Source organism: Eleutherodactylus coqui, chromosome 10, assembly GCF_035609145.1.
Source record: "Eleutherodactylus coqui strain aEleCoq1 chromosome 10, aEleCoq1.hap1, whole genome shotgun sequence".
Classification (NCBI taxonomy): domain Eukaryota; kingdom Metazoa; phylum Chordata; class Amphibia; order Anura; family Eleutherodactylidae; genus Eleutherodactylus; species Eleutherodactylus coqui.
Window position 1 is genome coordinate 103,414,269 of NC_089846.1, and position 67,491 is coordinate 103,481,759.

Here is a 67,491-nt window from a genome sequence, read left to right on the forward strand (position 1 = left end):
GACTGAGCCCTAAGACGTCCTAATTTTATTTCTAAGCATGCAAAAAATAATGCTTTAGATAGAAGAATGACTGCACACAAGAGAGCGACCAAAACACCAAAAATTTCCAGTGATTCCAACACTGTGCAATGTTTTTACTAGACCTATTGAAAACAATGGGCAAGGCATTCCGTGGGTTGCCCAAAGATAGGAACTGCCGCAATTTTTTCCCGTATCGCGATGCAGATACGACATCAGAAACAATTATCACTAAGATGAACTGTCAGGCATCTGTTGCCCAGCAGATTGTCCCATGTAAATGCACCCTTAGATGTCCTAATTTAATTTCTAAACATGCAAAAAATAATGCTTTAGATAGAAGAATGACTGCACACAAGAGAGCGACCAACACACCAGAAATTTCCAGTGATTCCAACCTTTATTGAGAGAGTAACATATTCTGCGTGTGTATATATGTACAGCAGTGAATATCATTGAAAAGCCCCATTATTCCTGTTGTGAGGTTATTGATGTGGTGGAACCAATTCCTTTATTGTATATATTTCCAGGATGTATGTTCTCCAGTCCTCCTGCACTCAGACTCCCTTCCATCTGTTCCCAACTTTATGCTAGTCATACATTTATTCAGTTAGAAGGATGTAGAGGGTCGGATTGCTGAGAGTATGATGGCAGAATCAGTCAATAAAGGCTTTGTTGTCTGTTACCATGGAGACACACCGTTCTGCACTGGAGCTGTTCAAGTTAGACAATAGGAAATTTGTGATACATTTTGCAAAGCTGTTTCATTTTTCATTTTATATATATTGGGGCAATAAAAATAATCTCTTTGTGAAGGTAAACATAGACATCATTCCATTAGCTACATATGACAGAAATGTGTAACATAGGCCATACAGGAACTATGGAGCAGACTTGGCAGCGAAACCCACTCCATACCCAGTTGACACTCACTCTCAACATAAATACAGTGGCTTTGACAACTGTGACATCCATGACATAATCAAGTGAGCTCTCGATTGCCCCATTGTCGTTCCCCTAACAAGCAATGGCAAGGTGCGGATGGGTTACCGTAGCAGTCCAGGGCCTAGTTCAGACAGACATACATGTTTTTCTTGTTTTCTTATGATTGTCATTGCTAACATAATTTCCATAGTCACCTACCTCTGTCAGTCACTACCACCATAGGACATGAGAATTGACCTCCATGTGTCAACTTTATGTTCCAGTACTCTTCCTCCAACCAGCTCAAATATCTGCTATATGTTTAACTACTAGACATTAATTTTGATTTTTAGCTTTCCAAGTTCTCTATTGTAGGACATATACCCCATTCTGGCCAGGTCACTTGCTTTATGGGCCTGATGGCCTGATGACCAGGCAAGAATGTTCCTAGAGATATTAGTGTCTCCGAGCTGTGGGAAGGACTTGGGAGGAGGGGGAAGAGTTCTGGTTCTTAGTAAGTAGACCCAGTTGTGTGTGCAGTTTTATTGGCAATGCTCCATAGGAAAAAAATGAAAATTAACTCCCTTTCAACAGGAAGGAATCTGTCTGGCTGCTGCCATCTCTTTGAAGTATTTTTTTGCCTGTTATTCAATGTCTGACCCTTTGTAGGGGTATTCCCTTCTGGGACTTTCATTGCATATTCTGTGGCTATATGCAAATCTGATAGATGTAGGTCCCAGGTGGTCAGGACTTAGAAGTACAGCCAAGCAGGCTTCACTATGCTGTTTCCTATAGAAGTCAACAGGAGTTATGCAAACTGTGCAATACAGAAAGATCAGCTGTTTCAGTAACTCTGTTTGTACAACTTTGTAGCCATCAGACGTTCATGACATGTCCTGTGAATATGCCATGAAAGTGTTAACAAATAGAGATGAGCGAACGTACTCGTCCGAGCTTGATACTCGTTCGAGTATTAGCGTGTTCGAGATGCTCATTACTCGAGACGAGTACCACGCGATGTTCGAGTTACTTTCACTTTTATCTCTGAGATGTTAGCACGCTTTTCTGGCCAATAGAAAGACAGGGAAGGCATTACAACTTCCCCCTGCGACGTTCAAGCCCTATACCACCCCCCTGCAGTGAGTGGCTGGCGAGATCAGGTGTCACCCGAGTATATAAATCGGCCCCTCCCGCGGCTCGCCACAGATGCATTCTGACATAGTTCAGGGAAAGTGCTGTCTTGCTGGAGTTGCTATAGGGAGAGTGTTAGGAGTTATTTTAAGCTTCAAGAACCCCAACGGTCCTTCTTAGGGCCACATCTAACCGTGTGCAGTAGTGTGGAGGCTGCTTTTTGCAGTGTTGCACTTTTTTTTTTTTTGTATATCAACCGTGCAGAGCATTGCGCCCTGCAGTAATTATACATAGTCCAGGGCCAGTAGTGGTGAGGCAGGGACAGAAGACATATTTATTGAATATAGGCAGTGGGCCTTTCCAAAAACATTTGGGGAAAAAAATCTATTTGGGCTGCCTGTGACCGTCCTCAGTGTACTGGATCTATGCTGGGGGTAGTTGTCCTAATTCATACGCAGTTAGCTGTTACAGCAGGCTTGTGCAAAATTATTTCCTGGCTCTGTGTTGGCTGTTACATCACCGCTGTATTCCAGTCCACAGTGCAACAGTTTGCAGTTATTTTACATACTCCAGGGCCAGTAGTGGTGACGCAGAGAGAGAAGACATATACAGTGTATATAGGCAGTGGGCCTTTCCAAAAACATTTGGGAAAAAAAATCTGTTTGGACTGCCTGTGACTGTCCTCAGTGTTCTGGGTCTGTGCTGGGGGTAGTTGTCCTAATTCATACGCAGCCAGCTAAGTGTTACAGCAGGCTTGCGCAAAATTATTTCCTGGCTCTGCTGTGCGTTCCGTAAGCGAAGTCAGCCTCCAACCACAGGCCAATAAGTGGCACATTTAATTACAGCGTTCTGTTTCTGCACTACTGGTAATACACCATGCTGAGGGGTAGGGGTAGGCCTAGAGGACGTGGACGCGGGCGAGGACGCGGAGGCCCAAGTCAGGGTGTGGGCACAGGCCGAGCCAGTGCGATGGCCAGGGGTAGAGGCAGGGCCAGACCGAATAATCCTCCAACTGTTTCCCAAAGCGCCCCCTCGTGCCATGCCACCCTGCAGAGGTCATGGTGCTCTACGGTGTGGCAGTTTTTCACAGAGACGCCTGACGACCGACGAACAGTGGTGTGCAACCTTTGTCGCGCCAAGATCAGCTGGGGAGCCACCACCACCAGCATGCGCAGGCATATGATGGCCAAGCACCCCACAAGGTGGGACGAAGGCCATTCACCGCCTCCGGTTTGCACCACTGCCTCTCCCCCTGTGCCCCAACCTGCCACTGAGATCCAACCCCCCTCTGAGGACACAGACACTACCGTCTCCTGGCCTGCACCCACACCCTCACCTCCGCTGTCCTCGGCCCCATCCAGCAATGTCTCTCAGCGCAGCGTCCAGACGTCGCTAGCGCCACTGTTTGAGTGCAAGCGCAAGTATGCCGCCACGCACCCGCACGCTCAAGCGTTAAACGTGCACATTGCCAAATTGATCAGTCTGGAGATGCTGCCGTATAGGCTTGTGGAAACGGAGGCTTTCAAAAGCATGATGGCGGCGGCGGCCCCGCGCTACTCGGTTCCCAGTCGCCACTACTTTTCCCGATGTGCCGTCCCAGCCCTGCACGACCACGTCTCCCGCAACATTGTACGCGCCCTCACCAACGCGGTTACTGACAAGGTCCACTTAACAACGGACACGTGGACAAGCACAGGCAAGCAGGGCCACTATATCTCCCTGACGGCACATTGGGTGAATTTAGTGGAGGCTGGGACCGAGTCAGAGCCTGGGACCGCTCACGTCCTACCCACCCCCAGAATTGCGGGCCCCAGCTTGGTGCTGGTATCTGCGGCGGTGTATGCTTCCTCCACTAAACCACCCTCCTCCTCCTCCAACGCAACCTCTGTCTCGCAATCAAGATGTGTCAGCAGCAGCAGCACGTCGCCAGCAGTCGCTGTCGCGCGGCGTGGCAGCACAGCAGTGGGCAAGCGTCAGCAGGCCGTGCTGAAACTACTCAGCTTAGGAGAGAAGAGGCACATGGCCCACGAACTGCTGCAGGGTCTGACAGAGCAGACCGACCGCAGGCTTGCGCCGCTGAGCCTCCAATCGGGCATGGTCGTGTGTGACAACGGCCGTAACCTGGTGGCGGCTCTGCAGCTCGGCAGCCTCACGCACGTGCCATGCCTGGCCCATGTCTTTAATTTGGTGGTTCAGCGCTTTCTGAAAAGCTACCCACACTTGTCAGACCTGCTCGGAAAGGTGCGCCGGGTCAGCGCACATTTCTGCAACTCCAAGACGGACGCTGCCACCCTGCAGACCCTGCAACATCGGTTTAATCTGCCAGTGCACTGACTGCTGTGCGACATGCCCACACGGTGGAACTCTACGCTCCACATGTTGGCCAGACTCTATGAGCAGCGTAGAGCTATAGTGGAATACCAACTCCAACATGGGCGGCGTAGTGGGAGTCAGCCTCCTCAATTCTTTACAGAAGAGTGGGCCTGGTTGGCAGCCATCTGCCAGCTCCTTGGAAACTTTGAGGAGTCTACCCAGATGGTGAGCGGGGATGCTGCAATCATTAGCGTCACCATTCCTCTGCTATGCCTCTTGAGAAGTTCCCTGCAAAGCATAAAGGCAGACGCTTTGCACTGGGAAACTGAGGCGGGGGAAGACAGTATGTCGCTGGATAGTCAGAGCACCCTCATGTCTATATCTCAGCGCGTTGAGGAGGGGGAGGAGCATGAGGAGGAGGGGGAAGAGACAGCTTGGCCACTGCTGAGGGTACCCATGCTGCTTGCCTGTCATCCTTTCAGCGTGTATGGCCGGAGGAGGAGGAGGAGAATCCTGAAAGTGATCTTCCTAGTGAGGACAGCCATGTGTTGCGTACAGGTACCCTGGCACACATGGCTGACTTCATGTTAGGATGCCTTTCTCGTGACCCTCGCCTTACACGCATTCTGGCCACTACAGATTACTGGGTGTACACACTGCTCGACCCACGGTATAAGGAGAACCTTTCCACTCTCATACCTGAAGAGGAAAGGGGTTCGAGAGTGATGCTATACCACAGGACCCTGGCGGACAAACTGATGGTAAAATTCCCATCCGACAGCGCTAGTGGCAGAAGGCGCAGTTCCGAGGGCCAGGTAGCAGGGGAGGCACAGAGATCAGGCAGCATGTACAGCGCAGGCAGGGGAACATTCTCCAAGGCCTTTGCCAGCTTTATGGCTCCCCAGTCAAGACTGTGTCACCGCTCCCCAGTCAAGGCTGAGTTGGCGGGAGCACTGTAAAAGGATGGTGAGGGAGTACGTAGCCGATCGCACGACCGTCCTCGGTGACACCTCTGCCCCCTATAACTACTGGGTGTCGAAGCTGGACACGTGGCCTGAACTCGCGATGTATGCCCTGGAGGTGCTTGCTTGTCCTGCGGCTAGCGTCTTGTCAGAGAGGGTGTTTAGTGCGGCTGGGGGAATCATCACGGATAAGCGTACCCGCCTGTCAACCGACAGTGCCGACAGGCTTACACTCATCAAGATGAACAAAGCCTGGATTTCCCCAGACTTCTCTTCTTCACCAGTGGACAGCAGCGATACCTAAGCAATACGTAGGCTGCACCCGCGGATGGAAGCATCGTTCTCTATCACCATCAAAAACGGGGACATTTTTGCTTTATCAATCTGTGTATAATATTCCTCCTCCTCCTGCTCCTCCTCCTGAAACCTCACGTAATCACGCCGAACGGGCAATTCTTCTTAGGCCCACAAGGCTCAGTCATATAATTTTTCTAAACAATTTTTATACGTTTCAATGCTCATTAAAGCGTTGAAACTTGCACCTGAACCAATTTTTATTTTAACTGGGCTGCCTCCAGGCCTAGTTACCAATTAAGCCACATTAACCAAAGCGATTAATGGGTTTCACCTGCCCTCTTGGTTGGGCATGGGCAATTTTTCTGAGGTACATTAGTACTGTTGGTACACCAATTTTTTTGGGCCCTCGCCTACAGTGTAATCCAATTAATTTTTTGCCCACCTGCATTACAGCTGACGTTTCTTCAGCTGTGCTGGGCACTGCAAAGGGATATATTTATGTACCGCCGGTGGGTTCCAGGGAGCCACCCATGCTGTCGGTCCACACGGAGTTGTAACTACATGTGTCCACTTCTAAAGAACCCCAGTCTGACTGGGGCATGCAGTGTGGGCCGAAGCCCACCTGCATTAAACATCACATTACCTCAGCTGTGATGGGCAATGCAATGGGATATATTTACGTACCGCCGGTGGGTTCCAGGGAGCCACCCATGCTGTCGGTCCACACGGAGTTGTAACTACATGTGTCCACTTCTAAAGAATCCCAGTTTGAATGGGGCATGCAGTGTGGGCCGAAGCCCACCTGCATTAAACATGACATTACCTTAGCTGTGATGGGCAATGCTATAGGATATATTTATGTGCCGCCGGTGGCTTCCTGGCACCCACCCATGCTGTCGGTCCACAGGGACTTCACAATAGGGAGTTGTACCTGCCTGTGTCTATGAATTAAAAAGCCCGGTCAGGTTGGGGCATGCAGTGTGGGCCGAAGCCCACCTGCATTTAATCTGACGTTAGCTCTGCTGTCCAGGGCACTGCAATGGGATACATTTATGTACAGCCGGTGGGTTCCAGGGAGCCACCCATGCTGTGGGTGCACACGGAATTCCCATTGCGGAGTTGTACCTGCCTGTGACTATTTATAAAAAACCGCGGTCTGACTAGGGCATGCAGACACCTTGACAGAATGAATAGTGTGTGGCACATAGCTTCCCCATTGCTATGCCCACGTGTGCAGCTCCTGATGGCGGTGGCACAGGATTATATTTCTCATGGCTTCTGTACAGCATTGTGGGCTATCACCCCGCCCCTTTTAAAGAGGGTCGTTGCCTAGCCGTGCCAACCCTCTGCAGTGTGTGCCTGCAGTTCCTCCTCATGGCAGACGCACTTATAAATAGACATGAGTGTGGCGTGGCATGAGGGCAGCTGAAGGCTGCGCAGGGACAATTTGGTGTGCGCTGTGGACACTGGGTCGTGCGGGGGGGGGGGGGGTTGGGCAGCATGTAACCCAGGAGAAGTGGCAGCGGAGTGTCATGCAGGCAGTGATTGTGCTTTGTTGGAGGTAGTGTGGTGCTTAGCTAAGGTATGCATTGCTAATGAGGGCTTTTCAGAAGTAAAAGTTGTTGGGAGGGGGGGGCACTCTTGCCGCTATTGTGGCTTAATAGTGGGACCTGGGAACTTGAGATGCAGCCCAACATGTAGCCCCTCGCCTGCCCTATCCGTTGCTGTGTCGTTCCCATCACTTTCTTGAATTGCCCAGATTTTCACAAATGGAAACCTTAGCGAGCATCGGCGATATACAAAAATGCTCGGGTCGCCCATTGACTTCAATGGGGTTCATTACTCGAAACGAACCCTCGAGCATCGCGATAATTTCGTCCCGAGTAACGAGCACCCGAGCATTTTGGTGCTCGCTCATCTCTATTAACAAACCTTGCAACATGTCTAGGCTGTCAACGACTCTAAATAATACACTTGTTCATGTTCCCTAGCTAGGAGTCTTGGTGCGCCCCTTTATTTAGGTGGTGATTGCTGACAAGCATTGTAGCTTTGTGTGATCTTATTGTCATCAGTCCACAATAAATGCAGGATTAGATAAGAAGGTAAAGGCAGTATTATAGGATGTGCACAGTAAGTTAGGGATTCTTTGGCTTGTCATCATCATCATCTTCCTCTTACCATGAGCAGTCACTCTAGGTCCACTCAGCTGCTCTTTGTAGTAGGGTTCTCCAACGTTCTCCTAGTAAACAAATCTAAGGAACAAAGCAGACATTTATTAAGTTGATACCAGCTGGTAGGGTGAATGCAGATGGGCGGAATTTTCTCCCATGCACGCTTCCATAGAATTGCATGTGTGCACGCAATCCTATGCAGGCAGCCGCTGTTTGACCGCGTAATAACTCGTACGGTAAACAAATCGCGGAGGCCCCACAGAAATGTCACTGGTGATGCTCCGGCACATAGAAGAGCAGAGACAAGATGCCAGGAGGAGGTGAGCTGCCCGTCAGTGCAGGGGCACAGGGAGAATCTCTCTGCAAGAATTCTCGCAGCGGGATCCAATCCGGCCCTCTGCATTGACCCGTAAGAGGGAAATGGTACAACTACCCCGTTTCCCTGAAAATAAGGCCTGCCCCAAAAAAGAAACCCCTAGCATGATTTTTAAATAGTGTCCAGGTAGCTATACATGTAAAAAAGAAATATTTTGGAGCAAAAATTAATATAAGATCCTGTCTTATTTTGGGGGAAATGGGGTAGTACTACTAGATATATTGACAGACAAAGATGTGAAGTGAGAAGAAACATGACATCTTATGTTAATGATAATCTCTTATTGTATCTCAGACTAGATTTACACCATGTTTGCATCATGCATGCAGACATTCTGGTATAAATATCTAACATACCTAGTAGCTATCCATAGCCAAACACATGTCATAAGAGTGACTTTTAGTGTACATTTGGCTGGTATTCTTCGGTGTCGCTTTCTCTAAACTGTATTTAAAATCTATGCTATGGAGTATAAGAGTATACGAAAAAAAATGTGTTCTATGTTTTTTTCAATGGGAATCAATGGCAAATGTATAGAACTATACAGCCGTAACATTGTATGCCTTAGGCTTCATTCACACAGGTGCGATGATTTTTGGCTGGCTGTGCCACAGAGCGCGGCCGAAAATCACGTGAACGAGAGGTAGCCGTGACCGAGTAATAGGTGCATCTCCCGTTTATGCATCTGTTCAGACGGTGCAGAAGGAGACGGGAAACGTACAGAGGCAGAAATACATGGACATCGGCTACATCTGATTCAGCAGATGATTCAGGTGCCTCATTGGCCTCTGATGTACGTCGTAATAACTCCTCTTTTTTAGGCTTTTGTCCTCCAGTGACAGGGAGGATTGTGTCACTACTAGGGATGAGCGAGCATACTCGGAAAAGCACTAATTGCTCGAGTAATGTGCTTTATCCGAGTATCGCAGTGCTCGTCCCTGAAGATTCGGGTGCCGGCACGGAGTGGGGAGCTGCAGGGGAGAGCGGGGAGGAACGGAGGGGAGATCTTTCTCTCCCTCTCTCCCGCCCGCTCTCCCCTGCTCCCCGCTGCGACTCACCTGTCAGCCGCAGCGGCACCCGAATCTTCAGGGACGAGCACTGCGATACTCGGATAAAGCACATTACTCGAGCGAGTAGTGCTTTTCTGAGTATGCTCACTCATCCCTAGTCACTACCCAAAGATACCAGAGGAGGCGGGGAGGCCTCAGGCATAACCGGAGCAAGAAGAAAGGAAGATCAGTGTCCCGAGGGAGAGGGAGGATGACTTATCAGTAATTAATATCTCCTCCAAGGAGTTATTGACACACGAGATTGAGGTACTGTCTAAGGGACTCTCGTACTGTTTGGTTCCCTCCATGGATTGGTTTCGTGTTGATTTGGACTGTAGAAAAGTATTTCTTTTTTTTTTTTTTTTTTTTAAATCAAATTTTATTTCCATTTTTTAAAGAGTTAACAATACAAACAGCATCAACATATCATATACCAAATATGTACAGGTCTGAATATCAATTGTGTCTAGAAGCGTTCAGCTTAGCTTTGGCCCGGAGGGGAAGGGGGGAAGTGCCCCACCAACTTCAAAAAATACGAAACAGGGTAGATGAATCAGTGCGAGTCCATCCGGGTCCCCACAGGCGAACGATAGGACAGACCGTGTACATATGCAAATATAACCTAAAAGAAGAACGGGTAACGGACAAAATAATAAAGACAATACGAGAAGAAACATGAAAAAGAAAGCAGACTAAGAAGGGAAGAAAGAGGGAAAAGAGGGAAGGGGGGGGGGGTATAGGGAGGAAGGGAAGGAAGGTGGGGCGGAAGTCCCGGCCATCCTCAAATAATGTCTAGCAACAGGGAAACTAATGCCCGTCGTCCGAGTCCATCCCTACCATCTGATTCCACTACGTAGGAGTCTCGCCCAGCTAGTACATCTGAGGCTTTCATGGTTATGATTATGACTATCCAACTGGTAGTTAAGCCTACCAGATAACCGCTCGCCACGGAGCCCACAATTCAACATATTTATCGTGGGTTCCCTTAGACCAAGCAGAGAGCTCCTCAAAGTTTGCTAGAGTATCCACTCTGTCCTTCCACTGGGTGACTGTCGGAGGCTCCTTCTGCTTCCACCTTAGTGGAATGAGGGCTTTTGCTGCATCTATTATTAGGGCAACCAGTTTGTTCCGCAATGGGTGGAATGTCCCGGACGGTTTCCACAGGAGGACCAACTCAGGGGAGAGGATCAATTCTGGGGAGATCTTCCTCAGCACCTCCCCCACTTTTTCCCAGAATATCGCTAGGACCGGACATTCCCACCAGATATGTAAAAAGGAGCCAGTTGCCCCCTCGCATCTCCAACACACACCCTGTTCTATTAATTTGTGGTCAAAAAGCCACTGGGGAGTCCTGTACCACCTTGCTAGAAGCTTGTAATGAGTCTCCTGCGAGGTGACACAAGGGGAGAGTCCGAAGGCGGTTTTCAGGATAAGTTTGGTCTCACTTGGAGACAGAGAGACGCGGAGCTCTCTCTCCCATGAGACCAGGAAGGCAGGGCGCGTATCCGCTGGTGGGGAGATGAAGTGCCGACGAATATAAGACACTTTTCTAGCAAGGGGGTTACCCCCCGATATTGCTGTCTCAAATGGAGTCAGTGGTCTTTCCAGTTTGTAAGTTTTAAGAAAGGTGTTGAGGACTTTAAGCAGATGAGCCGAGATAAGAAAAGTGGAGGTATGATCAGGAAGTAGGTCTTCCAGCGAGGTGAGAGGGTATTTATGTGAGATGTCGAAAACATCTTGCAATTTATTGTTAGCTAATGTCTGCCACACTCTGGCAGTACAAGGATCTAACTTGAGATCCATGAGCTTATGTAATGAGAAGAGGGGGGTTATAGGGGAGGGGTTCGGGGCCAGGGTCGGCCCGATAGCCCTCCAAGTCTCCAAAGCGCCCCTCGTCAGCGGGTTAGAACTCTGTTTCTTGTTATATCTCACCTCTGGGAACCAAAGTTCCTTGATGAGGTGTGGGCCGTGGGCTCCTTTAGCTAGAATCTGTAAAAGCGGGTCCTTAATGGGATGTGTCAGTTCCATCCAGTGATTCAGTTGTGCGGCTCTATAGAATTCTTTGGGGCATGGCAGGTCCACTCCTCCCTCCGAGCGCCTCCTGACTAGTAAACAATGGGCTAATCTCGGCCTCCTTCCCATCCAAAGGTATCTGAGGAAGATTGTGCGTAAACTCTTGAAAAAGTTGAGAGGTATAAAGACTGGGAGGAGCCTGATTTTGTATAATATGATAGGAATGATATAAGATTTTAGCACATTCTTCCTTCCCAACCAGGAAATAAAAGGTAGGTCATAGGATCGTAATAGTTTTTTAACTTTCGCTAGTAGGGGAAGGAAATTAATAGCATATAAATCCTCGACTTTTTTAGTAATTTTGACGCCTAGGAAATCAATAGCCGTGTCCGACCAGGTGAAAGGGGAGCTGTTTTTAATTTTTTGAAATCTGTTGGATGGTATGGAGATATTTAGGGCTATTGATTTAGATAGGTTAGTTTTAAAGTTTGAGAGAGTTCCGAACTCTTCCAACAGGGAGACAAGATGGGGGAGACCTCCCTCCGGATTTGTAATGAGAAATGTTATATCGTCAGCATACGCTGAAATCGAGAGGGTCTCTCTTCCCACCCTGAGGCCCTGTATCAGAGGGTCGAGTCTCACCTTTTGAAGAAATGGCTCCAGGGCGAGGATAAAAAGGGAGGGGGAGAGGGGGCAGCCCTGTCTAGTACCGTTGTTTATATTAAACGGTGGGGAGAGGGAGTTATTAATTTTCAGTCTCGCATGGGGCGTTGCGTATAAGGAGAAGATCGCCTTGACGAATTTGTTTGGGATATTGAAGTGCAGAAGAACCTGTTCCATATAGACCCAGTTGATGCGGTCAAACGCTTTTTCCGCGTCAGTGCTCACAAGAGCAAGTGGGATATTATGCGTCTGAACGTATCTTGTTGCGTGTAGCAACCTAAGACAACCGTCTCTACCTTCTCTCCCCCTGACAAACCCCGATTGTTCGAAGTTGATCAGTTTTGTTATATGGATTTCTAAACGTTTCGTGAGAATTTTAGCCCAGAGCTTCATGTCGAAGCTTATCAAGGAGATTGGGCGGTAGCTACCGCAAGATTCAGGGTCTTTATTCTCCTTTCGGACCAGAGTGATGTGCGCCTCTTGTGCCTGCCTTGGGAGGGGAACTCCCTGCAGCAAAGCGTTAAAGAGTTCTGTTAATTGAGGGATTAGGGTATCTTTGAAAGTTTTATAATAAATCAGGGGGAGACCATCTGGGCCGGGACTCTTCCCGGGAGGGGAAGAGTCTATGAGTTCTTCTATTTCCTGATCAGTAATAGTTTCTAGAAAATTATCAGTGTCTTCCCGGCTGAGTTTTGGCAAGTTTAAGTCGTTAAGAAAGTGATTTATCTGTTCTTTCATATTAGTAGAGGCTTCTGGAGTTAGGGGGTCCCTAAGATTGTAGAGAGAGGAGTAAAAGCTTAGGAATTCGGTGGTAATCTCCTGTGTGGTAGAGACTTTTTGACCTTTCAGGGTTTTAATCGACTGTATATGATTTCTAGTCCTGGCTTTCTTTATAAGGGCGGACATGTATTTGCTCCCTCTATTTCCTTGGGCGTAGGTGATGTGTTTTAAGTACAGGTGTTTTTTGTTATATTTATTCTCAAGTAGGAGTTTGAGTTCCCTCCTGAGAGAGGCTAATTCCTCTAGCGAGGCCTCGCACATCGACTGCTTCGATGCCCGCTCTAGCTTAGCAATTTGGCGGAGTTTGTTGTCTATTTCTTTTTGTTGTTTTTTTTTGGCTCTGGAGCCTGCTGCAATCAGGAGGCCTCTGACGAAGGCCTTATGGGCCTCCCAGGTTGTAGGGATCGAGACCTCTTCGGATTTGTTTAACTGGAAATATTCCTCTATCGCCTTCTTCAGTTTTAGTTTCTCCTCCTCAGGGTCCAACAAAGAGGGATTGAGTCTCCAACGCCATTCCCTAGGGGACGGGCTAGGAAGACGGAGATCTAAGTGGACTGGGGCGTGATCAGTGATTGCAATAGGGTCAATAGACGCTTTGGACACGTACTGCAACAGGGAGGGGGATACGAAGATATAATCAAGGCGCTGGAAAGAGGAGTGGACCCGCGAAAAAAATGTATAATCTCTGGAGTTTGTATTTAAACATCTCCAGCTGTCTACAACATTGGTTTCTGATAGTACCCGTATAAGATTTTTAAGTTTTCTTTGGGATATTTGAGATTTTCCTACAGAGGAGTCTAGGAGTGGGCAGATAGTGAGGTTCAAATCGCCCCCTAATATTATCTGGCCAGTGGCAAAATGTTTTAATTAGAGATGAGCGAACACCAAAATGTTCGGGTGTTCGTTATTCGGAACGAACTTCCCGTGATGCTCGAGGGTTCGTTTCGAACAACGAACCCCATTGAAGTCAATGGGCGACCAGAACATTTTTGTATTTCGCCGATGCTCGCTAAGGTTTTCATGTGTGAAAATCTGGGCAATTCAGGAAAGTGATGGAGCGCCGCAGATCATCTAAAAACGTAAGTAATGCTTTTTATTCTTTGCTCCACTGTATTACCGGCGTATAAGGTGACAGTTGGGGGGTCGTCTTATACGCCCCGTCGCCTTATACGCCGGTATATATTTTTAGTGTAACACATTTCTGGATGAATTGCAGGAAAGGGGTTATATATTTAACCCCTTTCCGACCATTCATCCTGCGATCGCCGGCAGCCCATTGCATTCAGTGGAACATGCTGTATTGCCGCTCCATTGAATTCAATGGGCAAACATCGTTCTTCTCTGCTACAGCTATTACAGCTGTGCCAGAGAAGAAGGATTTGTCTTCTATATGTTCTCAATGGGGTCAGCGCTGCTGCCGCTGGCCCCATTGAGCGCATATAGAATGCATCCATAGCGAACCGCGGGAGGGGCCGACTTTTATATCAGGCGGACACCTTATCTCCCCAGCCACTCACAGCAGGGGGGTGGTATAGGGCTTAAACGTTGCAGGGGGAAGTTGTAATGCCTTCCCTGTCTTTATATTGGCCAAAAAAAAGCGCTAACGTCTCAGGGAAGAAAGTTAAATTAACCAGAACACCGCATGGTGTTCGTTACGAATAACGAACATCCCGAACACCCTAATATTCGCACGAATATCAAGCTCGGACGAACGCGTTCGCTCATCTCTAGTTTTAATGCTTCTATCTGTTTGACCAGCCAGGGTATTTGGTTGGTATTAGGAGCATACAAGTTTGCCAGAGTAATTTTGTTATCGTTAAGAACCCCCTTAACAAATAGGGCCCTGCCCTCCTCGTCTGAGTACTGTCCCTCACAGGAAAAGGTAAGGGATTTATGTAAAAAGACAGAAACTCCCTTTGCGGCCGACGAGGGGTGTGTGTTATGAAATGCGAGAGGGAACTGCTTTCCCGGTAGGGACAGACACCGATCTCCCCTGTAGTGGGTCTCCTGTAGAAAAACAATTTTTGAGCCATACCTTTTAAGCAGTAATGCGATATGATGCCTCTTGACTGGGGAGTTCAGACCGTTTACATTCAGCGTAGTGACTCGAATCTGCTCATCCATGTTGTCGCAGAGGTAATTTTATACTGGTCTCTCTCTCTATACAATAGCGGGCGAATAGAATGGAAGAGAAAATCGTTAGTCACACGTGATAAACTTTGCTCCGCTGCTCAAGGACACAAGGGTCAGCCGGGACTAAGAGGGCCCCAAGGGGAGGGGGAGGCGGGGTAGAGGGGTTAAGGATAAAGTGGTAGGGTAAGAATAAGAAGGGTAAGCAAAAAGATGAACAATAAACTGCACGTATGAGTGCAAGACAGACAGTTAAGACAAAGAACACACTATAGATGTGTTGCGAATACAACCTTCGTGCCCCCGAGGCCGGCACACTCCAAGGAGCCCGCCGGGCCCAGGACAAGAAGGGGGGGGGGGGCGAGTTGTCTACTCCTCCAGTTGTGAGGGGCAGACAACAGGATTCAGCCTGCTCATCCAGGCGCCCCCGGGTCACTGAAACAGATATGAATGCATACAAATTACATCGACCACAGCCTATGAAAAGATAGGGTTTTAACAGATATTCTATATAGCACGAGGATTACTTCACATAGACAAATTAAAACCACCCCAGAGATCATATCGCCATCCCGAATATCTCCACGTCCACGACTGTAGGAGGCAGTAGGGATCTCAATAAAAAGCAAAAAGTTCAAAAAAGGTAAAGAATGAACATTTGACAGTATAGGAAAAAGATAACCTTAAGAAATGTCCTTCCGAACTTCGGCGAAGGGCTCCCTGGAGACTCGCCGGCAGGCAAAATATGAACCACAAACAACGTCCGGAGGGCCCGTCAAGTGTCCAAGTTGTCCACTAGCTCTCTTGCTTTTTTCTTTTTGGGTTTTGGGGATTTGGGGTTGCTGGCTAGTTGCCACGGCTCGGGTGGTGTTAGCTTGGGGAGTTTAGGAAACTCCGGAAATGGCATCCAACAGGGCAGTTCAATGGGATCCATCCCCAGGTGTTCCCAGCAGGCGTGAAGATCTGCTGGAGAGCGGACAATCATCCTTCGGCTCTTGTAGGATATGCTGATTCCGAAGGGGAATAGCCAGGTGTAGCGAATTTCCCTTTCTCTAAGCGCCTCCAGCAGAGGGCGAAGTAAACGACGCTTCGCCAGGGTAGCAGGGGAAAGGTCCTGAAAGATCTGGATCAGAGCATCCTCATATTTAATTTCTTTGCGGGGTCTTGCTGTTTTTAGGATGATAGCAGTGTCCTGAAAGGATAACAGCCTACAGATAATGTCCCGAGGGGGTTCAGCAGGTCCAGGAGGGGGTCTAAGAGCTCTATGGATACGCTCTATGACTATCGAGGAAGCCCTCTCTGCACCCACCAGCTGCTGAAAAATCTCCATGGTTACCTTATGGAGGGACTCCGCTGCCCAGGATTCTGGAATACCTTTAAGCCTTAAGTTATTCCTCCTGCTGCGGTTTTCAAGATCCTCTTGAAGAATAAGGGCTCGGTTAAGATTTTCGTGCTGGTCCTTTAAAATTTTTTCAATTGCTATGGCATGAGAGGAAACAGCGGCTGAGGTAGCCTCCAGGTCCTCAACCCTGCGCCCCAGCTGTTTAATGTCCTCCTTTATCTCAGTAAGATTGGCGATGATGGGGGACAGTGCATTACTTATAAGTTCTCTCATAAATCCTCTAGAGACTCCTCCAGAGTCCTCCTCGTCTGAAGAGGACTCTCCCTCCCCAGCTTTACTGTGTAAAGCGCCGGCCTCGTGCGCCGGCGCCATTTTGGAAGGGGGGTGCGGGGAGCGGGAGCTGCGCTCCTTTAGGTAGCGCTGCATACCCGCTTGACTTTTAGCCGGTTTGGGAGTGCAGGGGAGTTCTCCAACCTTTTCCCTTGAAGCTTTCTTCATTTTGAAGGCTGCGGTCAGCGTAGCGGGACCTCCGTGGGCGCCGTTCAGAGGGAGCTCCGGGCTTAAGCGGCCATCTTGTTCCGCGGCAGGCTCCGCCCCTGTAGAAAAGTATTTCGCAATGTTCGTCTTAAGGCCTATTTTTCTGATAGTTCCCCCACAGGTGGTCAGGTTGCGCAGTCCAAGCCCCGTGAGGGTTTTACCTCGAGGGGAGTTGGACTGCGCAACAAGAGCACGTTTGTCCCTCCAGTGGTTGATCACTCGATTGATGTTTTTGAAAACATGATATGACAAGATATTGAGAGGCTAAGAAATTCTGAGAGATACAGAGTTCAGAGATACAATCTGAGTAAACAGGAGCGTAAGACATTGAAGTTGCTCAGTACCGACACCTCTATAACTGTAAGACCGGCGGATAAAGGGGGAGCGGTGGTTGTGCAGGATACGATCAAATATGTGGCTGAGCTGGAGAGACAGCTCTCGGATTCAGATACATATGAGTTACTTCCACGGGATCCAACAGATACGTATCGTAGGGATCTGTTGCTCCTCCTTGATGATGCTCAACTGAATGATACCATTGATAAGGGACGGTATGATTTTTTGTCGATTAGGTTTACAATCACTCCGGTCCTTTATTCTCTTCCTAAGGTCCATAAGAGCTTGGTCGATCCTCCTGGACGACCAATAGTTTCGGGAAGGGGGTCACTATTTAGTAACCCCTCACGTTTCTTGGATGTTGTCCTTAGGGATTTTGTGGTTAATTCGAGATCTTATTTAAGAGACACCTCTGATTTTCTGATGAAGATTAAGAAGTTGAAGGTGGCCCCATCCTCCATTCTTGGGTCCTTCAACGTGGTGTCTCTTTACACAAACATTGAGCAACAACTTGGTTTAGAGGCGGTCATGAAGAAGCTATTGAGCTCTGATATGCCCACTGATTGTATTAACTTCATTATAACGCTGTTGGATGATGTTTTATCAAAAAACTATTTCATCTTTGATAACAAATATTATCGTCAAAAGAGGGGTACCGCCATGGGGTCCCATGTGGCCCCCACATATGCGAACTTGTATATGGCGGATGTGGAAAAGTCGTCTATTTATACCTCCCCGGCCTGGACCTTTGTCTAGGTCTGGTGGAGGTATATAGACGACATTTTCTTTATTTGGACGGGCACAGAGCGTGAGCTAAAAACCTTTCAGGTTGAGTTGAATGGTATTCACCCATTGTTGAAATTTACCCTTACGTCCTCTATTCACCAACTTCAATTTTTGGATGTGCTAGTTCTAAAACAAGGGGAGGAACTCTGCACTGATCTTTTTATCAAGTCTACGGATCGCAATACGTTGTAACGATTTGACAGTTTTCATCCCTCAGGAATGCTCAGATCACTCCCCTGGAGTCAAGTCCTGAGGATTCGTCGTATTGTGGATGACAGGTACCTGGATGAGCGTTTAACACAAATGTGTTGTAAGTTTAGAGCTAGAGGCTATCCAGAGGATCTGGTCACAGATTTGAGTGTCAAAGCAAAACAGAAAGATCGTGCCTCTCTGTTCGAGAGGAGTACCAATACTGATCAAGCATGTAGGCTCCCATTTGTGAGTACGTATTATCCTGCCAGCGGTAAAATTGCACATATTGTTCGGAAGCACTGGCCACTACTGAAATGTTGTCACCCTGGAGTAGCAGAATTTGATTCCCCCCCCCCCCCCTTATGGCCTATAGAAGGGGTTTGAATTTTAGAGATAAATTGGTTCATTCGAATATTAACTCCTCCGGTAAGGCCAAGATAGAGGGTAAGGCTGGTAATTTCCCGTGCCTCTCATGTGCAAGCTGCAACAACCTGCAGAAGGGCTCCTTTTTTGCACATCCATATACAGGTAAACATTATTACATCAGACATCACTATACCTGTCTTTTATCATTTGTCGTGTATCTAATTACGTTCCCCTGTGGGTATTTATATGTTGGTGAGACCATTAATTCGTTAAGGATAGAATCAGCAAACACAAGAGCACGATTAGAACACGCAAATTGGATGCTCCTGTAGCTAAACACTTCTGCGACACTAACCATTCAATCAGTCAGTTGAGATATCGCATCATCGACCATTTACCACGAAACAACAGGGGTGGCGATAGAGAGGAACGACTTAGATGGCTGGAGTTGAGGTGGATTTTCGAGTTAAATACGCTTTAACCCAATGGCCTCAATATAGAGTATAATGCGCTGCCTTTTGTATAATTGGTTTTCTGTGGGTAGTACATACAGTTTATTGTTGCTTTTCCCATTTCCTTGTCATGATTTATGTCTTGTTATATATGTTTTTACATTGATTGTGTTTTTGTTTCTTTCCATGTGTCGTTTGGAGGTACACTTAGCCATGGTCCGGAGACTATTCGTTTTTTTGCGTTTTTTGCATGTTTTTTTTTTAATGTGTTTACATTTATTTTTGGTTTAAAGGGGTTGTCCCGCGCCGAAACGGGTTTTTTTTTTTTTTTAATGTCTTGTTATATATGTTTTTACATTGATTGTGTTTTTGTTTCTTTCCATGTGTCGTTTGGAGGTACACTTAGCCATGGTCCGGAGACTATTCGTTTTTTTGCGTTTTTTGCATGTTTTTTTTTTAATGTGTTTACATTTATTTTTGGTTTAAAGGGGTTGTCCCGCGCCGAAACGGGTTTTTTTTTTTTTTTTTAAACCCCCCCCCCCCCCCCCCCCGTTCGGCGCGAGACAACCCCGATGCAGGGGTTAAAAAAACAAACCGCTCAGCGCTTACCTGAATCCCGGCGGTCCGGCGTCTTCATACTTACCTGCTGAAGATGGCCGCCGGGGTCTGCTTCCTCCGTGGACCGCAGCTCTTCTGTGCGGTCCATTGCCGATTCCAGCCTCCTGATTGGCTGGAATCGGCACGTGACGGGGCGGAGCTACACGGAGCCGGCATTCTGCACGAGCGGCTCCATTGACTACAGCAGAAGACCCGGACTGCGCAAGCGCGGCTAATTTGGCCATCGGAGGGCGAAAATTAGTCGGCTCCATGGGAACGAGGACGCTAGCAACGGAGCAGGTAAGTAAAAAAACTTTTTATAACTTCTGTATGGCTCATAATTAATGCACAATGTACATTACAAAGTGCATTAATATGGCCATACAGAAGTGTATAGACCCACTTGCTGCCGCGGGACAACCCCTTTAAATAAAGTTTATTTGATTTGGTATATTTGATTATTGTTTTCTTTGGGGGTGTTCTCCTTTATTATGTTTCGGGTGGGACTGGTGATGCAATCCGGTTAATAATGGTTTTATCAGGCACTATCTCCACCATGGATTATGGACAAACTTTATTATGCTGTGTTGCCCATTCATTGTGGGACAAATACACACAGCAATGTGGGTCTGGATATATGCACAGCAATGCTTTCTGTGCGGTTTCACTATAATAAGGTATGCCCATATCTCATCATAGTATTATATGCAGCCCGTTCTGGTTGCTAGGTAGCGCTAGACGCTGAGGGCGGAATCTGGACGCGCTATATGACTGGGTTACACGTCTTTGGCACGCATGATGATGCCGGACGCACACCCATGACGCGCAAGATGACGCCGATCCGTGCCTCTCTCTGATTGGCCACGAGATAGCTGCGCATGCGCAGTACAGCTTGGAGATGGTTTGCCCACAGTTACTGTGTTGGCATTTTGCTTTGTGGACATGCGCGGTATATCGGGTAGGACGCTGATGTTACAGGCGGGAAGCATGGCTGAAGGTACCTCCGGATAGACACAGGTGAGTGCTGTTGTTTTTAATTTTTTAGTATATATATATGTATGTTCAGCTCCTGGTGTAATAGCTTGACATACTGACCTTGGCCGAAACGTCGCTGTTAAAAGATGCCAGTTTTTTATTTAATAAAAGTGGGGAGGTTATTTTAACCCAACTTTCTCGTGCTTTGTGGATGAAGGATCCCATTTACTTGCTGCCTCTCCCTGTGGATGACTTTGCCTTGGATAAGTGGATCCCTGGTGTCCGGGTCCGGATTGGGGCTTGCAAGGCGAGTACTCATATAGAAGTGCACTATCAATTGCGTGGTGATGCTGTGATTTGTGTGTTATATCACACGGCACAGGGGTGACGTGTATACGCTGCACCCGGAATTCTGTCGGGCAGAGGGAGAGAGTTTAGCTCTGCTAAACTCCCTCCCTTTCTACGCCCCTTACTCACTCCTAGCAATGGTGGGGGTGGGACTGGGCGGGAGATGCCCCATCTCTGCCCCTTGCCACCTGCCAGCAATGGGAGGGGGCAGGGTACTACTCACCTGCCCCGTCCCACCCCTCCCTTTGCCCACAGCTGGCAAGGGGCAAAGAGGAGGAGGGAGTTTAACAGAGCCACTGCTAAACTCCCTCTCACCTCCCTTTTTCCAGGCAGCTCCCATAGGCTCCCACAGGAGTCTATTGGACCGGTGTATTCCCGCCAGGAAAGATAGGTCCAGAACTATGCGCTATGTTGGCTGTTTTTATGCACCAGCAAAATGGCAATCTGAACTGAGGCAATGGAAGCCAATGCCTCAGATGGGTGACATATATCAGCCAGGCTGTGAAAACAGGGCCAATATATGCCTGTGTGAATTTAGCCTTACTGTTATTAAATGTGCAGGGTTCATTAGTGAATATATCAAAGCATACACTATACAACTGTATCAAAAGACACCAAAGATGTGCCATAAACGTCGGATAGGTGGGATTTCCACTTATGGGACCCTCACCTACTGGGAGTACAGAGACCCCTGACACCTGTTCTGCGGGGTCAGAGAGCCTCCATATTCAGGCAGGGATAGAACTGGAGAGGACTGCCTAATCCTGAAGATACGGCATAAATGTATTTAGTGGTAAAACCCCCTTGATCCAGAGGTAACTGAGAGAACCTCTAGGAATATCCAGTAACTAACCATGCCTAAAATAAAAGCTTCACATTAATAACTACCGCAGGAAATAGGCCATAATATCGTGCCAGTTTCTCTGGGCTATACGGCATATTGTGGTACTCTAAGTATTCCATCAGCTGATCAGGGATTTCTAGCTTTTTCATTTTGCCTGATAGGTGAGAGTCACACTTTTATGACCTTCACCTCATGAGAGTACAGAGCCCCCTGAAACCCGTTCTGCGGGGTCAGACAGCCTCCATATTCAGACAGAGATAAAACTGGAGAGGGCTGCCTAATCCTGAACATACGGCATAAATGTATTTGCTGGTAAAACCCCCTCGATCCAGAGGTAACTGAGAGAACCTCTAGGAATATCCAGTGACTAAATTGCCTACAATTAATGCTTTACCTTGGTATCTATACAAGGTAGATCATAATATCTTGGCAGCTTCTTTATGTCATCAAACTCATTGTGGTACTGTAAGTATTCCATCAGCTCATTAGGGATTTCTAGCTGATGGATGAGACGAAGCTTCCCCACTTGTTTCAGCCGCCTTCTTATAGCAATACGACACTGAGACTTCAGGGATCTCGGATGAGCTGTACAGAAGATAAGACCAGAGTACAGGATGAGAATGTAGTCTGACACTACGGTACAGTACAGCGATCTATACAGGAAGAAAGTATATTAGAACTAGTCCAAAGAAGGAAAAATGTGCTCAAAGTAAGTTAATTACAGCAGGGGCGTAAGCTAAAGACTCTGGGGCCCTGGTGCAAGAGCTCAGCTCACCAGCCAACTTCCCCCACCCCCCTCTGCCTTACACACACACCTGTACCCCTACTTGTACCCAGATCTAAATTGCGATGCATGCAGCTGCAAAACAAATTTACCTACATGATCTAGCCCCTTGGCATTGGCTTTCCAAACACGACGCATTTCCTGGACTACTTGAAAATCAGTTTGCAGTCCCTTAGACTGCATTCATAATTTTTGTTGCATTTTCAAATCACAGTTAAAAAACACATCCAAAAACTGCATATCGGATTCAAAAACCACATGTGCCTTTAATACACTGCATACACTATTAGAAACTGCATGTGGATTTAAACAACACATTCGACTTTTTAAAACTGCATGCAGGTTTCTGATGCATTTTTGAATTGTGTGTAAAGTATTCAGTCATATACAGTAAATAACCAGCTTATACCATCATGCTCCATATCACTATATACAGGACTAGCTGATATATCCGGCTTTGCCCCAATTAATTTGATACAGGTGTTTACGTGTTGTGCACATGGAAAATTTTATGAAGTAAAGGTTACCTTAGAAGAACAGAGGAATAAAGTATGTATACACAGAAAGGGAGCATTAGATTCTTCTCAGTCTGCATGTACTGATGTCCCTCTGCAGAATATGCCAGTCCCCCCCCCCCCCAGTGTCCACTATTATGACCTAAAGAAGGCCCGCGCCAAATTTCACGCTTGTACGACACTGCAAAGTTAAATCATACAGGGGTGCACTTACTTTTGCATTTAGCATTGAATAATCGAGTTGTGACCCCTTTACTTTATCTATTTAGGACCTTACTTTTCCTATTTAGGACCTAAAGAATGCTTGTGCCAAATTTCATACTTGTACAACACCGGGAAGTTACATTACATGGGAGTGCACTCTCTTTTGCAATTAGCATTGAATTTTCAAGCTGTGACCCCTTTACTTTTCCAATTTAGGACCTGAAGAATGCTCGTGCCAAATTTCATGTTTGTATGGCATAGAGAAGTTAGAGACTTAGATTAGGTACATTACACAGGGGTGCCAATACATTTGCACTTAGCACTGAATAATTGAGTTGTGCCTCTTTAACTTTACCTATTTAGGATGTAAAGAATGCTTGTGCTAATTTCAAGCTTATACAACACCGGGAAGTTACATTACATAGGAGTGCCAATACTTTTGCACTTAGCATTAAATGATCAAGTTGTGACCCCTTTACTTTTCCTATTTAGGACATAAAGAATGTTCGTGCCAAAGTTCATGCTTGTACGACATGAGAAGTTAGAGAATTAACCCCTTCACGACCAATGATGTACTGGTACGTCATGGTGTGTCGGGGTATGTATGAAGAGAGGCTGCGTAGCAACCTCTCTTCATTCAGTGCGGGCGTCAGCTGTTTATAACAGCTGACACCTGCGGGCAATAGCCGCGAGCGGCCGATTGCGGCTATTAACCATTGAAATGCCGCTGTCAATTGACAGCAGCATTTAAATCCTGCACAGCCCCCCCCTCCCCGCGGTGAGATCAGGGAAGCCGTGCAGGTGTCGTGGCAGCCGGGGGCCTAATGTAAGGCCCCAGGGCTGCCTTAACAGACTGCCTATCAAGCCATCCCCGTATAGGGGTGCCAATACTTTTGCAAGTAGCATTGCATTTTCGAGATGTGACCTGTTTACTTTTCCTATCTAAGACCTAAAGAATGCTTGTGCCAAATTTCATGTCTGTAGGACACCAGGAAGTTAGAGAATTAGATTGGGTACATTACATAGGGGTGCAAATAGTTTTGCACTTAGCATCGAATAATATAGTTGTGAGCCATTTACTTTTCCTATTTACGAGCCAAAGAATGCTCCTTTCAAATTTTATGTTTGTACGACATTGGGAAGTTAGATAATTAGTGCTAAGTCAGTCTATCAGTCAGTCAGAGAGGGCTTTCACCTTTATTTCTAAAGATGTATAACTTATACCAGCTGCACATGTATAGTTATATACAGAAGATGCCCAGGTTGTAAATAGATGTGAACTCTCTCCCCATGACAAAATTCTTACCCATTTGTGTTATTTAGTCTTCTTGTGGATTAAAAATAACCAAAGCAGTTGTCAGGGCAAGAACTCCAGACCCCACACAGAAGAGCAATTTGGGCAGCTCTCCATAGTATATTAAAGAATGCCCCGGCATTATCTATTACCTGAAGCTTATAGAATCATATTTGACTGCAGTCACTGAACTCATTGTGCATTTATCAACCTGGTAGATTGCTGTTAGCTATATAGTGCCATTAAGGGACCAAGTGTGCCTGTCTTCTCAATGAAGAGAGAGGAATAAGCAGTCAGACAACTCTGGCAACGGTCTATCTCAGATTTCACATACAATATCCTCTATTGAGAAGAAACAGATGCCATTACCCTTTTCTCTGTCCAGAAGTCTTGTGCCATCATTATCAACTTCGAGAAGGGCTTTCTGTATATTAGGTAAATACATATTAGCACCAAACTGGATGAGAAGTTCCACAAATGGGGCTTCATAGTTCTTTTCAAGACATATCCCTAGTACTGATGTATCATCTGGAGTACCGGCTACTAAATCATAGTGGAAACACTTATAATCAGGGTCAGCCCCATAAAGAAGTAACATTCTAAAGAATTCAAAATCTCCATGGTTTGCTGCAATGTACAAGGGTTTAGATGATTTCAGACCGTCATAAGAATCTGCGTTTGCTCCATACTGCAACAGCAGCTGGAGGAGTCTGGCATTCCCTCGATCATAAATTATGTCTATCACACGGTACCTATCAAGCAAAATCCTTGGGTTGGCTCCAGCTTTTAACAATTCTTCAATACATCCAATATATTTGTTATCCATAGCAACTTTAAGACAACGCCTTAGCACGTTCCCACTGGTTTTCCGGATAAGTTTCTTGGCTTCATTCTTGGACAGTAACGCACTTAGTTCTTCTACCCTATAAGCCCGTATAGCTGTGCAGGCTTTACGATGCAGCGTTAACTCCTTTATAGGGCTAAGAAAGCCTGCCATGATGACACTTTGTATCGAGGCAGAATGTCTGTGACCGTATATGTACAATACAAAGTAATGGGTTACATATCTCTGCGCTCCTCAGATGAAAGCAAAGTCTCCTTCATTTCAGAGTCTGAACAGGTTAATAAAGTCTCTTCCCAGCAATCCGCCGAGTCATTTCCCGAAGGTTGATCCTGCGCCGACTGATTCTTCATGCTGAAGGGACCTTGGATGACATCACAGCCACGTGATAGACAGGAGGCAATGGGTTGGGCAGAAGCAGAGTGCAGTTGTAGAAGCAGCTGCTGTTTATGTAGATGACGCTTGTTTGTAATGAAATTCATAAAATATCTGGAATATTTCTTTTTGGTCTTGGTAGGTCAGACGTGCTAAGGAGGTAAAGTCATGTGAAGGGAACTGCAGCCATCCTACATCTCATTCAATATAACACTTCATTGTTATCTTACAAGGTCATATTATATTTATCACATACATCAGTTCTGCTAATTTCATACACCATTATTAGAGATGAGCGAGCACCAAAATGCTCGAGTGCTCGTTACTCGAGTCGAACTTTTCACGATGCTCGAGGGTTCGTTTCGAGTAACGAACCCCATTGAAGTCAATGGCGACCCGAGCATTTTTGTATATCGCCGATGCTCGCTAAGGTTTTCATTTGTGAAAATCTGGGAAATTCAAGAAAGTGATGGGAACGACACAGAAACGGATAGGGCAGGCGAGGGGCTACATGTTGGGCTGCATCTCAAGTTCCCAGGTCCCACTAGTAAGCCACAACAGCGGCAAGAGTGCCCCGCCCCCCAACAATTTTTACTTCTGAAAAACCCTCATTAGCAAGGCATACCTTAGCTAAGCACCACACTACCTCCAACAAAGCACAATCACTGCCTGCATGACACTCCGCTGCCACTTCTCCTGGGTTACATGCTGCCCAACACCCCCCCGCGCGCACGTACGACCCAGTGTCCACGTGTCCACAGCGCACACCAAAGTGTCCCTGCGCAGCCTTCAGCTGCCCTCATGCCACACGCTGGCCTCATAGCCACACCACCCTCATGTCTATTTGTAAGTGCGTCTGCCATGAGGAGGAACAGGAGGCGCACACTGCAGAGGGTGGGCAGAGCCAGGCAGTGACCCTCTTTAAAAGGGGTGGGGCGATAGCCCACAATGCTGTACAGAAGCAATGAGAAATCCAATCCTGTGCCACCTCCATCAGGAGCTGCACACGTGGGCATAGCAATGGAGAACCCATATGCCACACACTATTCATTCTGTCAAGGTGTCTGCATGCCCCAGTCAGACCGGGGTTTTTTATAAATAGTCACAGGCAGGTACAACTCCGCAATGGCAATTCCGTGTGCACCCACAGCATGGGTGGCTCCCTGGAACCCACCGGCTGTACATAAATGTATCCCATTGCAGTGCCCTGGACAGCAGAGCTAACGTCAGATGAAATGCAGGTGGGCTTCGGCCCACACTGCATGCCCCAGTCAGACTGGGGTTTTTTATAAGTAGACACAGGCAGGTACAACTCCCTATTGTGAAGTCCGTATGGACCAACAGCATGGGTGGCTACCTGGAACCCACCGGCGGTACATAAACAAATCCCATTGCAGTGCCCAGCACAGCTGAGGTAATGTCAGGTTTAATGCAGGTGGGCTTCGGCCCACACTGCATGCCCCAGTCAGACTGGGGTTCCTTATAAGTAGACACATGCAGTTACAACTTCGTGTGGACCGACAGCATGGGTGGGTCCCAGGAAGCCACCGGCGGTACATAAATATATCCCATTGCAGTGCCCTGGACAGCAAAGCTAACGTCAGATTAAATGCAGGTGGGCTTCGGCCCACACTGCATGCCCCAACCTGACTGGGGTTTTTAATTCATAGACACAGGCAGATACAAATCCCCAATATGAAGTCCCTGTGGACCCACAGCATGGGTGGCTCCCTGGAACCCACTGACGGTACATAAATAAATCCTATTGCAGTGCCCAGCACAGCTGAGGTAACGTCAGGTTTAATACAGGTGGGCTTCGGCCCACACTGCATGCCCCAGTCAGACTGGGGTTCTTTATAAGTAGACACATGCAGTTACAACTCCGTGTGGACCGAAAGCATAGGTGGGTCCCAGGAAGCCACAGGCGGTACATAAATATATCCTATTGCATTGCCCAGCACAGCTCAGGTAACGTCCAATTAAATGCAGGTGGTCTTCGGCCCACACTGCATGCCCCAGTCTGACCAGTGTTTTTAATACATAGACACTGGCAGGTACAAATCCCTAATGTGAAGTCCCTGTGGACCCACAGCATGGGTGGCTCCCTGGAACCCATCGGCGGTACATAAATGTATCCCATTGCAGTGCCCTGCTCAGCAGAGCTAACGTCACATACAATACAGGTGTGCTTCGGCCCACAGTGCATGCCCCAGTCAGAGTGGTAATATGTACGTTAACAGTAACCGCGTTGGTGGGAATGTGGTGGTGACTGCGGACCTAGTAGCGCGGTTTTATTTAGTTGGTTTTCCGAATGTGGCCAGGATTAAGTGGGCCGTGGCAGTGGGATGGTGGGGGGGGCTCTCTTGTTGTGTCGGTAAAGGTGAAATTCTTGGACTGCGACCAGACGGACCAATGCAAAGGTATTTGCCAAGAATGTTTTCATTGTTGGAGGAGGAGGGGGATGTTTTTGAGGCACTACGTGTCCGTGGTTATATGCACCTTAACAGTAACCGCGTTGGTGGTAAATGGCCTCGCCACCATCATGTCTTTAGGAAGCCTCCGTTTCCACACCCCAGTGACATAGCATTAGCAGCGGTATAGGCAGAGCCCAGAATTAGTAACATTTCAGCGGTAGCATTAGGGACAGGCCCCAGTAACATATCACTAGCAGCAGTATAGGGGGAGCACAGTCTTAGTTCTATTTCAGTAATAGTAGCACTGAAGACAGGCCCAGTAACAATTCCGAAGCAGCAGTATAGGGGGAGCACAGTATTAGTTCCATTTCAGTAGTAGTAGCAGTCAAGACAGGCCCCAGTAACAATTCCGAAGCAGCAGTATAGGGGGAGCACAGTATTAGTTCCATTTCAGTAGTAGTAGCAGTCAAGACAGGCCACAGTAACATTCCCGTTGCAGCAGTTTAGGGAGATAACAGTCTCTTTCACATTTCAGTAGTTGCAGTATAGACAAGGCCCCAGTTACATTTATGTAGCAAAAGTGTAGGCCAACCCCACACACCTTGCTGTAGCATGAGTGCAGGCGAAGCCCATAAAAATTACTAGGATTACACTGTAGGCGAGGGCCCAAAAAAATTGGTGTACCAACAGTACTAATGTACCTCAGAAAAATTGCCCATGCCCAACCAAGAGGGCAGGTGAAACCCATTAATCGCTTTGGTTAATGTGGCTTAATTTGTAACTAGGCCTGGAGGCAGCCCAGTTAAAATAAAAATTGGTTCAGGTGCAAGTTTCAACGCTTTAATGAGAATTGAAACGTATAAACATTGTTTACAAAAGTAATATGACTGAGCCTTGTGGGCCTAAGAAAAATTGCCCGTTCGGCGTGATTACGTGAGGTTTCAGGAGGAGGAGCAGGAGGAGGAGGATGAATATAATATACAGATTGATGAAGCTAAAAGGTCCCCGTTTTTGATGGTGATCGAGAACGATGCTTCCATCTGCGGGTGCAGCCTACATATTGCTTAGGTACCGCTGCTGTCCGCTGGTGGAGAAGAGAAGTCTGGGGAAATCCAGGCTTTGTTCATCTTTGAGTGTAAGACTGTCGGCACTGTCAGTTGACAGGCGGGTACGCTTATCCGTGATGATTCCCCCAGCCGCACTAAACACCCTCTCTGACAAGACGCTAGCCGCAGGACAAGCAAGCACCTCCAGGGCATACAGCGCGAGTTCAGGCCACGTGTCCAGCTTCGACACCCAGTAGTTGTAGGGAGCAGAGGCGTCAAGGAGGATGGTCGTGCGATCGGCTACATATTCCCTCACCATCCTTTTACAGTGCTCCCGCCGACTCAGCCTTGACTGGGGAGCGGTGACACAGTCTTGCTGGGGAGCCATAAAGCTGGCAAAGGCCTTGGAGAGTGTTCCCCTGCCTGTGCTGTACATGCTGCCTGATCTCTGTGCCTCCCCTGCTACCTGGCCCTCGGAACTGCGCCTTCTGCCACTAGCGCTGTCGGATGGGAATTTTACCATCAGTTTGTCCGCCAGGGTCCTGTGGTATAGCATCACTCTCGAACCCCTTTCCTCTTCGGGTATGAGAGTGGAAAGGTTCTCCTTATACCGTGGGTCGAGCAGTGTGTACACCCAGTAATCCGTAGTGGCCAGAATGCGTGTAACGCGAGGGTCACGAGAAAGGCATCCTAACATGAAGTCAGCCATGTGTGCCAGGGTACCTGTACGCAACACATGGCTGTCCTCACTAGGAAGATCACTTTCAGGATCCTCCTCCTCCAGGCAAGCAGCATGGGTACCCTCAGCAGTGGGCCAAGCTGTCTCTTCCCCCTCCTCCTCATGCTCCTCCCCCTCCTCCTTCTCCTCTTCAACGCGCTGAGATATAGACATGAGGGTGCTCTGACTATCCAGTGACATACTGTCTTCCCCCGCCTCCGTTTCCGAGCGCAAAGCGTCTGCCTTTATGCTTTGCAGGGAACTTCTCAAGAGGCATAGCAGAGGAATGGTGACGCTAATGATTGCAGCATCCCCGCTCACCATCTGGGTAGACTCCTCAAAGTTTCCAAGGACCTGGCAGATATCTGCCAACCAGGCCCACTCTTCTGTAAAGAATTGAGGAGGCTGACTCCCACTACACCGCCCATGTTGGAGTTGGTATTCCACTATAGCTCTACGCTGCTCATAGAGCCTGGCCAACATGTGGAGCATAGAGTTCCACCGTGTGGGCACGTCGCACAGCAGTCGGTGCACTGGCAGATTAAACCGATATTGCAGGGTCCGCAGGGTGGCAGCGTCCGTGTTGGACTTGCGGAAATGTGCGCTGAGCCGGCGCACCTTTCCGAGCAGGTCTGACAAGCGTGGGTAGCTTTTCAGAAACCGCTGAACCACCAAATTAAAGACGTGGGCCAGGCATGGCACGTGCGTGAGGCTGCCGAGCTGCAGAGCCGCCACCAGGTTACGGCCGTTGTCACACACGACCATGCCCGGTTGGAGGCTAAGCGGCGAAAGCCAGCGGTCGGTCTGCTCTGTCAGACCCTGCAGCAGTTTGTGGGCCGTGTGCCTCTTCTCACCTAAGCTGAGTAGTTTCAGCACGGCCTGCTGACGCTTGCCCACCGCTGTGCTGCCACGCCGCGCGACACCGACTGCTGGCGACGTGCTGCTGCTGACACATCTTGATTGCGAGACAGAGGTTGCGTAGGAGGAGGGTGGTTTAGTGGAGGAAGCATACACCTCCGCAGATACCAGCACTGAGCTGGGGCCCGCAATTCTGGGGGTGGAAGGACGTGAGCGGTCCCAGGCTCTGACTCGGTCCCAGCCTCCACTAAATTCACCCAATGTGCTGTCAGGGAGATATAGTGGCCCTGCCCGCCTGTGCTTGTCCACGTGTCCGTGGTTAAGTGGACCTTGGCAGTAACCACGTTGGTGAGGGCGCATACAATGTTGCGGGAGACGTGGTCGTGCAGGGCCGGGACATCGGGAAAAGTAGTGGCGACTGGAAACCGAGTAGCGCGGGGCCGCTGCCGCCATCATGTTTTTTAAAGCCTCCGTTTCCACAAGCCTATACGGCAGCATCTCCAGGCTGATCAATTTGGCTATGTGCATGTTTAACGCCTGAGCGTGCGGGTGCATGGCGGCGTACTTGCACTTGCGCTCAAACAGTTGCACTAGCGACGGTTGGACGCTGCGCTGAGAGACATTGCTGGATGGGGCCAAGGACAGCGGAGGTGAGGGTGTGGGTGCAGGCCGGGAGACGGTAGTGCCTGTGTCCTGAGAGGGGGGTTGAATCTCAGTGGCAGGTTGGGGCACAGGGGGAGAGGCAGTGGTGCAAACCGGAGGCGGTGAACGGCCTTCGTCCCACCTTGTGGGGTGCTTGGCCATCATATGTCTGCGCATGCTGGTGGTGGTGAGGCTGGTGGTGGTGGCTCCACAAACCCTGCACACCACAGTTTGTCGGTCGTCTGCACTCTCAGTGAAAAACTGCCACACCTTTGAGCACCTCGGCCTCTGCAGGGTGGCATGGCGCGAGGGGGTGCTTCGGGAAACAGTTGGTGGATTATTCCGTCTGGCCCTGCCTCTACCCCTGGCCACCGCACTGCCTCTTCCAACCTGCCCTGCTGCTGCACTTGCCTCCCCCTCTGAAGACTTGTCCTCAGTAGGCTTAGCAAACCAGGTGGGGTCAGTCACCTCATCATCCAGCTGCTCTTCCTCCGAATCCTCTGTGCGCTCCTCCCTCGGACTTACTGCCCTTACTACTACCTCACATCGTCATCCTCACCCACTGAAAGCTCTTGAGACAGTTGCCGGAAGTCCCCAGCCTCATCCCCCGGACCCCAGGAACTTTCCAAAGGTTGGGCATCGGTCACGACAAACTCCTCCGGTCGGAGAGGAACCATTGCTGCCCATTCTGGGCAGGGGCCCGAGAACAGTTCCTGGGAGTCTACCTGCTCCTCAGAATGTGTCATTGTAATGGAGTGAGGAGGCTGGGAGGAAGGAGGAGCAGCAGCCAGAGGATTCAGAGTTGCAGCAGTGGACGGCGTAGAACTCTGGGTGGTCGATAGATTGCTGGATGCACTTTCTGCCATCCACGACAGGACCTGCTCACACTACTCATTTTCTAATAAAGGTCTACCGCGTGGACCCATTAATTGTGAGATGAATCTGGGGACCCCAGAAACTTGCCTCTCTCCTAATCCCGCAGCAGTCGACTGCGATACACCTGGACCAGGAGCTCGGCCTGTGCCCACACCCTGACTTGGGCCTCCGCGTCCTCGGCCGCGTCCACATCCTCTAGGCCTACCCCTACCCCTCAGCATGGTGTATTACGAGTAGAGCAGAAACAGAACGCTGTAATTAAATGTGCCGCTTATTGGCCTGTGGTTGGAGGCTGACTTCGCTTACGGAACGCACAGAAGAGCCAGGAAACAATTATGCACAAGCCTGTAGTGTGACGTAGGTGCGTATGACTCAGCTACTGGAATTCACAGCGCAGAAGCAGTCAAGTGGCCAAAGGCCAGTGGTACGCCTTAAGTATTTTGCTTCTATCTTTTTAAATGGTGAGCTGAAACACCAGACAGACCCTGTATGCAGCGTATATTATGTATACTGTTTCCCTCTGGCGGTATGATGGCAGTGATGTAACGGGCACAGCAGAGCCAGGAAACAATTATGCGCAAGCCTGTAGTGAGACGTAGGTGCGTATGACTCAGCTACTGGAATTCACAGCGCAGAAGCAGTCAAGTGGCCAAAGGCCAGTGGTAGGGCTTAAAGGGGTGGTCTCGCGAAACCAAGTGGGGTTATACACTTCCGTATGGCCATATTAATGCACTTTGTAATGTACATTGTGCATTAAATATGAGCCATACAGAAGTTATTCCACTTACCTGCTCCGTTGCTAGCGTCCTCGTCTCCATGGTTCCGTCTAAATTCGCTGGCAGCTTGCTTTTTTAGACGCGCTTGCGCAGTCCGGTCTTCTCCATTCAGCACGAGCCGCTTCAGTGTGCTCCCCGCTACAGCTCTTCTGCGCATGCGCAGACGAGCTGTCACTGCTCGGGAGCGCGCTGGAGCGGCCATTCTGCTACCTTCCTCTGTTAGAGGAAGGTGCAGAAACTGGAGCTGCCCAGCGGAGAAGCCCAGCCCAGCCCAGCAGCCCCGAGAAGCCTCCCAGGTAAGTGATTTGTCGGGGGGGGGGGGCTGCCGCTGCGCCGGGCTGCGCCGGGGGGGCTGTCGCTGCGCCGGGGGGGGCTGCCGCTGCGCCGGGCTGCGCCGGGGGGGCTGTCGCTGCGCCGGGGGGGGCTGCCGCTGTGATGGGGGAACTAGCGCTAGGCCGGGGGGGCTGTCGCTGCGATGGGGGGGCTGTCGCTAGGCCGGGGGGGACTGCCGCTGCGATGGGGGGGCTGTCGCTAGGCCGGGGGGGGCTGCCGCTAGGCCGGGGGAACTAGCGCTGGGCTCCGGAACCTAGCGCTGGGCTCCGGGGCCTTCACCTGGGCTGAGGGTCTAGCGCTGGGGAGCCGGGGGCTAGCGCCGGTTACCTGCTGCCTGGTGGTGGGCGTCTGGTCGGCGGCTGCGGGGCGTCTGGTCGGCGGCTGCGATGCGTCCGGTTGCCATGGAGACACAGCTGGCGGCGTCTCGGGAGCGCGCACGTCGGGCTGCAGCGAGCGACGGGGAAAGAGCCGGCGGCCATCTTGAGGAAACTTTTATAAGTTGCTGAAACGCTGGAACGGTAAGTACGAACCAGCTAGAAATGTCATTTACAGGGGTAATTAGTAATGTATGTTTAATGGGGGGGACTGGGCAAAAAAAAAATTTAACTGCTTCCTCGAGACATCTCCTTTAAGTATTTTGCTTCTATTTTTTTAAATGGTGAGCTGAAACACCAGACAGACCCTGTATGCAGCGTATATTATGTATACTGTTTCCCTCTGGCGGTATGACGATGTAACGGGCACAGCAGAGCCAGGAAACAATTATGCGCAAGCCTGCTGTAGCGCTTAGCTGGGTATTAATTATGACTACTACCCCCAGCAGACACGCAGTACACTGAAGACGGTCACAGGCAGCCCAAATATAGTATTTTTGCCCATTTTTTTTAAAAAGCCCACTGCCTATATAGACAGTATATCTCTTTCACCTTTCCCACTGTCCCTGCCTCAACAGTACTGCCCCTATACTCTGTAAAATGACTGCAGACTGAGGACGCAATGCTCCGCACGCCCAATATACAAAAAAAAAAAATTGTGCAACACTGCTAAAAGCAGCCTCAACAGTACTGCACACGGTCAGATGTGGCCCTAAGAAGGACCGTTGGGGTTCTTGAAGACTGAAATAACACCTAGCACTCTCCCTATAGCAACTCCAGCAAGACAGCACTTTCCCTGATCTCTGTTAGCATGCATCTGTGGCGAGCCGCGGGCTGGGCAAATTTTAATACTCGGGTGTCACCTGATCTCCCCAGCCACTCACTGCAGGGGGGAGGTATAGGGCTGGAATGTCACAGGAGGAAGTTGTAATGCCTTCCCTGTCTTTCTACTGGCCAGAAAAGCGCGCACATTTCTCAGGGAAGAAAATGAAAGTAACTCGAACATCGCGTGGTGCTCGCTTCGAGTAACGAGCATCTCGAACACCCTAATACTCGAACGAGCATCAAGCTCGGACGAGTACGCTCGCTCATCTCTAACCATTATTAACTGATCTGTGATAAAAATAAAATGTCAGTCTAACAATTCCCACACTTTAACCCCTTACGCACCACACAGATTTAGATAATCTCTTTTCATATGCCCTACTGGGGGTTTCAGATTTGGGTGTCTCTTTTTTTTTTACTGGATGACCTAGCCCCTATCATAGCAGAAGGAGACCACTTCCAGTACACGTTCCTTACTTCAGTAATAGTAGCTGTCCCACGACACTAAGAGAGACACAGAAAGCATTTTTTTTTTACTTCTCACAAGCTTCTTCTGAACTTTGCAATCGGGTTTTACTGTCTATCTCTTACAGGGGCCATAGCAAAAAAATTGAAATTCATGTTCTGGGGTTCCCTAGGACCCGCGTGCAATACCATTGTGTAGGCATCCATGCCTTCTTGGTCAAGTACGTTCTTGTTATTTCAGTATAGGACAGCAGTATTGTGCTGGATCCACACCCTGTATAGCCGCATAGCTTTTAATGGGGCTGAATGCTGCCCATGGAAGCACACAGACAGCCCACAGCCCAAAAATATGGTCATGTCCAACTAGCCTAAGGCTAATTTCACCTGGGCAGACATGATATTGAGCCGTAAAACTCAGCGCAATATCGCACTCGGAAACATGCGGTGTCCCTGTAGATGTGAGGCATTTGTGTGTCAAGTAGCAATCTTTATTATTTTCAATGGGAAACCTTGCATCACGTTCCATTCGGGTGCACCTCGCACACCATGCAATGTTTTTACTAGACCCATTGAAAACAATGGGCAAGGCATTCTGTGGGAATGCCCAAAGATAGGACATGCCGTGATTTTTTTCCAGTATCGCGATCAGGAACAGAGATGAGCGAGCACACTCATCCGAGCTTGATACTCGTTCCAGTATTAGGGTACTCAAGATGCTCGTTACTCGAGTCGAACACCATGCGGTACTCGAGTCAATTGCATTTCCTTTCCCGCATGTTTAGCACCCTTTTCTAGCCAATAGACATGCAGGGAAGGCATTACCACTTGCTGCTGGGACGTGCCAGCCCTATCCCACCCCCCTGCAGTGAGTGGCTGGCGAGATCAAGTGACCTCCGAGTATTTAAACTGGCCCCTCCCGTGGCTCGCCTCAGACACATGCTGGCAGAGGTTAGGGCTAGTGCTGCTGCTGATATAGGGACAGTGTTAGAGTAGAATCCTGTCGTCAAGAACCCCAACGGTCCTTCTTAGGGCTACTCCTCATAGTGTGCATTACTGTTGTGGCTGGCTGGGAGCACTAGTGCGCCAATTTTGTTTTTTAAGCATCTAGGGCTGTGCAGGCTATTTCAGCTATACTGTTCTGTGTGTGCAGTGCATAAGGCAGAGTGTAGGGACACAGCTACTTATATAGGGAAAGTTTTACAGTCCTCCAGATCCTCTGTACAAGAACCCCAACGGTCCTTCTTAGGGCTACTTCTCACCGTGTGCATTAGAGTTGTGGCTGGCTGGGAGCAGTAGTGCATCAATTTTTGTATTACGCATCTAGGCCTGTTCCCAGCCTTTCAGTAATAGCGTTCTCAGCCTGCAGTGCCGTACAACCAGCTCTCACCGTGAAACTGCTCTCTAACATCTCCTAGCCTACTGCAAACTACTTAAGTTATACCGTTCTGTGTCTGCGGTGCATAACGCAGAGTTTAGGGATGCAGCCACTTCTATAGGAAAAGTTATACAGTCCTGATCCTCCGTGCAAGAACCCCAACGCTCCTTCTTAGGGCTACATCTGACTGCGTGCTTTAGAGTTGTGGCTGGCTTGGAGCAGTAGTGCACCAACTTTTGTATTACGCATCTAGGCCTGTTCCCCGCATTTCCGTAATAGTGTTCTCAGCCTGCAGTGCCATACAACCAGCTCTCAACCGTGAAACTGCACTTTAACATTTCCTAGCCTACTGCAAACTATTTCAGTTATACAGAGGTCTCACTGCACTGCTAAACAGTACTGTAATATTTCCTGGGCCACTGCAAAGTATTTCAGCTCTGTCGCTGTGCAGAGCATTTCCCAATACCCTTTCCATGGTGGGTTTGAGATAGCCGCAGTTACCAGCAGTATCCACTGGCTTTAGAGTCTTCTCCCACTCCATACAGCCTTTCTTATCTACAAGTCTCTGCGAGCTGTAAATTACCCCTAGGTATTAGTGCAAAACAGCGGGTTACTTTTTTCCAATTCACAGCATTGAGCCTCCACTATCTACAAGTCTCTGTGTGCGGTGAATTAAGCCACAGTTGTCAGTGCTGTACAGTGGGGTAATTTATTTGGGCCCTGCTCTATTCGTAATCCGCCATGATGAGGAGTAGGGGTAGGGGTCGAGGACGCGGACGTCCAAGTGAAGGTGTGGGCACAGGCCGAGTTTCTGGGCATGGTGAATGACAGCCGACTGCTGCGGGATTAGAAGAGAGACAAGTTTCTGGGCTCCCCAGCTTCATATCCCAATTTACGGGTCCGCGTGGTAGATCTTTATTACAAACAGAGCACTGTGAGCAGGTCCTGTCGTGGATGGCAAAAACACGTCCAGCAATGTATCGACCACCCAGTCTTCTGTGCAGTCCACTACTCCTGACCTAGGGACTGCAACTCTTAATCCTCTGGCTGCTGCTCCTCCTTCCTCCCAGCCTCCTCACTCCATGAAAATGACATATTCTGAGCAGGCAGACTCCCAGGAACTGTTCTTGGGTCCCTGCCATGAGTGGAAAAAACTGGTTCCTCTCTCACCTGAGGAGTTTGTCGTGACCGATGCCCAACCTTTGGAAAGTTCCCAGAGTCCGGGTGATGAGGCTGGGGACTTCCGGCAACTGTCTGAAGAGCTTTTTGTGGGTGTGGATGATGATGAGACACAGTTATCTGTCAGTGAGGTAGTAGTAAGGGCAGTAAGTCTGAGGGAGGAGCACACAGAGGATTTGGAGGAAGAGCAGCTGGATGATGAGGTGGCTGACCCCACCTGGTTTGCTAAGCCAACTGAGGACAGGGCTTCAGAGGGGGAGGCAAGTGCAGCAGCAGGACAGGTTGGAAGAGGCAGTGGAGTAGCCAGGGGTAAAGACAGGGCCAGAGTGAAGAATCCCCCAACTGTTTCCCAAAGCACCCCCTCGTGGCAAGCCTCCATGCAGAGGGCTAGGTGTTCAAAAATGTGGATGCTTTTTAGTGAGAGTGCGGACGACCGACGAACAGTGGTGTGCAACGTGTGTCACATCAAGATCAGCTGGAAAGCCACCACTACCAGCCTCACCAACACCAGCATGCGCAGGCATATGATGGCCAAGCACCCCACAAGGTGGGACGAAGGCCATTCACCGCCTCTATGTCACACCACTGCCTCTTCCCCTGTGCCCCAACCTGCCACACAGATCCAATCCCCCTCCCAGGATACAGGCACGAGCGCCTCCCGGCCTGCACCCACACCCTCACCTCCACCGTCCTCCACTCCATCCAGCAATGTCTCTCAGCGCAGCATTCAGCTGTCGCTAACACAAGCGTTGGAGCGAAAGCGCAAATACGCCGTCACCCATCCGCATACACAAGCTTTAAACGTGCACATTGCCTAATTAATTGCCTGTAGATGCTGCCGTACAGACTTGTGAAAACGGAGGCTTTCAAAAACATGATGGCGATGGTCCTGCGCTACTCAGTCCCCAGTCACCACTATTTTTCTCAGTGTGCCATCCCAGCACGTCTCCCCCAAAATAAATCGTGCCCTCGCCAACGTGGTTACTGGGAAGGTGCACTTAACCACGGACAGGTGGAGTAGTACTGGCGGGCAGGGCCACTATATCACCCTGACAGCACATTGGGTGAACATGGTGGAGGCTGGGACCGAGTCAGAGCCTGGGACCGCTCACGTCCTACGCACACCCAGAATACCGGGTCCTACCTCGGTGCTGGTATATGCAGCGTTTTATGCCACCTCCTCCAAACCCTCCCCCTCCTCTGCCAGCTCTACCTCTCAATTAAGAAGTGTGAGCACGTCGCCAGCAGTCGGTAGCGTGCGGCGCGGCAGCACAGCGGTGGGCAAGCGTCAGCAAGCCATGCTGAAACTAATCAGGTTAGGTGAAAAGAGGCACACAGCCCCGGAGCTGCTGCAGGGTCTGACAGAGCAGACCGACCCCTGGCTTTCGCCGCTAAGCCTCCAACCGGGCATGGTTGTGTCTGACAACAGTCGTAACCTGGTTGCGGCTCTGCAGCGCGGCAGCCTCATACACGTGCCATGCCTGGCCCACATCTTCAATCTGGTGGTTCAGCGGTTTCTGAAAAACTACCCCCACTTGTCTGACCTGCTCGGCAAGGTGCGCCGCATCTGCGCACATTTCCGCAAGTCCACCACGGACGCTGCCACTCTGAGAACCCTGCAACATCTGTTTCAGCTGCCAGAGCACCGACTGCTGTGCGACGTGCCCACACGCTGGAATTCTACGCTGCACATATTGGCCAGGCTGTACATGCAGCATACAGCAATAGTGGAATACCAGCTGCAACATGGGCGGTGGAGTGGTAGTCAGCCTCCGCCATTCTTTACTGAGGAGTGGGCATGGATGGCAGATATCTGCCAGGTCTTCGGAAACTTTGCGGAGTCTACCCAGATGGTGAGCGGCGATGCGGCAGTCATTAGCGTTACCATCCCGCTGCTTTGCCTGTTGAGAAGTTCGCTGCTAAGCATAAAGGCCGACGTTTTGCGGTTGGAACAGGAGACGGGGGATGACAGTAAGTCGCTTGAGGAGAAGGACGGGGAAGGGACAGCTGGTCACACTGCAGAGGGTACCCATGCTGCTTGCCTCTTATCTGTTCAGCGTGTATGGGCTGAAGAGGAGGAGGATGATCCTGAAAGTCATCCTCCTAGTGAGAGGACAGCGATGTGTTGCGTACTGGGACCCTGGCACACATGTCTGACTTCATGTTAGGCTGCCTTTCCTGTGACCCTCACGTTAGACGCATTCTGGCCAACACGGATTACTGGGTGTACACACTGCTCGACCCACGGTAAAAGGAGAACCTTTCCACTCTCATTCCCGAAGAGGAAAGGGGTACGAGAGTGATGCAATACCACAGGGCCCTCTTGGAAAAAATGATGCTAAAGATCCCATCTGACAGCGCTAGTGGCAGGAGACGCAGTTCAGAGGGCCATGTAGCAGGGAAGGAGCGGAGATCAGGCAGCATGTCCAGTGCAGGCAGGGGAACACTCTCCAAGGCCTTTACCAGCTTTATGGCTCCCCAGCAAGACTGCGTCACCACTCCCCAGTCAAGGCTGAGTCGGAGGGAGCACTGTAAAAAGATGGTGAGGGAGTACGTAGCCGATCATACCGCTTTCCTCTGTGATGCCTCTGCTCCATACAACTATTGGGTGTCAAAGCTGGACACATGGCTCGAACTTGCGCTGTACGCCCTGGAGGTACTGGCCTGCCCTGCCACTAGCGTCTTGTCAGAGAGGGTGTTTAGTGCAGCTGGGGGAATCATCACGGATAAGCGTACCCGCCTGTCAACTGCCAGTGCCGACACTCATAAAGATGAATAAAGGCTGGATTTCCCCAGACGTCTCTTCTCCACCGGCGGAAAGAAGCGGAACCTAATGATTCTTTTCGCTGCAACAGGAGAAAAATGCATCCTCTATCACCACAAAAAAGGGGGAATTAGCTTTGTCAATCACTCTCGGATATTATTACTCCTCCTCCTCCTAAAACAGCATGTCAGCAGGCTGAACTGCCAATTTTTCTGCGGCCCAAAACGCTCTGTTTAAAAGTGTTTTACAATTTTTCAAAGTTTCAAAACTATTGATACTTTAAAAGAAACCAATTTGTTTCACAGGGCTGCCTCGAGGCTCTGTTACAAATTAAACAACAGCGAGCTGTATCTTTAAAAAATGTTTATGGGTTTCACCTGCCCTCGCAGTTGAGCAATTTTTCAGGGCTGCACTTGTACTCTTGGAACACCAATTTTTCTGGCCCTCGCCTATACTGTTATCTAACTAATTTTTCCGGCCTTTGCCTACACTCTTGGTAACCAAATTTTTTCTGGTGTTCGCCTATATCAGTGGTGGCGAACCTATAGCACGCGTGCCAGAGGAGGCACGCAACGCACTCCCTGCTGCCACGCGTCACCATCGGCTGCTCACCACATTAGTGAATGCCTGCAGGGGCCGCGGCTCCCCTGCGGACATTCACTCAGCACTGCTATCTTTGCTGATCCCGGCACACACTGTGAGTCAGTGTGGAGCCAGGATCCTCTCCCCCCCCATCCCCTGACCTCTCCTACTTGGTTCCGCAAGAGCAGGGGGAGGAGACATCCAACAGCACACTGCCGTCAGTGTGCACCTGGGATCAGACAGGAGGGAAACGGCGCTCCCACGAGGAGGAGGGATAAGTATGTGAGGCTAGGGACAGGCATTATGACTGCTGGGAGAATCGCTGGGGTGAAGGGGAGGTATTATGACTGCTGGGAGAACCACTGGGGGGAAAGGGAGGCATTATGACTGCTGGGAGAATCGCTGGGGGGAGGGGAGGCATTATGGCTGCTGGGAGAATTGCTGGGGGGGAGGCATTATGAGTGCTGGGAGAATCACTGGGGGGGAGGGGAGGCATTATGACTGCTAGGAGAATCGCTGGGGGGGGAGCCCAGGCATTATGACTGCTGGGAGAATCACTGGGGGGGAGGGGAGGCATTATGACTGCTGGGAGAAATGCTGTGGGATGTCACTATTATCGCTGGGGGGGGGGTGCGCTATTACCGCTAGGGTATGTTTACATTTGGTGGCAATGGGCAGGGCTGTTTGAAAATAGACAGCGTGCAGATTTTGACTGCTTTTTGGATGCAGAAATGCTTCAGAATTTGCGACAGAAATTTCCACTGAGAACATTCTGCAGTATTTCGGTATCCAAAAAGCAGTCAAAATCTGCACGTTGTCTATTTTGAAACAGCCCTGTCCTTTTTAGAATGACGGGGTTAAAATCATACGTCATTATAAGCCCCGCCCCCTGACGTGTTGGCACTTTGCAATAAATAAGTGGGTTTTGGGTTGCAGTTTGCGCACTCGGGCTCTAAAAGGTTCACCATCACTGGCCTAAACTCTTGGTACACCAATGTATCAGGGGTTCGCATATACTCTTCTTAAAGAAATGTTACAGGGGTCTGCCTATACTTTTGCTACAGAAATGTTACTGGGGTCCGCCTATACTCTTGCTACAGAAATGTTACAGGGGTCTACCTATATCTTTGCTACAAAAATGTTACTGGGGTCTGCCTATACTTTTGCTACAGAAATGTTACTGGGGTCTCCCTATACTTTTGCTACAGAAATGTTACAGGGGTCTCCCTATACTTTTACTACAGAAATGTTACTGGGGTTCGCTTATACTCTTGCTACAGAAATGTTTCTGGGGTCCGCCTATACAGTTTCTACTGAATGGTTTGAGGGGTTCGTCTATACTTTTGCTACAGAAATGTTACAGGGGTCTGCCTATACTTTTGCTACACAAATGTTACTGGGGTCTGCCTATACTTTTGCTACACAAGTGTTACTGGGGTCCGCCTATACTCTTGCTACAGAAATGTGACAGGGGTCTGCCTATACCTGGTTTGAGGGGTTCGCCTATACTTTTTCTAAGGAAATGTTACAGGGGTTCATCTATACTCTTGCTATAGAAATGTTACTGGGGTCCGCCTATACTCTTGCTACAGAAATGTTACAGGGGTCTGGCTATACTTTTGCTACAGAAATGTTACTGGGGTCCACCTATACTTATGCTACAGAAATGTTACTGGGGTCTCCCTATACACTTGCTAAAGAAATGTTACTGAGGTCCGCCTATACTCTTGCTACGGAAATGTTACAGGGGGTGCACAATGGGTGCACAAAGACTTCCCATTGCAGTGTTTTACCTGTCTGGCACAAATACACTGACTGACTAGGGTAGAAATGTGGGCCGAGGTCCTTGGTGGGGTGAAACTCTGCCATGTTTGGGTACTCTGATTTCTTCATGTGTAATACCATCTTTGTGCACCCACAGCATAGGCGAGCCCAAGGAACTCAAAGACTTCCCATTGCGGTGTTTAGGTATCTGACACCTATGCAGAATGAATTGTGTGGGCACACATGGATTTCCCATTGCTGTGTAACTCGCGGCACCTTGGGTCACACAAAGTGAAGGCTGGGACCAAGCCTGACCCTGGTCCCGCTCACGTGCTTCCCACACAGTGTATTGCTGCATCGTGGAGATGTGTAGAAGTGCTGGCACCTGAGTCCCCTTTATGCCCACGTTTGCGGCTGCTGACAATTTGGTGACGGAGGTGGCACAGGATTGGAATGATGATCGTACATCAATTTATCATCAATTCTCAACGGCATTGTGTGCTATCGTCCACACTTTCAAGGAGGATCGCTGCCTGGCCCTGCCAGCCCTCTGCAGTGTGTGCCTCCGGTTCCTCCTCATCTGGTACGTGCTTATAAATAGACATGAGGGTGGTGTGGCTATGAAGCGAGCATGTGGCATGGGGGCAACTGAACGATGAACAGGGAAACTTTTGTGTGCACTGTGGACGCAGGGTCATGCAGGGGGGGTTGGACTGCAATGCCAGCATGTAACCCAGGAGAAGAGGCAGCGGTGTCACCCGCAGGCAGTGATTGTCCTTGGTTACAGGTAGTGTGGTGCTTGCCTAAGATGTGCAAGCGCGTGTGCCTTGCTAATGAGGGTTTGTCCCAAGTAAATTTTTAGGGGGGTGACCACCAGACTCTTGCCCCCATTTTGGCTTAATAGTGGGACCTAGGAGCCTCAGATGCAGCCATGCATGCCGCCCCTGCCCTTCCCTATCCTTTTCTGTGGTGTTTCCATGACTTTCTGATGTTTTCTGGTGTTTCACAAGTCATGACCTATGCGGAGCATCGGTCCCATACAAAAATGCTCGAGTCCCCCATTGACTTCAAATGGGGTTCGTTACTCGAAACGAGCTCTCTAGCATTACGAAAAGTTCGATTCGAACAACGAGCACCTGAGCATTTTGGTGCTCGCATATCCCTAATCAGGAACAATTATCACTAGATGGACTGTCAGGTATCTGTTGCCCAGCAGATATTCCCATGTAAATGCACCCTTAGGGCGCCCACTCACTGGCGTTTTTTTTTCCCTGCGAAATTCGCAGCATTTTTTTCTCTGCAGGGGTCTATGGGACTTGTAATGTTAAAATCGCGATAGCGCAAAATCGCAATTTACCGCGAAATCGCGATTTTGCGCGATCGCGATTTTAACATTACATGTCCCATAGACCCCTGCAGAGAAAAAAATGCTGCGAATTTCGCAGGGAAAAAAAATCGCCAGTGGGTGGGCGCCCTTAGATGTCCTAATTTAATTTCTAACCATGCAAAAAATAATGCTTTAGGTAGAAGAATGACTGCACACAAGAGAGCGACCAACACACCAGAAATTTCCAGTGATTCCAACCTTTATTGAGAGAGTAACATATTCTGCGTGTGTATATATGTACAGCAGTGAATATCATTGAAAAGCCCCATTATTCCTGTTGTGAGGTTATTGATGTGGTGGAACCAATTCCTTTATTGTATATATTTCCAGGATGCATGTTCTCCAGTCCTCCTGCACTCAGACTCCCTTCCATCTTTTCCCAACTTTATGCTAGTCATACATTTATTCAGTTAGAAGGATGTAGAGGGTCGGATTGCTGAGAGTATGATGGCAGAATCAGTCAATAAAGGCTTTGTTGTCTGTTACCATGGAGACACACCGTTCTGCACTGGAGCTGTACAAGTTAGACAATAGGAAATTTGTGATACTTTTTGCAAAGTTGTTTCATTTTGCATTTTATATATATTGGGGCAATAAAAATAATCTCATTGTGAAGGTGAACATAGACATCATTCCATAAGCTGCATATGACAGAAATGTGTAACATAGGCCATACAGTAAGTATGGAGCAGACTCGACAGCGAAACCCACTCCATACCCAGTTGACACTCACTCTCAGCATAAATACAGTGGCTTTGACAACTGTGACATCCATGACATCATCAAGTGAGCTCTCGATTGCCCCATTGTCGTTCCCCTAACAAGCAATGGCAAGGTGCGGATGGGTTACCGTAGCAGTCCAGGGCCTAGTTCAGACAGACATACATGTTTTTCTTGTTTTCTTATGATTCTCATTGCTAACATAATTTCCATAGTCACCTAGCTCTGTCAGTCACTACCACCATAGGACATGAGAATTGACCTCCATGTGTCAACTTTATGTTCCAGTACTCTTCCTCCAACCAGCTCAAATATCTGCTATATGTTTAACTACTAGACATTAATTTAGATTTTTAGCTTTCCAAGTTCTCTATTGTAGGACATATACCCCATTCTGGCCAGGTCACTTTCTTTATGGACTTTTACACAGCCTGATGACCAGGCAAGAATGTTCCTAGAGATATTAGTGTCTCCGAGCTGTGGGAAGGACTTGGGAGGAGAGGGAACAGTTCTGGTTCTTAGTAAGTAGACCCAGTTGTGTGTGCAGTTTTATTGGCAATGCTCCATAGGAAAAAAATGAAAATTAGCTCCCTTTCAACAGCCATCTCTTGGAAGTATTTTTTTGCCTGTGATTCAATGTCTGACCCTTTGTAGGGGTATTCCCTTCTGGGACTTTCATTGCATATTCTGTGGCTATATGCAAATCTGATAGATGCAGGTCCCAGGTGGTCAGGACTTAGAAGTACAGCCAAGCAGGCTTCACTATGCTGTTTCCTATAGAAGTCAACAGGAGTTATGCAAACTGTGCAATACAGAAAGATCAGCTGTTTCAGTAACTCTGTTTGTGCAACTTTGTAGCCATCAGACTTTCATGGCATGTCCTGTGAATATGCCATGAAAGTGTTAACAAACCTTGCAACATGTCTAGGCTGTCAACGACTCTAAATAATACACTTGTTCATGTTCCCTAGCTAGGAGTCTTGGTGCGCCCCTTTATTTAGGTGGTGATTGCTGACAAGCATTGTAGCTTTGTGTGATCTTATTGTCATCAGTCCACAATAAATGCAGGATTAGATAAGAAGGTAAAGGCAGTATTATAGGATGTGCACAGTAAGTTAGGGATTCTTTGGCTTGTCTTCATCATCATCTTCCTCTTCTGCAGTGGTTACCATGAGCAGTCACTCTGGGTCACAAATATATTTGTTCTTGTTCGTATTTAAAACCGGCTCCAAAGAACCAATTCTGAGGAACAAAGCAGACATTTATTAAGTTGATACCAGCTGGTAGGGTGAATGCAGATGGGCAGAAGTTCCGCGGCGGGATGTGCCGCAGAATTTTCGCCTGTGCACGCTGCCATAGGATTGCATGTGTGCACGCAATCCTATGCAGGCAGCCGCTATTTGACCGCGTAATAACTTATGCGGTAAACAAATCGCGGAGGCCCGCACAGAAATGTCACTGGTGATTCTCCGGCACATAGCAGAGCAGAGACAAGATGCCAGGAGGAGGTGAGCTGCCCGTCAGTGCAGGGGCACAGGGAGCATCTCTCTGCGAGAATCTTGCGGCGGGATCCAACCCGGCCGTCTGCATTGACCCATAGACAAACAGAAAGAAAAACAGGTGGAAATGGTACAACAACCCCGTTTCCCTGAAAATAAGACCTGCCTCGAAAAAAACCCTAGCATGATTTTTAAATAGTGTCCAGGTAGCTATACATGTAAAAAAGAAATATTTTGGAGCAAAAATTAATATAAGATTCTGTCTTATTTTGGGGGAAATGGGGTAGTACTACTAAATATATTGACAGACAAAGATGTGAAGTGAAAAGAAACATGACATCTTATGTTAATGATAATCTCAGACTAGATTCACTCCACGTTTGCATCATGCATGCAGACATTCTGGTATAAATATCTAACATACCTGCAGGCTATCAGTAGCCAAACACATGTCATAAGAGTGACTTTTAGTGTACATTTGGCTGGTATTCTTTGGTGTCGCTTTCTCTAAACTGTATTTAAAATCTTTGCTATGGAGTATAAGAGTATACGGAAAGAAAAGTGTTTTATGTTCTTTCAATGGGAATCAATGGCAAAAGTACAGAACTATACAGCCGTAACATTGTATGCCTTAGGCTTCATTCGCACAGGTGCGATGATTTTTGGCTGGCTGTGCCACAGCCACAGCGCGGCCGAAAATCACGTGAACGAGAGGTAGCCGTGACCGAGTAATAGGTGCATCTCCCGTTTATGCATGTGTTCAGACGGCGCAGGGGTGACATGTATACGCTGCACCCGGAATGCTGTCGGGCAGAGGGAGAGAGTTTAGCTCTGCTAAACTCCCTCCCTTTCTCCGCCCCTTACTCGCTCTTAGCAATGGTGGGGGTGGGACTGGGCGGGAGCTAGTTTTCTAAACTCCTGCCCCATCTCTGCCCCTTGCCACCTGCCAGCAATAGGAGCGGGCAGGGTGCTACTCACCCACCCTGTCCCACCCCTCCCTTTGCCCACAGCTGGCAAGGGGCAAAGAGGAGGAGGGAAGGGGAGGGAGTTTAACAGAGCCACTGCTAAACTCCCTCTCACCTCCCTTTTTCCAGGCAGCTCCCAAAGGAGTCTATTGGACCGGTGTATTCCCGCCGGGAAAGATAGGTCAAGAATAGAGATGAGCGAGCACCAAAATGCTCGGGTGCTCGTTACTCGGGACGAAATTATCGCGATGCTCGAGGGTTTGTTTCGAATAACGAACCCCATTGAAGTCAATGGGCGACCCGAGCATTTTTGTATATCGCCGATGCTCGCTAAGGTTTCCATTTGTGAAAATCTGGGCAATCCAAGAAAGTGATGGAACGACACAGCAACGGATAGGGCAGGCGAGGGGCTACATGTTGGGCTGCATCTCAAGTTCCCAGGTCCCACTATTAAGCCACAGCAGCGGCAAGAGTGGGCCCCCCCTTCTCAACAATTTTTACTTCTGAAAAACCCTCATTAGCAATGCATACCTTAGCTAAGCACCACACTACCTCCAACAAAGCACAATCACTGCCTAAATGACACTCCGCTGCCACTTTTCCTGGGTTACATGCTGCCCAACCCCCCCCCCCTCCCCCCGCACGACCCATGGTCCACAGCACACACCAAAGTGTCCCTGTGCAGCCTTCAGCTGCCCTCATGCCACGCCACACTCATGTCTATTTATAAGTGCGTCTGCCATGAGGAGGAACCGCAGGCACACACTGCAGAGGGTTGGCACGGCTAGGCAGCGACCCTCTTTAAAAGGGGCAGGACGATAGCCCACAATGCTGTACAGAAGCAGTGAGAAATATAATCCTGTGCCACCGCCATCAGGAGCTGCACACGTGGGCATTGCAATGGGGAACCTATGTGCCACACACTATTCATTCTGTCAAGGTGTCTGCATGCCCCAGTCAGACTGCGGTTTTTTATAAAGAGTCACAGGCAGGTACAACTCTGCAATGGGAATTCCGTGTGCACCCACAGCATGGGTGGCTCCCTGGAACCCACCCGCTGTACATAAATGTATCCCATTGCAGTGCCCTGGATAGCAGAGCTAACGTCAGATTAAATGCAGGTGGGCTTCAGCCCACACTGCATGCCCCAGTCAGACTGGGGTTTTTTATAAGTAGACACAGGCAGGTACAACTCCCTATTGTGAAGTCCGTGTGGACGAACAGCATGGGTGGCTCCCAGGAACCCACCGGCGGTACATAAATATATCCCATTGCATTGCCCATTACAGCTGAGGTAATGTGATGTTTAATGCAGGTGGGCTTGGGCCCACACTGCATGCCCCCGTCAGACTGGGGTTCTTTAGAAGTGGACACATGCAGTTACAACTCCGTGTGGTCCGACAGCATGGGTGGGTGCCAGGAAGCCACCGGCGGTACATAAATATATCCCATTGCAGTGCCCAGCACAGCTGATGTAACGTCAGCTTTAATGCAGGTGGGCAAAAAATTTATTGTATTACACTGTAGGCGAGGGCCTCAGAAAAATTGCCCATGCCCAACCAAGAGGGCAGGTGAAACCCATTAATCGCTTTGGTTAATGTGGCTTACTTGGTAACTAGGCCTGGAGGCAGCCCAGTTAAAATAAAAATTGGATCAGGTGCAAGTTTCAACGCTTTAATGAGCATTGAAACGTATAAAAATTGTTTACAAAAATAATATGACTGAGCCTTGTGGGCCTAAGAAAAATTGCCCGTTCGGCGTGATTACGTGAGGTTTCAGGAGGAGGAGGATGAATAGAATACACAGATTGATGAAGCAAAAAGGTCCCCGTTTTTGATGGTGATAGAGAATGATGCTTCCATCCGCGGGTGCAGCCTACGTATTGCTTAGGTATCGCTGCTGTCCGCTGGTGGAGAAGAGAAGTCTGGGGAAATCCAGGCTTTGTTCATCTTGATGAGTGTAAGCCTGTCGGCACTGTCGGTTGACAGGCGAGTACGCTTATCCGTGATGATTCCCCCAGCCGCACTAAACACCCTCTCTGACAAGACGCTAGCCGCAGGACAAGCAAGCACCTCCAGGGCATACAGCGCGAGTTCAGGCCATGTGTCCAGCTTCGACACCCAGTAGTTGTAGGGGGCAGAGGCGTCACCGAGGATGGTCGTGTGATCGGCTACGTACTCCCTCACCATCCTTTTACAATGCTCCCGCCGACTCAGCCTTGACTGGGGAGCGGTGACACAGTCTTGCTGGGGAGCCATAAAGCTGGCAAAGGCCTTGGAGAATGTTCCCCTGCCTGCGCTGTACATGCTGCCTGATCTCCGCGCCTCCCCTGCTACCTGCCCCTCGGAACTGCACCTTCTGCCACTAGCGCTGTCGGATGGGAATGTTACCATCAGTTTGTCCACCAGGGTCCTGTGGTATAGCATCACTCTCAAACCCCTTTCCTCTTCGGGCATGAGAGTGGAAAGGTTCTCCTTATACCGTGGGTCGAGCAGTGTGTACACCCAGTAATCCGTAGTGGTCAGAATGCGTGTAACGCGAGGGTCTCGAGAAAGGCATCCTAACATGAAGTCAGCCATGTGTGCCAGGGTACCTGTACGCAACACATGGCTTTCCTCACTAGGAAGATCACTTTCAGGATCCTCCTCCTCCTCCTCCTCCTCCTCCTCCTCCTCCTCAGGCCATACATGCTGAAAGGATGACAGGCAAGCAGCATGAGTACCCTCAGCAGTGGGCCAAGCTGTCTCCTCCCCCTCCTCCTCATGCTCCTCTCCCTCCTCCTCAACGTGCTGAGATATAGACATGAGGGTGCTCTGTCTATCCAGCGACATACTTTCTTCCCCGACTCTGTTTCCGAACGCAAAGCGTCTGCCTTTATGCTTTGCAGGGAACTTCTCAAGATGCATAGCAGAGGAATGGTGACGCTAATGATTGCAGCATCCCCGCTCACCATCTGGGTAGACTCCTCAAAGTTTCCAAGGACCTGGCAGATGGCTGCCAACCAGGCCCACTCTTCTGTAAAGAATTGAGGAGGCTGACTCCCACTACGCCGCCCATGTTGGAGTTGGTATTCCACTATAGCTCTACGCTGCTCATAGATTCTGGCCAACATGTGGAGTGTAGAGTTCCACCGTGTGGGCACATCATACAGCAGTCGGTGCACTGGCAGATTAAACCGATGTTGCAGGGTCCGCAGGGTGGCAGCGTCCGTATTGGACTTGCGGAAATGTGCGCTGACCCGGCGCACCTTTCCGAGCAGGTATGACAAGTGTGGGTAGCTTTTCAGAAAGCGCTGAACCACCAAATTAAAGACATGGGCCAGGCATGGCACGTGCGTGAGGCTGCCGAGCTGCAGAGCCGCCACCAGGTTACGGCCGTTGTCACACACGACCATGCCCGGTTGGAGGCTCAGCGGCGCAAGCCAGTGGTCGGTCTGCTCTGTCAGACCCTGCAGCAGTCCATGGGCCGTGTGCCTCTTCTCTCCTAAGCTGAGTAGTTTCAGCACGGCCTGCTGACGCTTGCCCACCGCTGTGCTGCCACGCCGCGCGACAGCGACTGCTGACGACGTGCTGCTGCCGACACATCTTGATTGCGAGACAGAGGTTGCGTTGGGGGAGGAGGAGGAGGAGGGTGGTTTAGTGGAGGAAGCATACACCGCCGCAGATACCAGCACCGAGCTGGGGCCCGCAATTCTGGGGGTGGTAGGACGTGAGCGGTCCCAGGCTCTGACTCGGTCCCAGCCTCCACTAAATTCACCCAATGTGCCGTCAGGGAGATATAGTGGCCCTGCCCGCCTGTGCTTGTCCACGTGTCCGTTGTTAAGTGGACCTTGGCAGTAACAGCGTTGGTGAGGGCGCGTACAATGTTGCGGGAGACGTGGTCGTGCAGGGCTGGGACGGCACATAGGGAAAAGTAGTGGCGACTGGGAACCGAGTAGCGCGGGGCCGCCACCGCCATCATGCTTTTGAAAGCCTCCGTTTCCACAAGCCTATACGGCAGCATCTCCAGGCTGATCAATTTGGCTATGTGCACGTTTAACGCTTGAGCGTTGCTGTTAGCTATATAGTGCCATTAAGGGACCAAGTGTGCCTGTCTTCTCAGTGAGGAGAGAGGAATAAGCAGTCAGACAACTCTGGCAACGGTCTATCTCAGATTTTACATACAATATCCTCTATTGAGAAGAAACAGATGTTATTACCCTTTTCTCTATTCAGAAGTCTTGTGGCATCATTATCAACTTCGAGATGGGCTTTCTGTATATGAGGTAAGTAAATATTAGCACCAAACTGGATGAGAAGTTCCACAAATGGGGCTTCATAGTTCCTTTTAAGACACATTCCTAGTACTGATGTACCAACCGAGTAGCGCGGGGCCGCCGCCGCCATCATGCTTTTGAAAGCCTCCGTTTCCACAAGCCTATACGGCAGCATCTCCAGGCTGATCAATTTGGCTATGTGCACGTTTAACGCTTGAGTGTGCGGGTGCGTGGCGGCGTACTTGCGTTTTCGCTCAAACAGTTGCGCTAGCGACGTCTGGACGCTGCGCTGAGAGACATTGCTGGATGGGGCCAAGGACAGCGGAGGTGAGGGTGTGGGTGCAGGCCGGTAGGCACTCGTGCCTGTGTCCTCAGAGGGGTGTTGGATCTCAGTGGCAGGTAGGGGCACAGGGGGAGAGGCAGTGGTGCAAACCGGAGGCGGTGAACGGCCTTTGTCCCACCTTGTGGGGTGCTTGGCCATCATATGCCTGCGCATGCTGGTGGTGGTGGCTCCCCAGCTGATCTTGGCGCGACAAAGGTTGCACACCACTGTTCGTCGGTCGTCAGGCGTCTCTGTGAAAAACTGCCACACCTTAGAGCACCTTGGCCTCTGCAGGGTGGCATGGCGCGAGGGGGCGCTTTGGGAAACAGTTGGTGGATTATTCGGTCTGGCCCTGCCTCTACCCCTGGCCACCGCACTGGCTCTTCCAACCTGCCCTGCTGCTGCACTTGCCTCCCCCTCTGAAGACCTGTCCTCAGTAGGCTTAGCAAACCAGGTGGGGTCAGTCACCTCATCGTCCTGCTGCTCTTTCTCCGAATCCTCTGTGTGCTCCTCCCTCGGACTTACTCCAATTACTACTACCTGAGTGATAGACAACAGTGTCTCATCGTCATCGTCCTCCTCACCCACTGAAAGCTCTTGAGACAGTTGCCGGAAGTCCCCAGCCTCATCTCCCGGACCCCGGGAACTTTTCAAAGGTTGGGCATCGGTCACAACAAACTCCTCCAGTGGGAGAGGAACCATTGCTGCCCATTCTGGGCAGGGGCCCGAGAACAGTTCCTGAGAGTCTGCCTGCTCCTCAGAATGTGTCATTGTAATAGAGTGAGGAGGCTGGGAGGAAGGAGGAGCAGCAGCCAGAGGATTCAGAGTTGCAGCAGTGGACGGCGTAGAACTCTGGGTGGTCGATAGATTGCTGGATGCACTTTCTGCCATCCACGACAGGACCTGCTCACACTGCTCAGTTTCTAATAAAGGTCTACCGCGTGGACCCATTAATTGTGAGATGAATGTGGGGACGCCAGAAACGTGCCTCTCTCCTAATCCCGCAGCAGTCGGCTGCAATACACCTGGATCAGGAGCTCGGCCTGTGCCCACACCCTGACTTGGGCCTCCGCGTCCTCGCCTGCGTCCACGTCCTCTAGGCCTACCCCTACCCCTCAGCATGCTGTATTACCAGTAGTGCAGAAACAGAACGCTGTAATTAAATGTGCCGCTAATTGGCCTGTGGTTGGAGGCTGACTTCGCTTACGGAACGCACAGCAGAGCCAGGAAAGAATTTTGCGCAAGCCTGCTGTAACACTTAGCTGGCTGCGTATGAATTAGGACAACTACACCCAGCAGAAACGCAGTACACTGAGGACGGTCACAGGCAGCCCAAATAGATTTTTTTCCCCAAATTTTTTTGGAAAAGCCAACTGCCTATATAGACTGTATATGTCTTCTGTCCCTGCCTCACCACTACTGGCCCTGGACTATGTAAAATTACTGCAGACTGTTTCACTCTGGACAGGAATACAGCGGTGATGTGACGGGCAACGCAGAGCCAGGAAAGAATTTTGCGCAAGCCTGCTGTAACACTTAGCTGGCTGCGTATGAATTAGGACAACTACCCCCAGCAGAGACGCAGCACACTGAGGACGGTCACAGGCAGCCCAAATAGATTTTTTTCCCCAAATTTTTTTGGAAAAGCCAACTGCCTATATAGACTGTATATGTCTTCTGTCCCTGCCTCACCACTACTGGCCCTGGACTATGTAAAATTACTGCAGACTGTTTCACTCTGGACAGGAATACAGCGGTGATGTGACGGGCAGGACGCAATGCTCTGCACGGCCGATATACAAAAATGCAAAAAGCAGCCTCAACAGTACTGCACACGGTCAGATGTGGCCCTAAGTAGGACCGTTGGGGTTCTTGAAGCCTAAAATAACTCCTAACACTCTCCCTATAGCAGCTCCAGCATCAGCAGCACTTTCCCTGAGCTATGTCTGAATGCATCTGTGGCGAGCCACGGGCGGGGCAGATTTAAATACTCGGGTGACACCTGATCTCGCCAGCCACTCACTGCAGGGCTTGAACGTCGCAGGGGGAAGTTGTAATGCCTTCCCTGTCTTTCTATTGGCCAGAAAAGCGCGCTAACGTCTCAGAGATGAAAGTGAAAGTAACCAGAACATCGCGTGGTACTCGCCTCTAGTAACGAGCATCCCGAACACGCTAATACTCGACCGAGTATCAAGCTCGGACGAGTACGTTCGCTCATCTCTAGTCAAGAACTATGCGCTATGTCGGCTGTTTTTATGCACCAGCAAAATGGCCATCTGAACTGAGGCAATGTAAGCCAATGCCTCAGATGGGTGACATATATCAGCCAGGCTGTGAAAACAGGGCCAATATACGCCTGTGTGAATTTAGCCTTACTGTTATTAAATGTGCAGGGTTCATTAGTGAATATATCAAAGCATACACTATACAACTGTATCAAAAGACACCAAAGATGTGCCATAAATGTCGGATAGGTGGGATTTCCACTTATGGGACCCTCACCTACTGGGAGTACAGAGACCCCTGACACCTGTTCTGCGGGGTCAGAGAGCCTCCATATTCAGGCAGGGATAGAACTGGAGAGGACTGCCTAATCCTGAAGATACGGCATAAATGTATTTGCTGGTAAAACCCCCTCTATCCAGTGGTAACTGAGAGAACCTCTAGGAATATCCAGTGACTAAATTGCCTACAATTAATGCTTTACCTTGGTATCTATACAAGGTAGATCATAATATCTTGGCAGCTTCTTTATGTCATCAAACTCATTGTGGTACTGTAAGTATTCCATCAGCTCATTAGGGATTTCTAGCTGATGGATGAGACGAAGCTTCCCCACTTGTTTTAGCCATCTTCTTATAGCAATACGACACTGAGACTTCAGGGATCTCGGATGAGCTGTACAGAAGATAAGACCAGAGTACAGGATGAGATTGTAGTCTGACACTACTGTACAGTACAGTGATCTATACAGGAAGAAAGTATATTAGAATTAGTCCAAAGAAGGAAAAATGTGCTGAAAGTAAGTTAATTACAGCAGGGGCGTAAGTTAAAGACTCTGGGGCCCTGGTGCAAGAGCTCAGCTCACCACCCAACTTCCCCCACCCCCCTCTGCCTTACACACACACCTGTACCCCTACTTGTACCCAGATCTAAATTGTGATGCATGCAGCTGCAAAACAAATTTACCTACATGATCTAACCCCTTGGCATTGGCTTTCCAAACACGACGCATTTCCTGGACTACTTGAAAATCAGTTTGCAGTCCCTTAGACTGCATTCATAATTTTTGTTGCATTTTCAAATCACAGTTAAAAAACACATCCAAAAACTGCATATCGGATTCAAAAACCACATGTGCCTTTAATACACTGCATACACTATTAGAAACTGCATGTGGATTTAAACAACACATTCGACTTTTTAAAACTGCATGCAGGTTTCTGATGCATTTTTGAATTGTGTGTAAAGTATTCAGTCATATACAGTAAATAACCAGCTTATACCATCATGCTCCATATCACTATATACAGGACTAGCTGATATATCCGGCTTTGCCCCAATTAATTTGATACAGGTGTTTACGTGTTGTGCACATGGAAAATTTTATGAAGTAATGGTTACCTTAGAAGAACAGAGGAATAAAGTATGTATACACAGAAAGGGAGCATTAGATTCTTCTCAGTCTGCATGTACTGATGTCCCTCTGCAGAATATGCCAGTCCCCCCCCCCCCAGTGTCCACTATTATGACCTAAAGAAGGCTCGCGCCAAATTTCACGCTTGTACGACACTGCAAAGTTAAATCATACAGGGGTGCACTTACTTTTGCATTTAGCATTGAATAATCGAGTTGTGACCCCTTTACTTTATCTATTTAGGACCTTACTTTTCCTATTTAGGACCTAAAGAATGCTTGTGCCAAATTTCACACTTGTACAACACCGGGAAGTTACATTACATGGGAGTGCACTCTCTTTTGCAATTAGCATTGAATTTTCAAGCTGTGACCCCTTTACTTTTCCAATTTAGGACCTGAAGAATGCTCGTGCCAAATTTCATGTTTGTATGGCATAGAGAAGTTAGAGACTTAGATTAGGTACATTACACAGGGGTGCCAATACGTTTGCACTTAGCACTGAATAATTGAGTTGTGCCTCTTTAACTTTACCTATTTATGGCCTCGGTCACACGGGCGTTTTTTGCCGCGATTTGCGGATCGCATGACGGATGCGCATCCGCAAATCGCGTGACCGGGGCCGAAAAATCGCCCGAAAAATCTGCTCCTAGCCGCAGCAGTGGAAACGGGCCGGAGCAGTGGAGCACTGCCCAGCCCATTGAATTCAATGGAGCCGGCAATACAGCCAGCTTCATAGAAAGCAATGGGCTGCGGGCGATCTCAGGATGAATTTCCCTGAAAATTATCCAAAAATGTGTAAAAAGTAAAAAAAAATATATGCTCACCTTGTCCCGGCAGACGGAGTTCAGCCGCGGCCGGCTGGCAGTTCTCCTGAACTGCTGTGAATAGTATTCAGCAGGCGGGGATTTAAAATCCCCGCCTGCTGAATGAGCTGCCTCTGATTGGTCACAGCCCTCACCAATCAGAGGCAGCTGTCACTCACCAATTTATGAATTCATGAATGGGTGAGTGAGTGTTGCCTCTGATTGGCTCAGCGCAGGGACCAATCAGGGGCAGCTCTCAGCTATTGAATGACAGCTGAGAGCTGCCCCTGATTGGTCCCTGCGCTGAGCCAATCAGAGGCAGCACTCACTCGCCCATTCATGAATGGGTGAGTGAGAGCTGCCTCTGATTGGTGAGGGCTGTGACCAATCAGAGGCAGCTCATTCAGCAGGCGGGGATTTTAAATCCCCGGCTGCTGAATAATACACACAGCAGTTCAGGAGAACTGCCGGCCGGCTGCAGCTGAACTCCGTCTGCCGGGAGAAGGTGAGTATATATTTTTTTTTACTTTTTACACATTTTTGGATGATTTTCAGGGAAGGGCTTATATTTTTAAGCCCTTCCCGAAAATTCATCCTGCGATCGCCGGCAGCCCATTGCTTTCAATGGAGCCGGCTGTATTGCCGGCTCCATTGAATCAATGGGCAACCATCATTTTTCTCTGCCACAGCTGTTACAGCTGTGGCAGAGGAGAATGATTTGTCTAGTATATGTTGTCAATGGGGTCGGCGCTGCTGCCGCCGGTCCTGTTAAGCACATATAGAGAATAGGAATCGCAGATCGCAGATAGGCGCGATCTGCTATTTCTGTTCTATAATTAATTGGACGAGCGCATAAAAAGCGCTCATGTGTCCGATACCATTGCAAAGCAATGGTTCTATAAAATCGGCGATCGCATGCGCATACGCATATCGCACGAAAAATCGCCCGTGTGACCGAGGCCTTTAGGATGTAAAGAATGCTTGCGCTAATTTCAAGCTTATACAACATCGGGAAGTTACATTACATAGGAGTGCCAATACTTTTGCACTTAGCATTAAATAATCAAGTTGTGACCCCTTTACTTTTCCTATTTAGGACATAAAGAATGTTCGTGCCAAAGTTTATGCTTGTACGACATGAGAAGTTAGAGAATTAACCCCTTCATGACCAATGACGTACCGGTACGTCATGGTATGTCGGGGTATGTATGAAGAGAGGTTGCGTAGCAACCTCTCTTCATACAGTGCGGGCGTCAGCTGTTTATAACAGCTGACACCCGCGGCCGATCGCGGCTATTAACCATTTAAATGCTGCTGTCAATTCTGACAGCGGCATTTAAATCTCCCGAACATCGGTGAGATCGGGGGAGCCGTGCAGGTGTCATGGCAGCCAAGGGCCTAATGAAAGGCCCCAGGGCTGCCTTAACAGACTGCCTATCAAGCCATCCCCGTGGGGTGGCTCGATAGACTGCCTGTCAAAAAGCAGTATGATATAGTTATAGCATTACGTCATACATCAGGAGCGATCAATGCATCGCATATTAAAGTCCCTCAGGGGGACTTCAAAGTAATGTAAAAAAAAAAATCAAAGTTTTTTTTAATTGAAAAAAAAAAGTTGCAAAAGTTTAAATCACCCCCTTTTGCCATATCTATTATTAAAAAATCTAAATAATAAATTAAAAATATGTATTTGGTATCGCCGCGTCCGTAAAAGTCCGAACTATCAAAGCAGCGCATTATTTTTCCTGCATGGTGAACGACGTCCGGAAAAAATAAATAAAGAACGCCAGAAATACACTTTTTTGGTTACCCTGTCTCCCAGAAAAAAACGCAATAAAAAGTCGTATGCACTCCAAATTGGTACTATCAGAAACTACAGAACATCCCGCAAAAAATGAGCCCTTGCTAAACTATGTCGATGGAAAAATTAAAAAAGTTATTGCGCGCACAAAATGACGGCAGAAAGTAATTGAAAAAAATTAAATGTCTTTGGAAAAAAAAAGAGGAGTATAGTAAAAAAAAACTATACATGTTTGGTATCGTAGTAATCGTACCAACCCATAGAATAAAGTTATCAGGTCATTTTTTTTTTTTGCTGTTTGAGCGCCGTACAAAACAAGATGCACTAAAAGATGGCGAAATGTTGCTTTTTATTTCATTTTATTCCACTTAGAATTTTTAAAACTAGAGATGAGCAAACGTAATGAGTACTTACGCACCCGAGTACCGCCATTTTCGAGTACTTCAGTATTCGGGCTTAAAGATTCGGGGGGCGCTGGGGGGCGGGGAGAGGCGCGGCGGTGCGGGGGGTAGCAGCGGGGATCAGGGGGGAGCCCTCTCTCTCTCCCTCTCCCCCCCACTCCCCACTGCTACCCCCCGTGCCGCCACGGCGCTCCCCGAATCTTTACGCGCGAATACTGCTGTACTCGAAAATGGCGGTGCTCGGGTGTGGAAGTACTCGTAACGAGTACGTTCGCTCATCTCTATTTAAAACGTTTTTCAGTACATTATATGGTACTTTAAATAGCACCATTGAAAAATACAACTCGTCCCGCAAAAAACAAGCCCTCATACAGTGAAGTCGATGGATAAGTAAAGGAGTTACGATTTTTTAAAGGGGGGAGGAAAAAACGAAAATGGAAAAAGAAAAAGGGCCGCGTCATTAAGGGGTTAAATTAGGTACATTACATAGAGGTGCCAATACTTTTGCTATTACCATTGAATTTTTGAGTTGTGACTCTTTTATTTTTCCTATTTAGGATGTAAAGGATGCTTGTGCCTAATTTCACGCTTGTATGACACTGGGAAGTTTGAGAATTAGATTAGGTACATTTTATAGGGGTGCCAATACTTTTGCAATTAGCATTGCATTTTCGAGATGTGACCTCTTTACTTTTCCTATCTAGGACCTAAAGAATGCTTGTGCCAAATTGCATGGCTGTAGGACACCAGGAAGTTAGAGAATTAGATTAGGTACATTACATAGGGGTGCAAATAGTTTTGCACTTAGCATTGAATAATCTAGTTGTGACCCATTTACTTTTCCTATTTACGACCCAAAGAATGCTCCTTTCAAATTTCATGTTTGTACGGCATTGGGAAGTTAGAGAATTAGTGGTAAGTCAGTCTATCAGTCAGTCAGAGAGGGCTTTCACCTTTATTTCTAACTTGTACTAGCTGCACATGTATAGTTATATACAGAAGATGCCCAGGTTGTAAATAGATGTGAACTCTCTCCCCTTGACAAAATTCTTACCCATTTGAGTTATTAGTCTTCTTGTGGATTACAAATAACCAAAGCAGTTGTCAGGGCAAGAACTCCAGACCCCACACAGAAGAGCAATTTGGGGAGCTCTCCATAGTATATTAAAGAATACCCCGGCATTATCTATTACCTGAAGCTTATAGAATCATATTTGACTGCAGTCACTGAACTCTTTGTGCATTTATCAACCTGGTAGGTTGCTGTTAGCTATATAGTGCCATTAAGGGACCAAGTGTGCCTGTCTTCTCAGTGAGGAGAGAGGAATAAGCAGTCAGACAACTCTGGCAACGGTCTATCTCAGATTTCACATACAATATCCTCTATTGAGAAGAAACAGATGTCATTACCCTTTTCTCTATCCAGAAGTCTTGTGGCATCATTATCAACTTCGAGAAGGGCTTTCTGTATATCCGGTAAGTTCATATTAGCACCAAACTGGATGAGAAGTTCCACAAATGGGGCTTCAAAGTTCCTTTTAAGACACATTCCTAGTACTGATCTATCATCTGGAGTATAGCCTTCTAAATCATAGTGGAAACACTTAAAATCAGGGTCAGCCCCATAAAGAAGTAACATTCTAAAGCAATCAATATATCCATGGTTTGCTGCAATGTACAAGGGTTTAGATGATTTCCGACCTTCACAAGAATCTGCGTTTGCTCCATACTCCAACAGCAGCTGGAGGAGTCTGACATTCCCTCGACGATAAAGTATGTGTGACACAGAGCAACTATCAAGCAGAATCCTTGGGTTGGCTCCAGCTTTTAACAATTCTTCAATACATCCAATATATTTGTTAACCATAGCAACTTTAAGACAACGCCTTAGCACGTTCCCACTGGTTTTCCTGATAAGTTTCTTGGCTTCATCCTTGGACAGTAACGCACGTAGTTCTTCTTCCTTACAAGCCCGTATTAATGTGCAGGCTTTACGATGCAGCGCCAACTCCTTTATAGGGCTAAGAAAGCCTGCCATGATGACACTTTGTATCGAGGCAGAATGTCCGTGACCGTATATGTACAATACAAAGTAATGGGTTACATATCTCTACGCTCTTCAGATGAAAGCAAAGTCTCCTTCATTTCAGAGTCTGAACTGGTTAATAAAGTCTCCTCCCAGCAATCCGCCGAGTCATTTCCTGAAGGTTTATCCTGCGCCGACTGATTCTTCGTGCTGAAAGGACCTTGGGTGACATCACAGCCACGTGATAGACAGGAGGCAATGGGTTGGGCAGAAGCAGAGTGCAGTTGTAGAAGCAGCTGCTGTTTATGTAGATGACGCTTGTTTGGAATGAAATTCATAAAACATCTGGAATATTTCTTTTTGGTTTGGTAGGTCGGACGTGCTAAGGAGGGAAAGTCATGTGAAGGGAACTGCAGCCATCCTACATCTCATTCAATGTAACACTTCATTCTTATCTTACAGGGTCATATTATATTTATCACATACATCAGTATTGCTAATTTCATACACCATTATTAACTGATCTGTGATAAGAAAAAATTGTCAGTCTAACAATTCCCACACTTTAACCCCTTACTCACCACACAGATTTAGATAATCTCTTTTCATATGCCCTACTGGGGGTTTCAGATTTGGGTGTCTCTTTTTTTTACTGGATGACCTAGCCCCTATCATAGCAGAAGGAGACCACTTCCAGTACACGTTCCTTACTTCAGTAATAGTAGCTGTCCCATGACACTAAGAGAGACACAGAAAGCATTTTTTTTTTTACTTCTCACAAGCTTCTTTTGAACTTTGCAATCGGGTTTTACTGTCTATCTCTTACAGGGGCCATAACAAGTAATTGAAATTCATGTTCTGGGGTTCCCTAGGGACCCACGTGCCATACCATTGTGTAGGCATCCATGCCTTCTTGGTCAAGTACGTTCTTGTTATTTCAGTATAGGACAGCAGTATTGTGCTGGATCCACACCCTGTATAGCCCCATAGCTTTTAATGGGGATGAATGCTGCCCATGGAAGCACACAGACAGCCCACAGCCCAAAAATATGGTCATGTCCAACTAGCCTAAGGCTAATTTCACCTGGGCAGACATGATATTGAGCCGTGAAACTCAGCGCAATATCGCACTCGGTAACATGCGATGTCCCTGTAGATGTGAGGCATTTTTGTGTCAAGTAGCAATCTTTATTGTTTTCAATGGGAAACCTTGCATCACGTTCCATTCGGGTTCACCTCGCACACCATGCAATGTTTTTACTAGACCCACTGAAAACAATGGGCAAGGCATTCTGTGGGAATGCCCAAAGATAGGGCATGCCGTGATTTTTTCCAGTATCGCGATGCATGAAAGAACATCAGGAACAGAGATGAGCGAGCACACTCGTCCAAGCTTGATGCTCGTTCGAGTATTAGAGTACTCGAGATGCTCGTTACTCGAGTCGAACACCACGCGGTACTCGATTGTATTTCCTTCCCTGCATTTTTAGCGCCATTTTCTAGCCAATAGACATGCAGGGAAGGCATTACCACTTCCTGCTGGGACGTGCCAGCCCTTACCCCCCCCCCCCCCCCCACACACACACACACAGTAGTGAGTGGCTGGGCCGATCAGGTGACCGCCGAGTACTTAAACTGGTCCCACCCGCAGCTCGCCTCAGACGCATGCTGGCAGAGGTTAGGGAAAGTGCTGCTGCTGATATAGGGACAGTGTTAGAGTAGGATCCTGTCTTAAAGAACCCCGACAGCCCTTCTTAGGGCTACTCCTCATACTGTTGTGGCTGGCTGGGAGCACTAGTGCACCAATTTTTTTTTAAGCATCTAGGGCTATGCAGGCTATTTCAGCTATACTGTTCTGTGTGTGCAGTGCATAAGGCAGAGTGTAGGGACACAGCTACTTATATAGGGAAAGTTTTACAGTCCTCCTGATCCTCTGTACAAGAACCTCAACGGTCCTTCTTAGGGCTACATCTCACTGTGTGCATTATAGTTGTGGCTGGCTGGGAGCAGTAGTGCATCAATTTTTGTATTACGCATCTAGGCCTGTTCTCAGCATTTCAGTAATAGCGTTCTCAGCCTGCAGTGCTGTACAACCAGCTCTCACCGTGAAACTGCTCTCTAACATCTCCTAGCCTACTGCAAACTACTTCAGTTATACCGTTCTGTGTCTGCAGTGCATAACGCAGAGTTTAGGGACGCAGCCACTTCTATAGGGAAAGTTATACAGTCCTGATCCTCCGTGCAAGAACCCCAACGCTTCTTCTTAGAGCTACATCTGACTGTGTGCTTTAGAGTTGTGGCTGGCTGGGAGCAGTAGTGCACCAACTTTTGTATTACGCATCTAGGCCTGTTCCCCGCATTTCTGTAATAGTGTTCTCAGCCTGCAGTGCCATACAACCAGCTCTCACCGTGAAACTGCACTCTAACATTTCCTAGCCTACTGCAAACTATTTCAGTTATACAGAGGTCTCACTGCACTGCTAAACAGTACTGTAATATTTCCTGGGCCACTGCAAAGTATTTCAGCTCTGCCGCTGTGCAGAGTGTCTCACAATACTCTTTCCACGGTGGGTTGAGATAGCCGCAGTTACCAGCACTATCGGCTGGCTTTAGAGTCTTCTCCCACACTATACAGCCTCTCTTATCTACAAGTCTCTGCGAGTAGTAAATTACCCCTAGGTATCAGCGCAAGACAGAGGGTTAATTTTTTCAAGTCACAGCATATAGCCTCCACTATCTACAAGTCTCTGTGTGCGATGAATTAAGCCACAGTTGTCAGTGCTGTACAGTGGAGCAAATTATTTGGGCCCTGTTCTATTCTTATCCGCCATGATGAGTAGTAGGGGTAAGGGTCGAGGATGCGGACGCGGGCGTCCAAGTGAGGGTATGGGCACAGGCAGAGTTTCTGGGCGGGATTAGGGAAGAGACAAGTTTCTGGGCTCCCAAGCTTCATATCCCAATTTACAGGTGCGCGTGGTAGACCTTTATTACAAACAGAGCAGTGCGAGCAGGTCCTGTCATGGATGGCAAAAAACGCGTCCAGCAATGTATTGACCGCCCAGTCTTCTACGCAGTCCACTACTTCCGCCCTAGGGACTGCAACTCTGAATCCTCTGGCTGCTCCTCCTTCCTCCCAGCCTCCTCACTCCATGAAAATGGCATATTCTGAGCAGGCAGACTCCCAGGAACTGTTCCCGGGTCCCTGCCATGTGTGGGAAAAAATGGTTCCTCTCTCACCTGAGGAGTTTGTCGTGACCGATGCCCAACCTTTGGAAAGTGATGAGGCTGGACTATGAGGTGACTGACCTCAGCTGGTTTGCTAAGCCTACTGAGGACAGGGCTTCAGAGGGGGAGGCAAGTGCAGCAGCAGGACAGGTTGGAAGAGGCAGTGGAGTGGCCAGGGGTAGAGGCTGGGCCAGAGCGAGGAATCCCCCAACTGTTTCCCAAAGCATCCCCTCACAGCAATCCTCCGGGCAGAGGGCTAGGTGTTCAAAGATGTGGATGCTTTTTAGTGAGAGCACGGACGACCGACGAACAGTGGTGTGCAACCTGTGTCGCACCAAGATCAGCCGGGAAGCTACCACTACCAGCCTCACCAACACCAGCATGCACAGGCATATGATGGCCGAGCACCCCACAAGGTGGGACGAAGGCCATTCACCGCCTCCGGGTCACACCACTGCCTCTTCCCCTGTGCCCCAACCTGCCACACAGAACTAATCCCCCTCCCAAGATACAGGCACGAGCATCTCCTGGCCTGCACCCACACCCTCTCCTCCACCATCTTCCACTCCATCCGGCAACGTCTCTCAGCGCAGAATTCAGCTGTCGCTAACACAAGCGTTGGAGCGAAAGCGCAAATACGCCGCCACCCACCCGCATGCACAAGCTTTAAACGTGCACATTGCCAAACTAATCAGCCTAGAGATGCTGCCGTACAGGCTTGTGGAAACAGAGGCTTTCAAAAACATGTCCTGTGCTACTCGGTCCCCAGTCGCCACTATTTTTCCCAGTGTGCCGTCCCAGCCCTACACCAGCACGTCTCCCGCAACATAAATCATGCCCTCACCAACGCGGCTACTGGGAAGGTCCACTTAACCACAGACACGTGGACAAGTACTGGCGGGCAGGGCCACTCTATCTCCCTGATGGCACATTGGGTGAACCTGGTGGAGGCTGGGACCGAGTCAGAGCCTGGGACCTCACGTCCTACCCTCACCCAGAATAGCAGGTCCTACCTCGGTGCTGGTAACTGCAGCGTTTTATGCCACCTCCTCCAAACTCTCCCCCTCCTCCTCCTCTGCCACCTCTACCTCTCAATTAAGAAGTGTGAGCATGTCGCCAGCAGTCGGTAGCGTGCGGCGCGGCAGCACAGTGGTGGGCAAGCGTCAACAAGCCATGCTGAAACTAATCAGCTTAGGTGACAAGAGGCACATGGCCCCCGAGCTGCTGCAGGGTCTTACAGAATAGACCGACTTCTGGCTGAGCCTCCAACCAGGCATGGTCGTGTGTGACAACAGCCGTAACCTGTTGGTCAAATTGTAATTTTATCTGAGAAATAAAATTGAAAAAGTAACCTGGCTCGCTGCAAATACCTTCTGCGCCTGTGAGGATCTTGAGGAGTCAGCACTTAAAGGAGGGGGCTTCTTGTTTAATACACCCCCTCCTCTCGAGTAAGTGCCGTTTCATTTCTTCACACTTTCCGTTTATTACTAAACGGTCTGCTTCTACTTTCACCTTGTATTTTGTTGCACTTTCCACGAGCGCATAACTTTTTTCACTAAAAACTTGCTGTTTGTTTGCTTTTTGGGGGATCACTCTCCTGGCGAGAGTTCCCCCACACTGTCATTGCAGCTCTCCTCCTCACGGAGGATAGGAAAGGAGTATATCGGAGAACCTGCTCACTATCCGTTGGCGCTGTCTGAACTTTTGTTTTTATTCATACTTCGTTTTACGTAACCTGGTGGTGGCTCTGCAGCTCGGCAGCCTCACACACGTGCCATGCCTGGCCCGCATCTTCACTCTGGTGGTTCAGTGGTTTCTGAAAAACTACCCCCACTTGTCTGACCTGCTCGGCAAGGTGCGCCACGTCTGCGCACATTTCCGCAAGTCCACCACGGACACTGCCACCCCGAGGACCCTGCAACGTCTATTTCAGCTGCCAGAGCACCGACTGCTGTGCGACGTGTCCACACGCTGGAATTCTATGCTGCACATGTTGGCCAGGCTGTACATGCAGCATAGAGCAATAGTGGAATACCAGCTGCAACATGAGCAGCGGAGTGGTAGTCAGCCTCCGCAATTCTTTACTGAGAAGTGGGCATGAATGGCAGATATCTGCCAGGTCTTTGGAAACTTTGAGGAGTCTACCCAGATGGTGAGCGGCGATGCAGCAATCATTAGTGTTACCATCCCGCTGCTTTGCCTGCTGAGAAGTTCGCTGCTAAGCATAAAGGCCGACGCTTTGCGGTTGGAACAGGAGACGGGGGATGACAGTATGTCGCTTGATAGTCGGACCACCCTCATGTCTATATCTCAGCGCGTTTTGGAGAAGGAGGAGGAGGGGGAAGAGACAGCTGGCCACACTGCAGAAGGTACCCATGCTTCTTGCCTCTCATCTGTTCAGCATGTATGGGCTGAAGAGGAGGAGGAAGAGGAGGAGGATCCTGAAAGTCATCCTCCTAGTGAGAGGACAGCGATGTGTTGCGTACTGGGACCCTGGCACACATGGCTGACTTCATGTTAGGCTGCCTTTCCCGTGACCCTCGCGTTAGACGCATTCTGGCCAACACGGATTACTGGGTGTACACCCTTCTTGACCCACGGTATAAGAAGAACCTTTCCACTCTCATTCCCAAAGAGGAAAGGGGTTTGAGAGTGATGCAATACCACAGGACCCTGGTGGAAAAAGTGATGCTAAAGTTCCAATCTGACAGCGCTAGTGTCAGAAGAGGCAGTTCAGAGTAACAAGTAGCAGAGAAGGAGCGGGTTTCAGGCAGCATGTCCAGCGCAGGCAGGGGAACACTCTCCAAGGCCTTTGCTAGCTTTATGGCTCCCCAGCTAGACTGTGTCACCACTCCCCAGTCAAGGCTGAGTCAGAGGGAGCACTGTAAAAAGATGGTGAGGGAGTACGTAGCCGATCATACCACCGTCCTCTGTGATGCCTCTGCTCCATACAACTATTGGGTGTCAAAGCTGGACAAGTAGCACGAACTTGCGCTGTACACCCTGGAGGTGCTGGCCTGCCCTGCCGCTAGCGTCTTGTCAGAGAGGTTGTTTAGTGCAGCTGCTGGAATCATCACGGATAAGTGTACCCGCCTGTCAACTGCCAGTGCCGACATGCTTCTACTCATAAAGATGAACAAAGGCTGGATTTCCCCAGACTCCTCTTCTCCACCGGCGGAGAGCAGCGTAACCTAATGATTCGTTTCGCTGCAACAGGAGAAAAATGCATCCTCTATCACCACAAAAAAAGGGGGAATTAGCTTTGTCAATCACTCCCGGATATTATTACTCCTCCTCCTATTCCTCCTCCTAAAACAGCATGTCAGCACGCTGAACTGCCAATTTTTCTGTGGCCCAAAAGGCTCTGTTTAAAAGTGTTTTACAATTTTTCAAAGTTTCAAAAGTATTGATACTTTAAAAGAAACTAATTTTTTTCACAGGGCTGCCTTCAGGCTTTGATACAAATTAAGCAACAGCGAGCTATATCTTTAAAAAATGTTGATGGGTTTCACTTGCCCTCGCGTTTGAGCAATTTTTCAGGGGTGCACTTGTACTCTTGGAACACCAATTTTTTTCAGGTGTTCGCCTATACTCTTGGTAAACCAATGTTTCAGGGGTTCGCCTACACTCTTGATTAAGAAATGTTACAGGGGTCTGCCTATACTTCTGCTACATAAATGTTACAGGGGTCTGCCTATACTCTTGCTACAAAAATGTTACTGGGGTCTGCCTATACTCTTGCTATAGAAATGTTACTGGGGTCCGCCTATAACTTTGCTACAGAAATGTTACAGGGGTCTGCCTATGACTTTGCTACAGAAATGTTACTGGGGTCTACCTAT

At 48.8% G+C, this 67,491-nt stretch overlaps 2 protein-coding genes across 3 annotated transcripts; both read right to left on the reverse strand.

The window, feature by feature from the left end:
* Positions 1–399: 399 nt before the first annotated feature.
* LOC136580804 (ankyrin repeat and SOCS box protein 12-like) lies at positions 400–25,610 on the reverse strand. 2 transcript variants are annotated; one of them, XM_066581660.1, is made up of 4 exons: positions 24,769–25,610; positions 21,997–22,187; positions 7,824–7,897; positions 400–732 (listed from the first exon to the last, which is right to left on the reverse strand). In XM_066581660.1, exons 1-3 carry the CDS (start codon positions 25,394–25,396, stop codon positions 7,838–7,840), a joined length of 879 nt encoding a protein of 292 aa, XP_066437757.1. In that variant the 5' UTR covers positions 25,397–25,610; the 3' UTR covers positions 400–732; positions 7,824–7,837. The 2 variants fall into 2 exon arrangements, with proteins under 2 accessions (XP_066437757.1, XP_066437758.1); XM_066581661.1 differs by lacking the exons at positions 400–732; positions 7,824–7,897 and adding an exon at positions 16,555–16,765.
* Positions 25,611–44,174: 18,564 nt separating this feature from the next.
* On the reverse strand, positions 44,175–60,626 carry LOC136580805 (ankyrin repeat and SOCS box protein 12-like). Its single transcript, XM_066581662.1, has 3 exons — positions 59,809–60,626; positions 54,462–54,652; positions 44,175–45,955 (listed from the first exon to the last, which is right to left on the reverse strand). Exons 1-3 carry the CDS (start codon positions 60,434–60,436, stop codon positions 45,902–45,904), a joined length of 873 nt encoding a protein of 290 aa, XP_066437759.1. The 5' UTR covers positions 60,437–60,626; the 3' UTR covers positions 44,175–45,901.
* Positions 60,627–67,491: the final 6,865 nt, after the last annotated feature.

Coding starts and splice junctions, on each gene's coding strand:
- LOC136580804 (XM_066581660.1), bottom strand. CDS start 25,396: ATGGCAGGCTTTCTTAGCCCTATAAAGGAGTTAACGCTGCATCGTAAA. Junction 22,188..24,768: donor ACTTCTGGACAGAGAAAAGG/GTAATGGCATCT, acceptor TCTTCTGTACAG/CTCATCCGAGATCCCTGAAG. Junction 7,898..21,996: donor TACCTTGTATAGATACCAAG/GTAAAGCATTAA, acceptor TTTGTTCCTTAG/ATTTGTTTACTAGGAGAACG.
- LOC136580805 (XM_066581662.1), bottom strand. CDS start 60,436: ATGGCAGGCTTTCTTAGCCCTATAAAGGAGTTGGCGCTGCATCGTAAA. Junction 54,653..59,808: donor ACTTCTGGATAGAGAAAAGG/GTAATGACATCT, acceptor TCTTCTGTACAG/CTCATCCGAGATCCCTGAAG. Junction 45,956..54,461: donor TACCTTGTATAGATACCAAG/GTAAAGCATTAA, acceptor TTTGTTCCTCAG/AATTGGTTCTTTGGAGCCGG.